Source organism: Henckelia pumila, chromosome 3, assembly GCF_033568475.1.
Source record: "Henckelia pumila isolate YLH828 chromosome 3, ASM3356847v2, whole genome shotgun sequence".
In the NCBI taxonomy this organism is placed as follows: Eukaryota; Viridiplantae; Streptophyta; class Magnoliopsida; order Lamiales; family Gesneriaceae; genus Henckelia; species Henckelia pumila.
This window is the reverse complement of record NC_133122.1, coordinates 108,923,361-108,995,449: the sequence shown is the minus strand read 5'-3', so window position 1 is coordinate 108,995,449 and position 72,089 is coordinate 108,923,361. Positions and strand designations below refer to the sequence as shown.

The 72,089-nt window shown below is 40.8% G+C and overlaps 2 protein-coding genes across 12 annotated transcripts; both read right to left on the bottom strand.

The window, feature by feature from the left end:
* Positions 1-35,656: 35,656 nt before the first annotated feature.
* LOC140889294 (uncharacterized) lies at positions 35,657-48,876 on the bottom strand. Its single transcript, XM_073297013.1, has 3 exons — positions 48,654-48,876; positions 36,303-37,762; positions 35,657-35,992 (listed from the first exon to the last, which is right to left on the bottom strand). Exons 1-3 carry the CDS (start codon positions 48,874-48,876, stop codon positions 35,657-35,659), a joined length of 2,019 nt encoding a protein of 672 aa, XP_073153114.1.
* A 7,253-nt stretch (positions 48,877-56,129) lies between these two features.
* Positions 56,130-60,116, bottom strand: LOC140891570 (glycine-rich domain-containing protein 2-like). Of its 11 annotated transcripts, none has more exons than XR_012152570.1 (9): positions 59,760-60,116; positions 59,593-59,690; positions 59,287-59,398; positions 58,479-58,672; positions 58,090-58,205; positions 57,793-57,986; positions 57,582-57,704; positions 57,235-57,353; positions 56,130-56,370 (listed from the first exon to the last, which is right to left on the bottom strand). XR_012152570.1 is itself a non-coding variant. In XM_073300129.1 (8 exons), exons 6-8 carry the CDS (start codon positions 57,597-57,599, stop codon positions 56,280-56,282), a joined length of 228 nt encoding a protein of 75 aa, XP_073156230.1. In that variant the 5' UTR covers positions 57,600-57,704; positions 57,793-57,986; positions 58,090-58,205; positions 58,479-58,672; positions 59,287-59,690; positions 59,760-60,116; the 3' UTR covers positions 56,130-56,279. The 11 variants fall into 10 exon arrangements, 2 of the variants coding, with proteins under 2 accessions (XP_073156230.1, XP_073156229.1); XR_012152568.1 differs by having other exon boundaries at positions 58,479-58,669; positions 59,287-59,383; XR_012152562.1 differs by having other exon boundaries at positions 59,287-59,690.
* Between the last annotated feature and the right edge of the window lie 11,973 nt (positions 60,117-72,089).

Genomic DNA, 72,089 nt, shown 5'->3' with positions numbered 1-72,089 from the left:
GTCGCACTTTGCGACTCAAAGCATCAGCGGTGAGATTAGCAGCTCCCGGATGGTACTTAATCTCGCAATCATAGTCCTTAAGCAAATCCATCCAACGTCTCTGTCTCATGTTCAATTCTGCCTGAGTGAACAAATACTTGAGACTCTTATGGTCGGTGAAGATCTCAAATTTCTCGCCATATAGATAATGACGCCAGATCTTCAAAGCGAACACAATGGCTGCTAACTCCAAATCATGGACTGGGCAGTTGTCCTCGTGAAGCTTCAGCTGTCTAGAAGCGTATGCGATCACATGCCCATTCTGAGTCAGGACACAACCTAACCCCTGAAGAGAAGCATCCGTGTAAACTACATACCCTCCAGATCCTGACGGTAATGCTAACACCGGCGCAGAAGTGAATCGCCGTCGAAGCTCACGAAAATTCTCCTCACACTCGGAGGACCACTCAAAATCCACACCCTTGCGGGTAAGCTGCGTCAACGGTCGAGCTAACTGAGAGAAGTTCAGAATGAAGCGACGATAATACCCTGCTAGACCCAGAAAACTACGGATCTCAGCAACCGTCGTCGGACGCGACCAATTAAGTACCGCTTCAATCTTGCTTGGATCAACAGAAATCCCCTCCCTGGATATGATATGGCCAAGAAAAACCACTCTATCCATCCAGAACTCACACTTGCTCAGCTTGGCGTACAACTGCTCATATCGAAGAGTCTGTAGTACCAACCGCAAGTGAGAAACATGCTCTTCCGTATTACGCGAATACACCAAGATGTCGTCAATGAAGACCACGACAAACTTGTCCAAATACTCCCTGAAGACACGGTTCATCAAATCCATGAATATAGCCGGCGCATTGGTCAAACCAAATGGCATCACTAGGAACTCGTAATGCCCATAGCGAGTACGGAATGCAGTCTTGGCTACGTCCTGATCACGGACTCTCAACTGATGATACCCAGATCTCAAGTCAATCTTGGAGTAAATAGAAGTACCCTGCAGCTGATCAAACAAGTCATCAATACGAGGCAACGGATACTTGTTCTTCACAGTGACTCGATTCAGCTGCCGATAGTCAATGCACAGCCGCATCGACCCATCCTTCTTCTTCACGAAGAGAACAGGAGCTCCCCAAGGAGACACACTAGGACGAATGTACCCCTTGTCCAAAATATCCTGTAGCTGATTCTTCAACTCACGCATCTCTGACGGAGCCAGACGATACGGTGCTCTAGAAATAGGCGAAGTACCCGGCATCAACTCTATGCCAAACTCGACTTCCCTAGCAGGAGGAAAACCCGGAATCTCATCAGGAAACACATCTGGAAATTCATCCACAATAGGAATGCTCTCTATCCCAATACTCTCAGCGGACAAATCAACTTCATAGATAAGGTAGCCTTCCCCGCCAGACTCTAGAGCTCGACAGGCTCTCAAAGCTGATACCAAAGGCATCGCGGGTCGCGCTCCCTCACCATAGAAAAACCATCTCTCACTCCTTTCCGGATGAAAGCGTACAAATCTCTGATAGCAGTCCACTGAAGCTCGATAGGTAGTCAGCACATCTATTCCCAGAATGCAATCAAAGTCGTCCATCGCCAGGACCATGAGATTCACCAACAGAACGTTCCCTTCGAACTCTAAAGGGCAACCCATCACTAGATGCTTAGCCAAAGCAGATTGGCCCGTCGGAGTAGAAACAGACATCACTACGTCTAGTGCAATGCATGGTAATTTATGCCTCTTAACAAAACGTGCAGAAATGAAGGAATGAGATGCACCAGTGTCAATAAGTACAAGAGCAGGTATACCATAAAGCATAAATGTACCTGTGATGACTTTCTCATTCTCCTCCACAGCCTGATCATGTCTCAGGGCAAACACCTGGCCAGAAGCTCGTGGCCTCAAATGAGAACTCCCAGCAGACTGTCCCTGCGACCTCTGCTGTACGGTAGCCTGAGAACCCGATCCTGAACCAAAACCAGAACCGCCTCCCCCAGACTGTGGACAATCCCTCCGGATATGACAAGTCTCTCCACAACGAAAACAAGCTCCAGAAGCTCTGCGGCACTTGTCGGATGGATGGTTCTTCCCACAGTGATCACACTTCTCCTTCTTACCGAAACAGACAACACCTCCAGAACCAGAGGAAGAAGAAGATCCAGACTTCTTGAAAGTTTGGGCACGGGGACCCAAAGAACTAGCAGGCCTCGACTGAGAGAAAGACCTGTTCCGCCAAATGCTGTCCTCCGCCTGGTGACAACGGCTCACCAAACCCTCGTAGGACATGTCGTCACCAACCGCCACACGGTCATGGATCTCAGGGTTAAGGCCCTGAAGGAACAGATTATACTTCATCTCTGAGCTATCAGCAATCTCGGGGCAATAGGATAGCAGATCAAAGAACCTCTGCTGATACTCATCGATAGACATAGTTCCCTGTCGCAGACTCAGTAGCTCGCCTGCCTTTGACTGTCGGAGTGCAGGAGGAAAATACCGCTTTTGGAAAGCTATGCGGAACTCGGCCCAGGTGGCCACTCCTCTTGCCGCAACAAAAGGTGCAGAAGTAAACCTCCACCACCTGCGCGCACGCCCATCCAGAAGATAGCCAAGGGTCTCCACCTTCTGCTCATCGGTGCATTGGAAAGTCTGAAAAGTCGTCTCCATGCGGTCTAACCAGTTCTCCGCATCTTCCGGAGACTCACCTCCAACTAAGGGCTTAGGACCCATAGCTAAGAATCGACGCACAGTGAAACGCTCGTCGTCATGGTGACGATGACGCCGTTCTCGACGAGGCTCCCGGTCGGCATCACCCCAACGCCCACCAACACTGCCATGAGAACTCTGGTCGTCACGATTTGACATCTACAAAAATGCCTCAAGATGAGACTAAATCCCAAGAAATCTTTTGCATGCTCTGATACCATAAATGTAGTGACCCTTACCCGGATCACCTACTAAACAGAACTTATGCATGCAATTAACTTAATAAAACAGATATCAGAATAAAACTGCGGAATCCAAAAACATTATACAATCCCAAGAAAAGGAATCTGTAATTATCCAAAAATATACAACCAAATCGAATAGCTGTATAAACTCAAAAAACAGTAATAAAGCCTAGACGAAGCTCCAACTGGCCAACCACTGACTAGCCCCTCCTGGATCCACCCTCCTCGTCCAATCGCAAACCTGCCCCATGGAATAGGGTGTCCAGAAAATACAGAGTACGAGACGTGAGCATAAAACGCTCAGTGCGAGAGTATGAGTAAACATGCATGCAAAGTGAACTCCCTATAGACTCGAGGTCAAGGATCAGATAACAGAGACAGACCGGGCCCTGGTATGTAGCACGCTGTGCCGTCGCTTCAGGAGGTGGCTCCCATACCGAGATAACCGTGGAAACGCCGGACCCAAATCGATGGAAGTCCATCCACTAACAGGATAGGGTACAACCCTACTAACAGACATCTCGAAGGAGATACAGCAAGATGCAAATGAATGCAGCATAATATCATGGCATATAAATCATGCAGTCACATAATACATGCATACTCAGTCAGGATATCTCGAACAGTACTTTCGTACCTCAAATACCAGGTAGGCACTACCAGCTCTAAGTCCAAGCCTAAAGTCCGCCTACACAGCGAAATGATACTACTATCATTACAGTGCTCTAAAAGCCTTAACTAAGCTATTGCATACTCCTAAATATTTATAGGAAGCAAAAGCTATACCTTCGTCCGTCGTTAGCCCTTTGATGTCGATGCCTCCAGAACTTGGGCACAACTCCGCTACGACTATCGAACGCCTCTCCGACCTCCGGACCAAGCCTAAGAAGACTAGAATAGCTCGAATATGACTAGAGAATAGAGAGGAAATCCGGAATTGGCAAGGAGAAATGAAGTCTCGGCCTTCTATTTATAGACAACGATCGGAGCCTCCGATCCTCGATCGGAACGTCCGAACCTGGATCGGAACGTCCGATCCTGCCATCGGAGCTTCCGAAGATCCTGATCTGCCACGTGTCAAAATATCACTTGATGACTCCGGATAGGGGTGATCGGAGCCTCCGGTCCTGATCGGAGCTTCCGATCCAGCCACACGTCATGGATGACGTAATAACATCGGTGCCTCCGATCCCGATCGGAGCTTCCGATCGTCCCTTCGGAGCTTTCGATCCGTCCAATCCCCAATTTATTTAATTAGCATTAATCCTTTAATTACTCAATTAGGGCACGGGCTACTACAGCGACCCTATGCCAGTGTTACTCTAGGAGTCTTTGTACTTCAGAGGTTACCTAGGAGCCTTTGTGCTTCAGGAGATGGTGGTGGGAAGGCTACTCAGTCTAGGGATTTGGTGACAGTCACGACGAGGTATGACCTTGGATTAGATATCAGGTTTGATATCGATGATTTGATATCATCTGGTGTGTAAGAGATATAGTTTGAGTGTTCTGCTATGGGAACCAGTCATGGAGGGATTTTCTTGACAAGTGTGTACTCTGAACATATAGGTTTTAACCTTTGGGTTACTGCTAGAGATGTGGATCTAGTAGGTGGATGGATTTCTACCAGCGATGACTAGGGGTTGTCATCAGAGTTGTGATTAGAATTTCCTTGTGATAGGAATTATCCAAGATATTGGATGGGATGTTGTTACAAGACTTAGACTCGAATACGAGGACTACTCCATGATGAATGACTTAATCTGCGAGGGATTATATCAGATGTTGAGGATTGTATACGACTATTTTAGATGTGAGGGAAGCATGGCCTATGACCGTGAAACCTTGGTGGTTGTCCCGGTGGGTTATTGAGGTATGCTACCTTAGTCTTGAACTGTTGCACAATCTTAACAAGGGATATGATCAGGAGAGTGTTCGAAGATTGTGGAAAATTTTGGGATTCTTCAGTTATTCTTCTTGGACATGATGAGCCGTGGTGTTCATTCTGAATGAACGAGGCAAGGATAGTAAGTCCGATGATTGCGCTAAGTACTGTCTGATATTTTCAGAGGTTGAGCGCAGGATTTTCCATGGGATGGAAATGGGCTTAGTTTATCTTGATATTTGCCTTGGGTGAACAAGACAACAATTAGTAGTGCTAAAGTGGCACGGGATCTGGGCTAGTGACTACTAGTGGTTATTGGGTAACTCTGTCAGAATTAGGATGATTAAGTTCAGAATACGAAGCATCGGTTAGTAGTGCTGAAAAGGCGCAAGACTTGTGCCAAGTAAACTACTTATGTACTGTGATCTGACACTGTTTGGAAATGGTTCTTTGTGGCAGCTGAGTCATAGTTATTGACCGAGCCATGTGGGTTGGATGATCAGTGGTGGTCTGATCAGATAAGTGCGAGCTTAAGTAGATTGACGAATTCGATTGGTTGAGCCAATCAGGGTAGATCAGGATGTAGCAATTAAGAAATACTTGGAGTAGTATTTTGTCGAGTAATGCTTATGGGATGAATACTGGATACCATCTCAGAGTATTTGACAGTTTGGATGATTTAGGATCTCTAGGTTTTCCAGAGACAAATCTATTGAAAGATTTCAAGTGGACTTGTATGATCAAGTTAGGTGCTAACTTGACAGTGGAGACAAGCAAAGGAATTCGTAGTTTCTGGTATGGTGCATTCTTGTTAAGAAGGAAACTGATATTGATCCAATCAATTGCTTAGTGATAGCAATAGGTCAGGAAAGGATCATGTTGTTGTTTCATGTGAGGGTTTTCCATTGAACAACAATAGTGAAGATTGTTGACCGGACATTTCGGTTAAGTGAGGACATCTATGTGTACCGTTGTGGTTGGATCCGACGAATAGTTGGAAATGCTAATGGACATTAGCAAGGAAACATCAGTTGTCTGATCTATGAGACATTAGCTAGGATCTGATTCTCGAGATCTAGCAGGATGTGTCACTAATCTTCTAGTGTGTGATGAATGATGTCTCTGAAATGACAGAGATAGTCAAGGATCGACTTAGTAGCCAACGAGGTTTACCTTTGGGATAGAAGATTTCGCAAGATCGCGACAGATCAAGTTATTTCTTTCAAGCCGTGAGTCACATCCGTGCGGAATATTTGTCAAAGATATTGCGTGGTAGCAATGAACGACAATCAGAGATGCATTGTGTGGCAAGTTACTTCGAGCACAAGTATTTCCCAGGATTGACTAGGGAATTGACGAATTAGATCGTTCAGTGCTGAGACTGATGCGTTCGGCAAAGGGAGCGATTTGACTATTGAGAATCCGTTGTGATTTAGTTCCAGGATCTTTATGATTCGACCTTGTGAGGTTGGTATGAGCTGATGGTATTATCAGAGACTCTGAGTTGAGTTATACCAGGTGCAATGGCAGTCGAGTTCGAGACGGAATAGGAAGCATTTCCATATGTCTGTGCACTGTGGAATATCCCAGTCGGGCATATTGGTGGGAGCTTACCTTAGTCTTGATGAGCGCACAGTGATTGCGAGTATGTATAACTATCAGGAGGATGTCCAACGATTGAGATTCATGGGTGAATAACCTATGGATTAGGTGATGTAAATCATTAGAGATTTAATAACTTCTATTGCAATGTATGTGTGATTTCGCAAGCCAATGGCTAGGAGATGACGTAGCGTCATGAATTTCAAGTGATGATAGTTATCATCAGGGCATAATGTCGAGGTTATACTAAGAAACGTGGACAGCAGAATGTACTAGACACGATGGTTTAAGTTCCCAGTATTTCTTGGGAAGCCGGTTGTGCTTCAGGGAGAGTGGGGAGGATAACCAGTCTAGGGAACATTGTGAGCAGTTACATTGGAGTATAGACTTGAGTCCACTGGGTTATCTTAAAGCGAGATTCATGTTAGAATGTGCCAGCACAATGTTGGGATTAGTGTTTTCCTGACTAGAAGTGTCGAGCACCGAGAAATTTTGGAACCATTAGATGGTTAGTTTTGATTAGTGATTTTACGAATGCAGTAAAACAAGTCAGGTTATGACTTGGTATTCGTCAGTATAATATTTCCTTTGAGACGATGATCTTGATCAAGCGGGTATTGTATCCTTCGTGGTCAGGAAGATCGTGTTCTGAGTGAAAGAAGTGTCAGTGATACGATACGCTAGCGCAAGGGAAGTTCGATTGTCGACCAATAGCGCAGTAATTTTCAGCTGGGAAAATGTTAATGCGGTTCAGCGTTAATGGAGCTTGCAGAGAACTCGACGGGAGTCTGAGTGTGTCGGAGGATATTTTGACCAGAACAAGGGTTTCTTGTAAGTTCTCGAGGTATTACCTTAGATTTCGAGGACGAAATCTTTTAAGGGGGGGAGAATGTAGTGACCCGTATCCAGAATTAGCGATTAATGAGTATATTAATCGAGTAATCATGTTTAGATTAAGTAAAACATGATTAAGGAAGTTCCAAATGGGTTAACGGAGTCCAGAAATGGATTCAGGACACTCGAAAATGGTCGGGAAGGTTCCGAGGGTTCGGATGGTTCGGAGGCTCCGAACCGGGCTAGGAGGCTCCGAACTGGATCGGAGGATCCGAACCAAAGATTGGAGGATCCGAACGGGTTCGGAGGATCCGAACTCGGATCGGAGGCTCCGAAGAGAATGCGTAATGGGTGACATCATTGATGGGACTTCAGAGGACCCGAAGTCAGGATCGGAGGCTCCGAACAGGAACGGAGGCTCCGAAGTCAGGAACGGGGGATCCAAACCAGTTCGGAGGATCCAAAGTCGAGTTCGGACGGCCCGAACTTCGCCTATAAATAGAGGTCCAAAATTTAATTTTCAACTCGCACCTCTCCTTTTCCTCTCTCAATTCCTAGGCCTTCTAACTCAGATCTAGGCATTCTATTGGGAATCCGGAAGTGGCATAGCGATCCAGGCGTCGAGGCGGAGTTGTGGCCTAGTTTTGAGGCAATTGTCATCAGCGGACTGACGACGGACGCAGGTATAGCTATGGTCTCCTGAAATTATTTAGGAGTATGCAATAGCTTAGTTAAGGCTTTTAGAGCTTAATTATTGATGCATGGGTATTTGCATTGTAGAGTTGATATAGGCTTGGAACCTAGAGCGGGACTGCTAGGAACTACCTGTAGTAAGGTATGCAAGTACAGACTGAGATTGCCAGCGGGTTTTTCATGCTTATATGTTGCATTTTGTATGTCATTTATTATGCAGCATGTGCATATCATATTGTGCCTATCCATCTTGTGAGATGAGCCACGTAGGACCGCTCAGCCCTGTTTGGACGGTTGATGTCTAGGACCTATTGACTGACGGGTCATGGGTGATTAGCATCTGGGGACACAGTCCACGTCCTGTAGGAATGAGCAGTGTCGACAGGGTTTGCTCCCCGAGTTGTACCACTCATGTCCTAGGCGCCATTACTGAGCATTATATACAGTTACCCCAGATATGGATACCCTATCATTTGCATACATCATATTTGTATGTTTTTACCCAGTGCTTTTGTATTGAGCTTAGAGCTCACGTCCAGTCTTTTCTGTGTATTTGGACACCCCATTCGACGAGGCAGGTGTAGGTGCAGGATTGAGCACCAGGAGCTTGGAGTAGTCAGTGACCAGTGAAGACAGCAGGATTATCTGTAGGTTTTGCCTTTAGGCTATTTATTCGATTTGGTTGTATAAATCGAATTTATTTAACCGATTGTATTATGCCGGTCTGTTTTTATTTAAGTCTTCCGCAGCGATTTATTTAATGCATGTTTAATTATGCTCTTAACTCTGATTAGGTAGTGGATCCGGGTAGGGTCACTACACTATTATTGCACCCATTCAGCAGGATGATGGAATTGGATTCAGCGAGGAAGTGAAGGAGATTGATGAAATTTTGAATAGTTCGCCTGAGCTACTTCAGTCAGGTAATGTCTCTTACATGTCTTTACCAATCGCTAATACTAGGTGTCTTCCATCTGTGTTACAGGCACCAGTGATCGAGCTAAAGACGCTTCCAAACCATCTGAAGTATGTTTTCCTTGGAGAAGGAGAAACATTACCAGTCATCATTTCCAACAGTTTGGAAGCCGATCAAGAGGAACAGTTAGTCAAGGTACTACAAGAGCACAAGACCGCTATTGGGTGGACTATAGCAGACATTAAGGGAATTAGCCTTTCTACATGCATGCACCGAATTTTGATGGAGGAATGAGCGAATCCCTCATGTCAACCGCAGAGGAAGTTGAATCCACAGATGATGGAGGTGGTAAAGGCTGAAATTTTGAAACTACTTGAAGTTGGAGTCATCTACCCAATTTCTGACAGCCAGTGGGTCAGCCCAGTACAAGTGGTACCAAAGAAAACCGGGATAACTGTGGTGAAAAACAAGGATGATGAATTGGTTCCCAACCGTATTCAAAACAGGTGGAGGGTTTGTATAGATTATAGGAAGTTAAATGCGAGAACCCGAAAGGATCACTTTCCTTTGCCATTTATTGATCAAATGATTGAACGTTTAGCATGCCATCCTTATTATTGTTTTCTTGATGGGTATTCTGGTTATTTTAAGATTTCTATTGCGCCAGAAGATCAGGAGAAGACAACATTTACTTGCCCGCTTGGCACCTTTGCGTATCGACGGATGCCCTTTGGGCTTTGCAATGCACCGGCCACTTTTCAGCGGTGTATGGTTAGTATTTTTTCTGACTTCATTGAGCATATCTTAGAAGTTTTCATGGATGATTTTACTGTCTATGGTGATTCATTCGAAAATTGTTTGTCTAACCTTGCACTTGTCTTTAAAAGGTGTGTCGAAACCAACTTGGTTTTAAATTCTGAAAAATGTCATTTTATGGTTGGGCAAGGTGTTGTGTTAGGTCATGTTGTTTCATCCAAAGGAATAGAGGTAGACAAGGCAAAAATTAATATTATTCAGTCTCTCCATTATCCCACATGTGTGCGGGAAGTGCGTTCTTTTCTTGGACATGCAGGTTTCTACAGGAGGTACATTCAGGACTTCGCCAAGATCGCATCCCCCATGTGCAAGCTGTTGCAAAAAGATGTCCCATTCGATTTTGATGAACCTTGAAAAACATCTTTTGAGAAACTCAAGGAATCATTGACATCTGCACCAATAATCCCGCCACCGGATTGGAGCAAGCCATTTGAGATTATGTGTGATGCTAGCGACTATGCAGTTGGCGCTGTTTTAGGCCAAAAATTTGGGAAAGCATCGCATGCTATTTATTACGCTTTGCGTATTCTGAACGATGCCCAACGAAACTACTCCACTACTGAAAAGGAGCTTTCAGCTGTTGTTTTTGCATTGGAAAAATTTCGCTCCTATTTACTTGGTGCTAAATTTATTGTTTACTCTGATCATGTAGCTCTTCGTTTTCTGATGGCGAAGAAGGAGGCAAAGCCAAGGCTGATACGATGGATATTACTTTTGAGCGAATTTGATGTGGAAATCAAGGACAAAAGAGGGACCGAGAATCAAGTCGCTGACCACTTGAGTCGCCTAGTTCACGTTAATGAGGAGCTGAATTTGCGAGAAGAATTTCCTGATGAGCAATTATTTTCAGCAAGCGCCGAATTACCCTGGTACACAAATATTATGAATTTTTTAGTTACTAATGGGTTTCCCTCTGAATTTTCAAGGGCGCAAAAGGACAAGGTGAGGAGCGATGCGAAGTATTATGTGTGGGATGATCCATACTTGTGGAAACACTGCGCTGATCAAGTGATACGTCGATGTGTACCCACGAGCAAGGTAATCCCTATCCTCACGTTTTGTCATTCTTATGCATGTGGTGGCCATTTTGGAGCAAAAAAAACAGCAAGGAAGGTGTTGGACAGCGGATTTTTCTGGCCCTCCCTGTTTCGAGACGCTTACGTGTTCTGTAAGTCATGTACTCAATGCAAAAATATAGGTATCTGGCTCTCCCTGTTTCGAGACGCTTACGTGTTCTGTAAGTCATGTACTCAATGCCAAAAGATAGGTAATATCTCCCAACGAAAGGAGATGCCCCAGCAACCTATTCTAGTTTGTGAAATCTTTGATGTTTGGGGCATCGACTTCATGGGACCTTTTCCTAGTTCTTATGGATATATTTATATATTGCTTGATGTGGATTATGTCTCGAAGTGTGTGGAAGCAAAGGCCACCCGGACTAACGATTCGAAAGTTGTTGCAAAGTTTATCAAGCATAACCTTTTCTCTAGGTTTGGCATTCCGAGAACTCTCATCAGTGATAGAGGTACACATTTCTGCAACCGAACTGTGGCGAGTTTGCTTAAAAAGTACCATGTGACGCACAGGATCTCCACTGCATATCATCCACAATCCAATGGGCAAGCTGAGGTATCGAACAGAGAGATCAAATCTATCCTAGAAAAGACCGTGAATCCTACTAGAAAGGATTGGAGCTTGCGTTTGGATGATGCCTTATGGGCGTACAGAACTGCGTTCAAGACACCGATTGGAATGTCTCCATATCGGCTGATTTTTTGGAAACCATGTCATTTGCCGGTGGAATTGGAGCATAGAGCCTATTAAGCAATCAAACACTTCAACATGCAAATGGATGAGAGCGGCGAGCACCGGAAGCTACAGTTGCAAGAATTAGAAGAAATCCGCAATGATGCTTATGCCAGCTCTAAAATCTACAAGGACAAGACAAAGGCCTTCCACGACAAGATGATCTCTAGAAGGAACTTCGAAGTCGGTCAGAAAGTGTTGCTCTATCATTCACGACTTTGGTTGTTTCCAGGTAAGTTGCGTTCACGTTGGAATGGACCATTTGTTATTACTAATGTCTTTCCTCATGGTGCAGTCGAAATTCAAAGTTTGGACAAATCCAAAACATTCAAGGTGAATGGCCACCGGCTGAAGCACTACTATGAAGGCGTCCAAGTGAACGTAGGAGAGGATGAGCATGATATCACTTTTGATTCTCCGCCAAATTTTGAATAGATCGCGGCATGCAGTCGAGCTATAGACTAACTGTAAATTTAGCACTGACTGGGAGGCAACCCAGTGTTTCTTTCCCTTTTGTTTTTACTTGTTTTTATTGCTTTGATTTATTTTTGCTTTATTTTTGTTTTTCGGTAAAATTTGGAAAATTTCAAAAAAATAATAATTTTTTTTTAGCCTTGTGCGCTCGATCGTGCGTACTCATGCGATCGAGCGCACATTTTACCCCCTGTTCTTTGTTCGAAATTTTTTTTAGGGCGCGCTCGATCGTGCATACTCATGCGATCGAGCGCGCGGTTTGAACCCCGTTCTCAGCCCCTGAATTTTAAAGCGCGCTCAATCATGCGTACTCAATGCGATCGAGCGCACTCCCTGTGCCCGTTTGTTTGATTCTTTTCTTCCCTTTTTTCTCTTCACTTGTTCTTTCCCCTCATCGGTTAACATAGAACCCTAGCCCCCAAAAATTCGAATTTTACAAATCTTCACCAAATCTCTCTTCATCCATTGCAGGCATCATTCCAGGAGTGCACTAATCATCCTCCCTCTCTTCTCCACTTCTCAAACACAAGATTTTGTTCAGAAACGCCGGAATTCTTAGTGCCCACCAAGTGTTCGATATATTGCTCCGGTCAAAATTCTTGCTTTCCTCACACCAATATGGGCCCGAAACGCACTCGAGAGCATGGCGAATCTTCTCGCCAAGGAACCAGAGATACCCACGATTCGCCCAACCTTTCCGGTCGATTTGTCAACCAAGCGGCTCGAAAACGGTACGATCATGCGAAGACCCATCGCTCCCCTATTACTGAAAGGGGTTTTGATATACAACCCTACGACATAACTGTGGCTACCCAACTCTTGAATCGTGGATGGGGACCATTTTCTCAAAAACCGGCCCCGGCTATTGTCCCTATTGTGAAGGAATTCTACGCTAATGCCACCGAGCGTACTGAAAATAAGGCATTCGTTCGAGGCATCTTGGTCTCCTATGCACCCAAGGATTTAAATAGCCTTTTGGAGACGCCCGACGTCGATGATAGTCTGTACCAGAGCATAGCATTCGCTCCGTATTTGCACGAGGTAATTCAGCAACTTTGCATGGCAGGGGCCGCTTGGCACGATCCAGTTACTTTCAAGTGCTTCAAGGAGAAATATCTGTTGATGGATCCGGCAACCTGGTACATTTTTGCAGCCCGCCGCCTCATGCCCATTTCACACACAAGCGAGGTCCATGTTGAAAGGGATGTCCTACTTTATGCTCTTGATCTTCAGATGCCAGTGAATGCGGGGCGCGTGATTCACGCACAGATGCGGCACTCCATCACTACACGGACATCGGTGAAAGAGTTGATGCCCCGCTAGCCAACTTGTGGCTAAGGGCTTTGAGAGTCTCTTTTTGTAAACAATCTTTGTTTAATATAATATACGTTCTTTAAATGGCGTTCACTTTATCTTATTATTATATAATGATATACTATTGCTATTTTGTTAAAGACCTTGAATATACTAAAGTAAGATGAGATAGTGAATATAGAGAGATCACTGTCATGAAACACATCTTATGTTCACTGTATATTCTTAACCGTTCCTAGTCAATTGAGTCATCCACAAATAAGGATAAGGATCGCTCAAGATTGAGACTAGCATTTGCGATGCCGAGTACCACGTTTCATTGGTATGGAACATAGAGATGTTCGAAGCATGCAAATGGATATTCATATGATGAATGATCGAACTACCCTATTCGGACTTTCCAAGTGGTTATCACTTATCGAGTGGATATAGTCCGCGGTTTTGGTTGTACACCATTAGTCCTTATTACTTAAAACATCATTGAGACTCTATATGCTAGTACTGTGCTTTGACTCGTTTACCGACTCTATTAGGGTCATCAGGTGTCGGGATTGGGTACTGTTACGACACATATAGGAGTCGATGCTTTGTTGTCAAGGATTCACCGCACACTTGCGAGTGTGGATATCCTATGCAATCTAAGGAGATATTAGTGTGAAAAATCTCTGGCCAGAGTACATGATGTGCTTTAAGAAATGGTTTCTTAGTAGCACATGCGATGTCACTATTTGATCTTCACGATGCATTGCATAGTTATCGAATCTCGAACGACTCTCGATTTACCAATGGTTGTTGATTCGATCGGGATATATGGTTGAAGGTACCGTACTGTATGCTAACCAAAATCTATTGCTTCTTGCAGGCACTATCTGTGATACCTAGAGAATCATGGGGCGATGTTGCTAGGCTCTCTTACCATGATTCGTTGGGTAAGTCGGAAATTGTCGTTCCGAGTCTCAAGGAGTTGTGAGCCCACAACTAGCTGTATCCCTGAACCATTGAGGGTCACACAAGTAATGGATTTCTAATCCCCGTTGAGATACTTAAATTTAAAGAGTTAAATTTAGTGGATCAAGAAGTAGGATTTCTTATTTAAGAATAGAGGGAGTAAGATTTTCTAAAATTACATAGTGATGGACATTTTTGGAAATCACTGAATTTGGATTCAGAAAATTTATCTTGACTTTAAAAGATACAGAAATAGTTTCTGTGCACATTGGTGAAATTGGTTTAACAATCTGAGTCACGATGAATTTTATATTAATTTCTGAACATGCGGGCTTTGCTTGTCAGACTTGAACTTATGACTAATGGGCCCTAAGCTGTTAGCAGCCCACATTATAAATAAGTTATTGTAGTGCAGAAATTACACAACACAGGTCAAAAATTTCGAAACCCTAGAGAGCATTCTCTCAAGGGATTCGGCCGACCCCTCCCCTTCTCTCACAGTGTTCGAAAATGCAGTCTGTGAATTTTTGAATTTGCAGACTGATTTAACAGATCATATCTGTTCTATCTCTTCGTAGAAACTTCTGATAGACTTTCTAGTGCAGTCTATCAGAGGGATTAAACTTCTGTTCGTGGACCTGATTGAAGAAACGTTCGTTCATCAGTTCCTGAGATATACAACAAGAGCAGTTTAATCTGTTGGTGTCCATAATCTCGCTTCGAGATTTTAAGGTAAAATTTACATTGTTTAAATTTTATGTTATCAATTCTAATCAAAGGAATTTGATACCCATATGGAATCGTTCCATATAAAATTTTAAAACTTCCGCTGCATTGGGTATCACTTTCTTTTTCGATCCGAAGAACGACCGTGTTCCAACAGTGGTATCAGAGCCTGGTTGTTCTCGGATTTTACGATTAAAATATTGTTCAATTGTACAAGCCTCGATTTTTCAGAAAAATAAAACGAAAAAAAAAAAATTTAATTTCCGGGGGGGACTGCCCGCTGCCCTGCGCGCAGAGTGTCTGCGCGCAGCTGGGCCGCGGATGCGGCCCAGCAGCCCAGCGTACAGCTGGGCCGCGCCCAGCGGCCCAGCAACGGGGCTGGCCCCCCGGCCCGAATGTCGGGGACTGCCCGGGATCGTCCCGGACAGCCCAGAAAAATTAAAATTTTATTTTTTTGAAATTTTGAATTTCAGCCCGTTAATTGTTCTCGGGCCCAGTTTTTGGCCCAATTGAAAATTGTTTCAGTTGGTCCACGAGGCAATTGGTCAAAATTGTTTGAGCCCAAAATTTTTAAGAAAATTAATTTTTGGATAAATTTTGAATTTTGGAAATTTATAAATTTAATCCAATAAATTAAATCTTTAATTATTAATTTTGGTACAATTGATAATAAAATATGATTTTATGTATAAAATTGGATTTTATATGTAAAATATGATTTTATGGATAAACTAGATAAAATATTATTTTATATATAAAATAATATTTTATGTATGAAATATGATTTTATCTATTTAAATTTTATTTCCATTGCATGATATCTAATAAATTAATTTTTGAATTAAATATTATTGGATAAGAATAATCGATTGCCATGACCAATGTTATAGGTGTATGTTAGGTTGTTTACATTTGGTTTTAATTATTGTTGTTGGATTTATTAATGGGCCTGGTTTATGGCCCAATATGAATTGTCATATGTAATAAAAGTGGGTCTGGTTTATGGCTCGTTCCCACCCCTTAAATATGTATCTCCTGCTTGTCATCGAAATTTATTGTAAATTTTAGACTTAGTGGGAGATGAAGGTTTGAAGACAAAGGTGGGCCCAGCAGACAATAAAGACCGAAAAAATGTAAATTGAAAGCTCAATGTAATAGGATTGCATTACATACTTGCATATTACCTAAGATTGGACTTAGACTCGTGATTGGCAACCACGGGTCGATTAGTAATGGAATCGATCATCCTAAAATAATATATGATATTATTGTTGTATGCATGTTTAGACTAAATTGTATGAATCCCGCAAGCATACAAATTTTAAATGATGAGACAAATTTTCGAAATTAAAATCCCTCATTTTAAATATGATTTAAAATTGATATCAAGATAAACAAAATGGCATTTAAATATTGTTTAAATGTTCCTACCTTCCATCAACGATCAATGTATGAGATGCTACCCGCGGATACGGTCCGGCTCATATTATTGGGGGGCCCGTTCTTCGAAAAGCTGTACATTGGATCGACACATGTTGTAAGTTGGATGGAACTCCAATGGGATTGGCTCATATTATTGGGGATCCACATGGCGACCGTCAATCACAACTTAATATTGATGGGTCATCTTGATGTGTCACAATAAACGGCGTCATATTATTGGGCCCTTATTGGACATGAGGTAAAAATATGGAGGTTGCCTTGGAAGCAATTGGGATCTACCATTTGAAAATTATGGTTGGCTGATATTATTCGGGACTATAGTTTGTCAATTGGACTCCATGTTCCCACTAAAGAAAATGTTTCTCGTTTTCACTAGAGGGTAGTGAAATCGTTAAAATAGTGGGAGTGAGATTCATAAAATAATTTTTGCCTTATTTTATGTCTTAGTAAATTAATTAAACAATCACTGATTACTGTCTGTTTCTTTTCAGTATTTCATTAAGATGAATTCGCGCAATCCACTATTCTTTATTCTCGAACAAAACAAACTGACTGGCGCAAACTATACGAAATGGTTCCGTAAGTTGAAGATTGTCTTGACCTCGGAGAAGATGTTCTACGTGTTAGAAAAATCTCCTCCGAAGGAAGCACCAGCTGATATATGTCCGGAAGAGTTGGCCAAACTTGATAAATGGTGGGACCATGATATCAAGGCCAAATTCTATATGCAAGCTTCGATGTCTGATGAACTCCAGAGGCGATTTGAGGATACCGTGAATGCTGCTGACATTCACGCACAACTCAAGGAACTTTTTGGGGCTCAATCGAGAGCTGAAAGGTTCGCTACTGTAAAAGAGTTAATGACGTGTCGCATGCATGAAGGGACTTCGGTCCGTGATCATGGGGTACGCGTGATTTGGCTCATTCAGAAGTTGGTAACGCTTGAATTGGTATTGGAGCATGAACTCAATGTGGACTTATTACTTCTCTCTATTCCTTCATCGTTTGATGGTTTTGTGGTGAATTTCAATATGAACAAGATAGAGGCCTCCCTTGAAGAGATGGTCAATATGCTTGTAACTTATGAATCCACTTTAAAGAAGGATAAACCGGTTCTCTTGGTGGGCTCCTCTTCTTCTGCTAAGAAGGGGCCAAGTACAAAGGGTAAGAAACGTTCTGCCCCATCCAAGAAAACCGGACCCGAGAAGAAGAACAAGACAAAGACTTCAAACATGGAAAAATCCAAGGATGTTTGCCATCACTGCAAGAAACCCGGTCATTGGAAACGTAACTGCAATGAATATCTCGAGCAGTTGCGAACTGCGAAGGGTATGTTTTATATTGAAATAAATGTTTCACTTAATACTACTTCTTGGGTATTGGAAACCGGATATGGATCTCACATTTGCAATGATTTGCAGGTGATGACAAGAAGTCGCAAGCTTAGGATGGGTGAGACCCAGCTGAGGCTCGGAAATGGTTCTCGAGTTGAAGCCAAAGCTGTGGGAGATATTTTTTTAATTTTGCAGAATGATTTTAAGTTATTTTTGAGAGATGTTTTATATGTGCCAGATTTGGTTAAAAACATTATTTCTATTTCTATGCATGATAGAGATGGTTTTTCTTGCAATTTTGTGAATGGGATTTGCAATATTTACAAGAATGAATGTTTAATTGGATGTGGACAACTTGAAAACGATCTATATAACTTAAAATTAAAAGATGTTCCAATTAATTATGTTGATAAACCGGTAACAACAAATAAAAGGAAAATTGATAGTCAAAACCCAGCAAACCTTTGGCATGCTAGGCTAGGTCATATTTCTTCAAGGAGGATGAACAAGCTAGTGGGAGAGGGCATGTTTGATATGTCTAATATTAACTCTCTACCTACTTGTGAGTCCTGCCTCAAAGAAAAAATGACTAAATCTCCTTTCAAAGGGAAGCCAGAGCGTAGTCAAAATCTATTGGATTTGATCCATACAGATGTTTGCGGACCATTTAGTATTGGTACAAAATTTGGTCACACCTACTTCTTTACCTTTACTGATGATTATTCTAGGTATGGGTACTTATATTTGATGAAATATAAGTCTGAATCATTTGAAAAGTTCAAATAATTCAAGGCTGAAGTAGAAAACAAACTAGGTAAGAGTATTAAAGCACTTCGATCAGATCGAGGTGGAGAATACTTAAGTACCGAGTTCTTGGATTATCTAAAAGAGAATGGGATTCTCTCTCAGTGGACTCCTCCTATTACACCTCAGCTGAATGGTGTTTTGGAGCGTCACAATTGAACCTTGTTGGACATGGTTCGATCTATGATGAGCTTCACTGAGCTCCCACCTTCGTTTTGGGGCTATGCTCTTGAAACGGCGGTATTGTTGTTGAACAACGTCCACACTAAAGCAGTGGACAAAACACCATACGAGTTATGGAATGGCAAAGCTCCTAAGTATTCGTACTTGAGGATTTGGGGATGTCCTGCTTACGTAAAGAAGACAGTGGGAGATAAGTTGGATAGTCGATCCACCTTATGTTATTTTGTAGGGTATCCGAAGAATTCAATCGGATATTATTTCTATCATCCCACTGAAACAAAAGTGTTTGTTTCAAGGAATGCCACCTTCTTGGAAAAGGAGTTCTTATTGGATAAGAAAGGCAAGATGATGGAACTCTAAGAAATTCGAGAAGAACCCGAGATACAAAATAACGATCCTATACCTCAAGAATAAACACAAGACACGCCTATTATTAGAAGATCCGAGAGGACTTCTAGGCCTCCTATTAGATATGGTCTTCTTCTTGAAGGGGATCAAAGTGAACCCGACATTGGATGTGATCCAAGAAACTTCAAGGAAGCAATTTCTGATGCAGATTCAAATTTATGGCTTGAAGCTATGCAGTCGGAAATTGATTCGATGCATACAAACCAAGTTTGGTCTTTAGTAGATCCACCCGATGGAATTGTTCCAATAGGGTGTAAATGGATCTACAAGAGAAAACTTGGGCCTGATGGTAAGGTACTGACCTACAAGGCACGATTGGTTGCAAAAGGTTACACTTAAAGACAAGGTGTTGACGATGATGAAACTTTTTCACCAGTCGCAATGTTCAAGTCCATAAGAATCCTTATTGCCATTGCTGCATGGTATGACTATGAGATATGGCAAATGGATATGAAGACGGCATTCCTTAATGGAAACATTAAGGAAGAGATCTATATGATGCAGCCCAAGGGATTCACATCCATGGTAAGCGAGCATAAGGTATGTAAGCTTCAGAGATCGATCTATGGTCTCAAACAGGCATCAAGAAGTTGGAACCAGAAATTTGATGAAACAATAAAGATTTTGGTTTCATCAAGAACCCGGAGGAACCATGCGTGTACAAGAAAATAGTTAAGGATGCGGTAACATTCTTAGTACTTTATGTTGATAACGTCCTACTAATTGGGAATGATGTAGGGATGTTGCAGTCAACAAAGATATGGTTGTCAGGTAGATTCTCGATGAAGGATTTGGGTGAGGCGTCCTATATTCTTGGGATACAGATCTATAGAGATAGATCTAAGAGAATGATAGGACTTACTCAAGCTACCTACATCGACACTATATTGAAAAGGTTTTCAATGGATGATTCCAAGAGAGGACATCTACCTATGTGTCATGGAGTCTCTCTATCCAAGTCTATGTGTCCCAAGACTGACGAAGAGATAGAGAAAATGACACACATACCATATGCGTCAGCCATAGGGAGTATCATGTATGGGATGATATCTACCATACCGGATGTGGCATTTGCTCTGTGTGTCACGAGCAGATATCAAGCCAATCCTGGTCAAATGCATTGGAAAGCCGTGAAGGATATTCTTAAGTACTTGAGAAGAACTAAGATTGTATTCATGGTTTATGGAGGAAGAGAACTTAAATTGGAAGGCTATACCGACTCTAGCTTCCAAAGTGACGTGGATGACTCGAAGTCAACCTCTGGATTTGTGTTCATGCTCAATGGCGGTGCTGTCTCTTGGAAGAGTTCCAAGCAGGACACCACAGCGGATTCCACCACTGAGGCAGAATACATTGCGGCATCAGCTGCTGCTAAAGAGGTCGTTTGGATGAGGAATTTCGTCAAAGAGTTGGGCGTTATTCCTGAGGCTGTTGGTCCAGTCTCGGTGTACTGTGACAACACGGGTGCCGTTGCTTAGGCAAAGGAACCAAGATCTCATCAAAGATCCAAACACGTACTGAGGAAATACCACATCATCCGGGAGATCGTGGAAAGAGGAGACATCACTGTCGAGAGAGTGGCCTCTGCAGACAATATCGCTGATCCACTTACTAAGCCCTTGCCAGGACCATTATTTGACAAACATCGCGAAGCAATGGGACTACGTAGTATGACTAGTTGGCTTTAGGGCAAGTGGGAGATTGAAAGAGTTGATGCCCCGCTAGCCAACTTGTGGCTAAGGGCTTTGAGAGTCTCTTTTTGTAAACAATCTTTGTTTAATATAATATACGTTCTTTAAATGGCGTTCACTTTATCTTATTATTGTATAATGATATACTGTTGCTATTTTGATAAAGACCTTGAATATACTAAAGTAAGATGAGATAGTGAATATAGAGAGATCACTGTCATGAAACACATCTTATGTTCACTGTATATTCTAAACAGTTTCTAGTCAATTGAGTCGTCCACAAATAAGGATAAGGATCGCTCGAGATTGAGACTAGCATTTGCGATGCCGAGTACCACGTTTCATTGGTATGGAACATAGAGATGTTCGAAGCATGCAAATGGATATTCATATGATGAATGATCGAACTACCCTATTTGGACTTTCCAAGTGGTTATCACTTATCGAGTGGATATAGTCCGCGTTTTTGGTTGTACACCATTAGTCCTTATTACTTGAAACATCATTGAGACTCTATATGCTAGTACTGTGCTTTGACTCGTTTACCGACTCTATTAGGGTCATCAGGTGTCGGGATTGTGTACAGTTACGACACATATAGGAGTCGATGCTTTGTTGTCAAGGATTTACCGCACACTTGTGAGTATGGATATCCTATGCAATCTGAGGAGATATTAGTGTGACAAATCTCTAGCCAGAGTACATGATGTGCTTTAAGAAATGTTTCTTAGTAGCACATGCGATGTCACTATTTGATCTTCAAGATGCATTGCATAGTTATCGAATCTCGAACGACTCTCGATTTACCAATGGTTGTTGATTCGATCGGGATATATGGTTGAAGGGACCGTACTGTACGCTAACCAAAATCTATTGGTTCTTTCAGGCACTATCAGTGATACCTAGGGAATCATGGGGCGATGTTGCTAGGCGCTCTTACCATGATTCGTTGGGTAAGTCGGAAATTGTCGTTCCGAGTCACAAGGAGTTGTGAACCCATGGCTAGCTGTATCCCTGAAACTTTGAGGGTCACACAAGTAATGGATTTCTAATCCCCGTTGAGATAATTAAATTTAAAGAGTTAAATTTAGTGGATCAAGAAGTAGGACTTCTTATTTAAGAATAGAGGGAGTAAGATTTCCTAAAATGACATAGTGATGGACATTATTGGAAATCACTGAATTTGGATTCAGAAAATTTATCTTGAATTTAAAAGATGCAGAAATGGTTTCTGTGTACATTGATGAAATTGGTTTATCAATCTGAGTCACGATGAATATTATATTAATTTCTGAACATGTGGGCTTTGCTTGTCAGGCTTGAACTTATGACTAATGGGCCCTAAGCTGTTAGCAGCCCACATTATAAATAAGTTATTGTAGTGCAGAAATTACACAACACAGGTCAAAAATTTCGAAACCCTAGAGAGCATTCTCTCAAGGGATTCGGCCGACCCCTCCCCCTCTCTCACAGTGTTCGAAAATTCAGTCTGTGAAATTTTGAATTTGCAGACTGATTTAACAGATCATATATGTTCTATCTCTTCGTAGAAACTTCTAATAGACTTTATAGTGCAGTCTATCAAAGGGATTAAACTTCTGTTCGTGGACCTGATTGAAGAAATGTTCGTTCATTAGTTCCTGGGATATACAACAAGAGCAGTTTAATCTGTTGGTTTTCATAATCTCGCTTCGAGATTTTAAGGTAAAATTTACATTGTTTAAATTTTATGTTATCAATTTTAATCGTAGGAATTTGATACCCATATGGAATCGTTCCATATAAAATTTTAAAACTTCCGCTGCAACGGGTATCACTTTCTTTTTCGATTCGGAGAACGACCGTGTTCCAACAATCGGGTCTCTTCTTTTCGATGATCATTACGCAGCTATGCATGCATGCCTGTGTCTCATCGCCCCGACGAGGAATGGCTGCCACCCATGTGTCCTATTGACGGTGCGAACATCAATGCCAAGCGTTCATATCGGATGAGCCAATTCACGGTGGTTGCTCAATTCGTGCCGGTCCCCGATCCCTTAGGCCCCCCCACCGCTTCCTCCTCGAACCACTACTGTCACGGTTCGAGCGTTGGCCAATCAAACCCAATATCAGAATGCTTTCAATGCGGCGGTGGCCTTGAATTTTTAGACCTTGGACTTTATTTGTCGAGGCATTTCAGAGCGCCTATGGTTTGACTCCACCACACTGCCACCGACTATCCCATTTCCACAGCCTTCCGACTTTCTAGGCGCCGAACCTGTCCTTCCTCCCGAGCATGCAAGGGAGGACGATGCCGACATGTTTTATTTTAGTTTTGTCTTTTGCATGCATTTACATTCATAACATACTCCCGGGTTTAATGTGTAGGAGATTTCAAGATGAAGAAAACGAAGGCAGGATGTTGGCTATTTTCCATGCGCTCGATCGCACGAACTCAATAGGATCAAGCGCAGCATCTGGATTTTGAAGGCAGTGGGAGCCTCATTTTTACCGCGCTCGAGCGGACGAACTCAATGCGATCGAGCGCGGTCCGAGAATATTCAAAACAGAGAACATGCATATTTTGATGCGCTCGATCAGACGTACTCAATGCGATCGAGCGCGCTAGCCTGTTCGGGAATAATTTTATAATTTTGGAAATTTTGTTCTTTTGGACTCTAGGATTTATTATACTCTTAATTCCGTTTTTGAGGATTATTATCAGATATTGGAGAATCTCTCTTGGAAGCTAGGTTTTGTTCTTCAATTTTCTCTCTAGTTTTCTTCTCTTCTTTGAATTTTTATTGATTTGGTGATGAATCGTTGTAGCTAAACCTTTTATACTTGGTTTAGGGAGACGAAACCTTGATATATTTTATTCATGAGATTCGATTCGTAGTGTTTAATTCTAGTTAAGTATCAATATTTGATCTGGTTTATTTCATGTTTGTATGCGAGATTTTAGGATTGACCATCTTAGGATTTTGTTTTGCAAGCTATAGCTAAATTAGAATTAAAATCCGTAATTGTTTGAATGAACTAATTTGCGAAGCAAATACGTTTGATATTTTCTGCTGTTGAATTTATTAAATTGTAGGATCAATTATTGACTAGGCTAAATACAACCGTTGGTGTTTGTGTTGTATAGGTTCGTCAGTTTTACTAGTTTGAATGCTACCGTGGATTTAAATCTAGATTGCTGTTATCTGGGTTAATTTATTGGTAACGGTTAATTTAGAATGTTGTTTTCTAATTAACTAAAATTAAGGTGAAACAGGAATTTGATTTTCAATGACAAATATTTAATAGGATTAATTATTTTTAGGGAATCGATGATTGAATGAATGAATATCAAGGGTGTATTCAACCGATACCAAGTCTCGTCTCTTATTGATTTCTTCAGTTTAATTTTCAATCTTGCATGATAGTGATAATTTGAATATTTAATTGCTTAAATTTCTTAGTAGTTAGTCCTAACTTCAAAACCCCTTTTTAATTATTTAGAACGCATTAAATTTACCTTTCCTCGTGGGAACGATCCCTACTCACACTACTATATTTTTAGTGATTATCTGATTGAGTTGGGTAATTTGGGCGTGACACAATTAAGAGCCACCAGAACCTCTTCAACAAAGTTTTCATCGGTAAAGAGTGTAGTGACCCTTACCTGGATCACCTACTAAACAGAACATAGGCATGCATTTAACTTAATAAAACAGATATCAGAAATTATCTTGCGGAAACCATAAACAAATACAATCCCAAGGAAAGGAATCTGTAATTTATCCAAATAATATACAACCAAATCGAATAGCTGTATCAACCCAAAACAACAGAAATAAAACCTAAACGAAGCTCCAGCTGGCCAACCACTGCCTAGCCCCTCTTGGAACCACCCGTCTTGTCCAATCGCAAACCTGCCCCATGGAATAGGGTGTCCAAAAACACAGAGTACGAGACGTGAGCATAAAACGCTCAGTACGAGAGTATGAGTATACATGCATGCAAAGTGAACTCCCTATAAACTCGAGGTCAAGGATAAGATAACAGAGACAGACCGGGCCCTGGTATGTAGCACGCTGTGCCGTCGCTTCAGGAGGTGGCTCCCATACCATAATACTAGTGGATATGCCGGACCCAAATCGATGGAAGTCCAACCACTAACAGGATAGGGAAAAACCCTACTAACAGACATCTCGAAGGAGATAGCTCAGTATGCAAATGAATGCAGCATAAATCAATGACATATAAACCATGCAGTCACATAATACATGCATACTCAATTAGGATATCTCGAACAGTACTTCCGTACCTCAAATCAGTGCAAGCTCTACCAACTCTAGGTCCATGCCTATAGTCTGCTCTACACTTCCAAATGATACTACTATCATTAAAGCGCTCTAAAAGCCTTAACTAAGCTATTGCATACTCCTAAATATTTATAGGAAGCAAAAGATATACCTTCGTCCGTCGTTAGCCCTTTGATGTCGATGCCTCCAGAACTTGGGCACAACTCTGCTACGACTTCTGAATGCCTCGCCGACCGTCGGGTCAAGCCTAGGAAGTCTAGAACAACTCGAATAGACTAGAAAGGAGAGAGAAATACTCGGAATTGGAAATTGGAAATGAAGCCTCGGCCCTCTATTTATAGACAACGATCGGAACTTCCGATCCTCTATCGGAACGTCCGAACCTCGATCGGAATGTCCGATCCTGCCATTGGAGCTTCCGAAGATCCTGATTTTCCACGTGTCAAAATAACACTTGTTGACTTCGGATAGGGCGATCGGAGCTTCCGGTCCTGATCGGGGCTTCCGATCCTGCCACACGTCATGCATGACATAATATCAATCGGAGATTCCGATCCTGTTCGGAGCTTCCGATCCTGTTCGGAGCTTCCGAACTCTACCCAAGTAATTATGTTTAATCCCTTAATTACTAATTTTGGTTACGGGCTACTACATTATCCCCCACTAAAGATATTTCGTCCTCGAAATCAGATCTTAAGTACTGAATGTAATACAGAAATCAGAAACATTCTTTATTCAAATCAAACGTTTTCAGAGTTTGCAACTGAATAAAACTTAAGAATGAAATCAAAACAACTCAGGATGGTCTTCACGCATCCTGTCCTCTAGTTCCCAAGTAGCTTCCTCAGTGTCTCGGCGCTGCCACTTAACTAAAACCAAATGAATGACTTTGTTCCGTAAAACCTTATCCTTATAATCCAGGATACGAATAGGTTTCTCAACATAAGTCAAATACTTATTCACCTGAACCTCAGACCGCTGCAGAATATGAGATTCATCCGCCACATACCCTCGCAACAGAGATACGTGGAACACGTCGTGAATACTGGATAGATGCGGTGGTAAAGCTAGTCGATAAGCCAAATCACCAATGCTCTCCAAGATCTCAAACGGACCGATAAACCTGGGAGACAACTTGCCCTTAAGGCCAAATCTGAGAATCTTGCGGAAAGGTGACACTCTCAGAAACACTTTCTCCCTGACATCGAACTGCAAAGGCCTACGCTTGATATTAGCATAGCTGGCCTGACGATCCTGTGCAGTCTTAATCCGTTTCTTGATCTGATCAACAATGTCTATCGCCTGCTGGATAAACTCCGGTCCCTCAACCTGTCTCTCCCCCACTTCTTCCCAGAAAAGTGGAGTACGACAACGTCGCCCGTACAATGCCTCAAAAGGTGCCATCCCAATACTAGTATGATAGCTGTTGTTGTACGCAAACTCGATCAACGGCAAATGATCCTGCCAGGCTGAACCAAAATTCATGACGCACGCTCTAAGCATATCCTCCAAAGTACGGATAGTGCGCTCGGACTGACCATCAGTCTCCGGATGATAGGCAGTACTCAAACTGAGAGTAGTACCCATCGCACGCTGAACACTCCCCCAGAATCTAGAAGTTAACCTGGGGTCCCGATCGCTGACAATGCTCAGAGGCACTCCATGAAGTCGAACGATCTCCTGAATGTACAACCGTGCCATACGATCCACATTGTACTCCCGGCTATAGGCAATGAAATGCGCGGACTTGGTGAGTCGATCCACCACAACCCAGATAGCATCACAGTTCCTCGGGGATACCGACAAATGGGTCACAAAGTCCATTGTGATAAACTCCCATTTCCATTCAGGAATAGGCAATGAAATGCGCGGACTTGGTGAGTCGGTGCTCTGCCTTGACCTATTGACTCACCAAACATCTCGAAACAAACTGATAAACACTGCGTTTCATTCCCTTCCACCAGAAACGAGTACGTAGATCCTTGTACATCTTGTTGCTCCCAGGATGAATACTCAACTTAGTGCGATGCGCCTGAGACAAAATCTCCTCTCGCAACTCTTCATCCTGCGGAATCACAAGCCTACTAGAAAAACACAGAAAGCCATCTGACTGATAATGAAATCCAGACGAGCTACCCTCGTTAGCTAGACGAGCTAAACGCTGGGTTTCGAATCAGACATCTGAGCATCTCGAATCCGCGAATACAAAGCTGGCTCAGATAATATCGCAAACATCTGGATACTCTGCATACCTTTCTTATGATTGAAGGTATAACCTGAAGTACAACAGTCACTGATCGCACTAGACATTGAACAAGTCTGAAGTGCGGATAGTCGCACCTTGCGACTCAAAGCATCAGCGGTGAGATTAGCAGCTCCCGGATGGTACTTAATCTCGCAATCATAGTCCTTAAGCAAGTCCATCCAACGTCTCTGCCTCATGTTCAACTCCGACTGAGTGAAAAAATACTTGAGACTCTTATGGTCGGTGAAGATCTCAAATTTCTCGCCATACAGATAATGACGCCAGATCTTCAAAGCGAACACAATGGCTGCTAACTCCAAATCATGGACTGGATAGTTGTCCTCGTGAAGCTTCAGCTGTCTAGAAGCGTATGCGATCACATGCCCATTCTGAGTCAGAACACCACCTAACCCCTGAAGAGAAGTATCCGTGTATACCACATACCCTCCAGATCCTGACGGCAATGCCAACACCGGCGCAGAAGTCAACCGTCGTCGAAGCTCACAGAAATTTTCCTCACACTCGGAGGACCACTCGAAATCCACACCCTTGTGGGTAAGCTGTGTCAAAGGTCGAGCTAACTGAGAGAAGTTCAGAATGAAGCGACGATAATAGCCTGCTAGACCCAGAAAACTACAGATCTCAGCAACTGTCGTCGGACGCGACCAATTAAGTACCGCTTCAATCTTGCTTGGATCAACATAAATCTCTTCCCTGGATATGATATGGCCAAGAAAGACCACTCTATCCATCCAGAACTCACACTTGCTCAGCTTGGCGTACAACTGCTCATCTCAAAGAGTCTGGAGTACCAACCGCAAGTGAGAAACATGCTCTTTCGTATTGCGCGAATACACCAAGATGTCGTCAATGAAGACCACGACAAACTTGTCCAAATACTCCCTGAAGACACGGTTCATCAAATCCATGAATATAGCCGGCGCATTAGTCAAACCAAATGGCATCACTAGAAATTCGTAATGCCCATAGCGAGTACGAAATGCAGTCTTGGCTACGTCCTGATCACGGACTCTCAACTGATGATACCCAGATCTCAAGTCAATCTTGGAGTAAACTGACGTGCCCTGCAGCTGATCAAACAAGTCATCAATACGAGGTAACGAATACTTGTTCTTCACAGTGACTCGATTCAGCTGCCGATAGTCAATGCACAGCCGCATCGACCCATCCTTTTTCTTCACAAAGAGAACAGGAGCTCCCCAAGGAGATACACTAGGACAAATGTACCCCTTGTCCAAAAGATCCTGTAGCTGATTCTTCAACTCGCGCATCTCTGACAGAGCCAGATGATACGGTGCTCGAGAAATAGGTAAAGTACCCGACATCAACTCTATGCCAAACTCGAATTCCCTAACAGGAGGAAAACCCGGAATCTCATCAGGAAATACATCTGGAAATTCATCCACGACCGGAATACTCTCTATCCCAACGCTCACAGCGGACAAATCAACAGCATAGAAAAGGTAGCCTTCCCCGCCAGACTCTAGAGCTCGACAGGCTCTCAAAGCTGATACCAAAGGCATCGGGGGTTGCGCTCCCTCACCATAGAAAAACCAGCTCTCACTCCCCTCCGGATGAAAGCGTACTAGTCTCTGATAGCATTCCACTGAAGCTCGATAGGTAGTCAACATATCTATTCCCAGAATGCAATCAAAGTCGTCCATCGCCAGGACCATGAGATTCGCTAACAGAATGTTCCCTTCGAACTCTAAAGGGCAACCCATCACTAGACGCTTAGCCAAATCAGATTGGCCCATCGGAGTAGAAACAGACATCACTACGTCTAGTGCAATGCATGGTATCTTATGCCTCTTAACAAAACGTGCAGAAATGAAGGAATGAGATGCACCAGTGTCAATAAGTACAAGAGCAGGTATACCATAAAGAAGAAATGTACCTGCGATGACTTTCTCATTCTCCTCCACAGCCTGATCATGCCTCAAGGCAAACACCTGGCCAGAAGCTCGTGACCTCAAATGAGAACTCCCAGCAGGCTGTCCCTGCGACCTATGCTGAACGGTGGCCTGAGAACCAGATCCTGAACCAGAACCAGAACCGCCTCCCCCAGATAGTGGACAAACTCTCCGGATGTGACCAGTCTCTCCACAACGGAAACAAGCTCCAGAAGCTCTGCGGCACTTGTCGGATGGATGGTTCTTTGCACAGTGATCACACTTGTCCTTCTTACCGAAACGGACAACACCTCCAGAACCAGAGGAAGAAGTAGATCCAGACTTCTTGAAAGATTGGGCACGGGGACCCAAAGAACTAGCAGGTCTCGATTGAGGGAAAGACCTGTTCCGCCGAATGCTGTCCTCCGCCTGGTGACAACGGCTCACCAAACCCTCGTAGGACATGTCGTCGCCAACTGCCACACGGTCATGGATCTTAGGGTTAAGGCCCTGAAGGAACAAATTATACTTCATCTCTAAGCTATCAGCAATCTCGGGGCAATATTATAGCAGATCAAAGAACCTCTGCTGATACTCATCAATAGACATGGCTCCCTGTCGCAGATTCAGTAGCTCGCCTGCCTTCGACTGTCGGAGTGCAGGAGGAAAATACCGCTTTTGGAAAGCTGTGCGGAACTCGGCCCAGGTGGCCACTCCTCTCGCCGCAACAAAAGGTGCAGAAGTAAACCTCCACCAACTACGCTCACGTCCATCCAAAAGATAGCCAAGGGTCTGCATCTTCTGCTCCTCGGTGCATTGGAAAGTCTGAAAAGTTGTCTCCATGCGGTCTAACCAGTTCTCCGCATCCTCCGGAGACTCACCTCCAACTAAGGGCTTAGGACCCATAGATAAGAATCGACGCACAGTGAAACGCTCGTCGTCATGATGACGATGACGCCGTTCTCGACGAGGCTCCCGGTCGGCATCACCCCAACGCCCACCAATACTTCCACGAGAACTCTGGTCATCACGATTTGCCATCTACAAAAATACCTCATGATGAGACTAAATACCAAGAATACTTTGCATGCTCTGATACCATAAATGTAGTGACCCTTACCCGGATCACCTACTAAACAGAACTTAGGCATGCATTTAACTTAATAAAACAGATATCAGAAATAATCTTGAGGAAACCATAAACAAATACAATCCCAAGGAAAGGAATCTGTAATTTATCCAAATAATATACAACCAAATCGAATAGCTGTATCAACCCAAAACAACAGAAATAAAACCTAGACGAAGCTCCAGCTGGCCAACCACTGCCTAGCCACTCTTGGATCCACCCGCCTCGTCCAATCGCAAACCTGCCCCATGGAATAGGGTGTCCAGAAACACAGAGTACGAGACATGAGCATAAAATGCTCAGTACGAGAGTATGAGTATACATGCATGCAAAGTGAACTCCCTATAAACTCGAGGTCAAAGATCAAATAACAGAGACAAACCGGGCCCTCGTATGTAGCACGCTGTGCCATCGCTTCAGGAGGTGGCTCCCATACCATAATACTAGTGGATATGCCGGACCCAAATCGATGGAAGTCAAAACCACTAACAGGATAGGGAAAATTCCTACTAACAGACATCTCAAAGGAGATAGCTCAGTATGCAAATGAATGCAGCATAAATCAATGACATATAAACCATGCAGTCAAATAATACATGCATACTCAGTCAGGATATCTCGAACAGTACTTCCGTACCTCAAATCAGTGCAAGCTCTACCAACTCTAGGTCCACGCCTATAGTCTGCTCTACACTGCCAAATGATACTACTACCATTAAAGCGCTCTAAAATCCTTAACTAAGCTATTGCATACTACTAAATATTTATAGGAAGCAAAAGCTATACCTTCGTCCGTCGTTAGCCCTTTGATGTCGATGCCTCCAAAACTTGGGCACAACTCTGCGCCGACCGCCGGGTCAAGCCTAGGAAGGCTAGAACAACTCAAATAGACTAGAAATGAGAGGGAAATACTCGGAATTGGCAATTGGAAATGAAGCCTCGACCTTATATTTATAGACAACGATCGGAACTTCCGATCCTCGATCGGAACATCCGAACCTCGATCGGAACGTCCGATCCTGCCATCGGAGCATCCGAAGATCCTGATCTGCCACGTGTCAAAATATCACTTGTTGACTTCGAATAGGGCGATCGGAGCTTCCGGTCCTGATCGGAGCTTCCGATCCTGCCACACATCGTGCATGACGTAATATCGATCGGAGCTTCCGATCCTGTTTGGAGCTTCCGAACTCTACCCATGTAATTATGATTAATCCCTTAATTACTGATTTTGGTTATGGGCTACTACAAGCAGTCACGTCCTTCGGATCATTTGAATTATTGCCTTGTTCTGGCCTACGAGCTTATGCGGCTTGTGGCACATTTACCTGTTATGGCTGAAAAACAGCCACTGTCTGTCCGTAATCGGTGCTTGACGAGGAGGCATATTTGATATACAAAATGATTAGTACACAAGTACATCAATATCTCAGATTCAACCATTCTGTTTCAGTCCCTCTCTGATTAACACATTCATGCGTTCTCAAAAGATCTAGTTCTGATCAAGAATCAGTTCAGATTCATTTTCAACAATACACGCTTCCAGTCAACTCAGATATTCAGGTAATCATGTAATTATTAAAGATCCAGCATGCTTTAACAATATAAATCACATAATCATGTAATCATATTATTCTGAAAATATTAAAGCATGCTCATATGTAATTCATGTAATCAACAATGCATTTAATCTCATAAAAAATGAATCAAATAAGAGTACTCGATCTACCCCGCTCGCTTATCTCTATTCAGTTCAGAACTTACGCTCTGATACCACCTGTTGTGGGGACCTCGGGTGCTAGTCTCAATTCATAACATACAATCGATGTTTATCTAAGTCGGGCAACAAATTAAAAAGCAACAAATTTTTTATTTTTTTTATTTAACTATGCGCGTGGGCGCGCCACATATGGGGCGCAGGCGCGCACCCTCCTCGGGCCATGGCACCTATGGCACCATGGTTAGGCGCAGGCGCGCCGCGCTCTCGGGCATCCTACAAACTCAACTGCAAAAAGAATATTTTGCCCCTGTTTTGATCCTCCAACATTCTATAACAAGTATAACAACATACAAGCTTCAAAATCTAGAAAAAATCATGCAAATCCATGAGCTAATCAAGCAACTAAACATGATACTTGCCATACAACTCAAAAGATCTTACATTGTTTTTATTCTTGAAAAACATACAAGTCTATATGTTCAAGTGTTCTTAGTACCAAAAATATTCAAATCAAGATACAAAGGTTGACATCATTTATACTTCATAAACCCCAAGTCACCACATCTAACTCAATCTCTTTCTTCTCACAACATTCTCTGTCCTGTGCTTGTCCCATCTATTTTCATGCACACATACAAACACAGAAATAACCGAATAACTCTGGTGAAAATTTAATCCCAGTATAAAACATCATGACATGCATAGCATAGCATATAAATTAAAGAAATAGCCATATAAACATATCAATAAGCATTAAAACCAATCTAATGCAATGCATGATTTTAAAATCTGCTATCAAGTTCTATTTCGGTTCTTGGGATCCCAGGGAAGAAGAACACAACAAATCTCCCACATACTCTCCCTTTCGTGGTGGCGTTGAGCTCTTTTCCCGGACTTTGGCCCACTATATCAAGATTCTCACAATATGAGTTGATCTATCTCATAAGCTCCTTGATATATGTCCAAACATCCGTACTTATTCTGGAAAGTCTGCCATTCAAAATCTCAAAGGGTTTTTGGCTCAATATTAATGCAACAAAATATAGAAACATTTAAATAGAAGCCAACAAATAATAAGCTAAAGCAATCAAGCACTCATATATGCAAATGCCAAACATATAAGCATAAATTATGTGGTTTTGATAGGGCATTCAAGAAAATCATCTTGAGTGTTCAAAACCCTTATTCTAAGGTTGTCTTAAACCTTTTCTTGGTTCTAATTTGATGCTCAAATCTGATATTACTGCAATCACAAAATATCTTATAAAAATCTGCTCAAACTCTTCTATCTTCAAAGCTACAACTTCACAAACCTTAGCCAATTCAATCCCGGTTCGAAGCTGGAGTCTCGAGTTCGATATCCCCTGTTTTCAAGTCCCAAAACACATCAAAAATAACTAATAAAATCAGCAAGAACTCACTTCATTTACAGCTCAATCCCAAGGATTTAAACTCTATCAAATTCTTGAACCAGCTACGTAACGGTACAAAATCAGTAACCGAAACTGAAATCTAACCAATCTATCATTCATAACAACTTCATATACATCTTAAACCAGCAAGAACACATCATATATCAGCAATAATAATACACATAAAATTCTTATAAGCTGCTAAAAATCATATCAATACAAACGACGTCCGTTCTTCAATTTGGTTTCGATATAACAAGGCTTCTAATCTCAAGAACACATAATCATAATCATAATCTGATTTCTCCATCAACCCATTTTCAAAATATTCTGGAAACATCAGAATACTTACATAAAATCGAAGCTCTTCTTGCAAGATCACGAAACTATGCTCGGAATTTAATTCGAATGGACGGATCTTGAGATATCTTGGTTTGAAGATGAAGAAGAAAGCTTAAATCTGATTTTTGGAGATATACACGGCTCATGATCTGAAAAATCTGATGGAAATTGATACAATACACGTTCATAAGCTTAACAAGACATGTGTCCCACAAAAGGTAAGGAAATTGCACTTTGGTCCCTCAAATCCTCATTATTTCCAAACAAACCCTTGAAACTTCTTTTTAATTAAATTTTAATCCAAAATAATTTAAGAATATTAGAATTTTAATCTAAACTCCAAAAATTCTCAAATTAAATATTCTCGGATTAAAATTAAATAAAATTTGGGCCTTACAGATAAGGTCGTTAGGCAAAGTGTGGGGACCTCGGGTGCTAATCTCAATTCATAACATACAATCTATATTTATCTAAATCGAGGCAACTAAATAAGAATCAACAAAAAAAAATTATTTTTTTAAGGAAGGGCGCGGGTGCGCCCCTAGTTCGGACCATGGCACCATGGTGGCATGCATATGCGCAGGCACGCCGCGCCTTCGAGTTCTCTCCCTGCCCAACTGAAAAATGAAGGTTTTTCCCATGTTTTGATCTTTAAACATCCTTTAACAATTATCATGATAGCAACATCACAATTGATGAGAAACATGCAATATAACCAGATCTTGAAGGATACAATAACACAATTTGTTATTACGTCACATGACAAGAAATTCATCATAGTTCTTTTATTCAACCACACATCTAGCCTAGCTAAGGTTCATAAAAACACTTAATTAGAGTTTACAAAAAATTCTAGACAACAACTAAAACCCGAAGTCACCACATCTAACTCGATCTCGTTATTTTACAGTCGTCTCTGACTTGTTCCTGCCCCACCTATTTCCATGCACACATACAAACAAAGCAACAGCCGGATAACTCCTGTGAAAATTACATTCCCAGTATAAACAACATTTACATGCATGGAATTTAAAGGAAATAGCAATATGAACATCCCAATAGGCATAAAAATCATAGAACTTATATCATAAGCAAAATCTATTGCAATGCATGATTTAAAATCTGCTATCAAACTCTATATCGGTTCTTGGGATCCCGGGAAAGAATAACACAACCACTCTCTCACATACTCTGCCATTCGAGGTGGCGTTGAGTTCTTTTTCCCGGAATTTGTCCCACTATAACGAGATTCTGGAAATAGGAGTCGATCTATCTCCTATGTTCCTCGATATAAGTCCAAACATTCGTATTTTTTGGACGGATCTGCCAATCAAAATCTCAAGGTATAGTTGCCTCAATATTAGTGCAACATAATCTATAAGCATTAGTCTAGCAAACATATAAAATAAAAAAGCTAATCTAGCAAACAAATCAATATACCAAGCAATCTCAAGTATTCACATAGAGAAACAATCAAGATGTGGTTTTAGGAAGACTCAAGTGAATCTATCTTGAGCAAGGTTCTGAAAAATGCGAAGCGTGCCGAAACGTCGAGATGAAGTTTAAAGTTTTACAAGTTTAAATGGGTTTAGTACGAGTTTAAACGTGAAAAAACTTTTTAAATTTTTATTAAAATTGCAATTATATCCTATTAATATGTAAGCTAAATAACACACTTATATAATAAATTTAAGAGTAATGAACAATATCTCAAATTTTTTAAAGGTCAAACATCTCAAAATAATAATTTTTAGTAGTATCTAAGACCACTTCAAAATTGCTAAAGATTGTCTAATTCTTTGTCAGATTCTAATTCGATGTCGTCTTCTTCATTCATCTCATCTTCCGTATTATCTGATGCAAATTCATTTTCATTTGTCTCCCTTTGAACATTAGCATCTGTATCTCTTGTAGATTTTAAAGTTTCAACGTCCACCTCATCTTCATTGACACAATCCTCAATTATCCAAGATTCGGCATTGCTGGTATCACTTGTCAGTAAAGTCTCTAATTTATCTTTCCTTCTCTTCTTGTTCATCAATCTCGCATTAAATTGAACATAAACCAGATTATTCATCCTTGTGACATCTAGTCTATTCCTTTTCTTCGTGTGTATCTACATTATGGAAAAAAGAAAAAAAAATTGAGGAATTTATAAATTAGTATATTGCTATTAAATTACAATATAACAAGGCAATTAATTAGTTGTTTACCCCTTCAAAGACACTTCAATTCCTTTCACAACCCGATGAGCTAGTATTCAAGCCAAGGATCCTTTTCGCCATCATTTTCAAACTTGGTGTCTCTTTGCCATAGAAGTCCCACCAACTAACTAAATAATATTTACCAAAGAGACAAAAATAACATAAATATATAATATCAATGGTATATGAACGTGAAAAAAAAATTAATAATGTTCACATAACTGGATTGTAATTTTCATCATTATTTTGACATCCACTTGTCGCTAGTTTTTTTCCAAATGCACCTTTTTTTTGAGTGTATTTTTGCAACTCAATATTTATCACACGATGTTGCATTCGAGAATCGGGAAAGAACTTCTCAACACAAATAATCATATTCATACTTATCAAACTATCATCTTTGATGCATTGATTCTTGAAGAAATAAAAAGGATTCAAGAGATAAGCTATTGTATGGATTGGACTGTCAAGACGTCCCCTGCTTTTCACATCAATGATGTCCAAAATTGGCTTATAATCATTCTCCCTCTTCAATTTTTTTCGAATTTCATTTTTTGCATTCAATAGCTTTCCATACACAAATCCCATGGAAGGCTTCTCCTCCCCATCAACAAGCCTAAGAACTTTTACCAATGGAGTAAATATCCGCAAACACAATTCTACCAAGTTCCAAAAATCATTGGGAACAATAACATCAAATGCCTCTTTTCCCTTCTTGCTCCTAGACCATTTAGTGTCATCCCACTCATTGCTTGTCATCATATTTCTCAACTCTTGCTTTTTGTCAAGCAAACTTTGTAATGTTAAGAAAGAGGTTGCAAATCTAGTGGTTCCCAGTCTAACTATCTCCCTTTTCGTAAAATTTCTCATTAATGCCAAAGTCTTGTGATGGGCATAAATGAAAATAGTAAAAGCTTTTGCCTTCTTAATCACTCCATTGAACATATCAAGTTTAGAAATTCCTTCAAGCATAAGTTTTATTGTGTGAGCAGCGCATGATGTCCAAAATATGTTGGGCTTTTCTAATGCTAACAAATTTACAGCAGCCATGTTATTTGAAGCATTGTCAGTCACAATTTGAACCACATTTTGCGCTCCAACCTCATTAATACATGCATTAACATATTCAAATATGTATTGGGCGGTGTGAGCATCATTCAAAGCTTCCTTTGATGAAACAAAAGTAGTCCCCAACTTACAATTCACGCACAAATTAATTATACTTCTTATTTTTCTATCACTCCAAGCATCGATCATAATTGAAAAACCATTACTTCTCCACTCTTCTTCTTGCTTCTTTAGAGTTTCTTTTGTTCTCTCCACCTCTCCTTTCAAAAGAGGTTCTCTTAGTTGGTATTGGGAAGGAGGGGTATAACCTGGACCATATTGACCTAAAGCCTCAACAAATATTTTAAAACTATTATTGTTAATGGCATGGAAAGGAATTCCAGCTTCATATACCCATCTTGCCAAATTACGATGAACTTCCAATAATCTTTTCTTGGCAATTGCATGATTGATATTCTGTTGTCTCCTTTTTTTAATTGCACTCACAGAAGCATCATCTATAGTAACTGGCTTTGCAAATTGGTCAATAGGTACCATATTAAGGGATCTTTTCCTTGTTCCTTTCTCAATGAGAGAAATTTCATCATCTTCCTCACGTGTATTCAAAGAAATAACTACATCATCCTTTAACTTAGAGTCATTCAATTGTTGGAGTACCGTGTTTTCGTGCCCAAGACGCAGCGAAAGTTTAAAATTTTTCGTCTTGACATTCAAAACATGCTTGGACACTCGTATGGTTTAATTGACATTCATAGGATGTTAACGAAATTATACCTTTAGTGAATATCTCACTTGGCACCAACTATTCCGGGATTAGCGGATATAGCTCTTGTTGTAATTTCCTACGAACGATCAACTGGAGTATCTCCTTCATCAATCTCCAAATCAATTCCACGACCAGTTTGCCTATTCCTTTTCTAACTCGCATTAGAGAAAAAAGAAAAAATTTGCGTTGAGATTGAATAAACAAGGAGTGACGACTCAAATCCCTATTGATTAGGGTGGCCGAAATCCTTTAAGCACAAGGGAGAGAGCAATTTCAAAAATTGCATGCTAGAATGAATGTTGTTTTTTTCACGAAAAAATCTATCTAAATATAAATATATATATATATATTAATATATATAAGTATATCTTAATTATATATGTAAACTAATATATATATATATATATTAATATATATAAGTATATCTTAATTATATATGTAAACTAATTAAACAAGTTTAATTATTACATATATATATAATTAAGATTGTTGAGAATATCATTTCAAAACATTTTTAAATGTAATTCTCGATGATTATATATATAATATATATTATATATTATATTTTCCTTTGTGTGCAAGTTATAAATTATGGTATCAATATTATTTCCTTAATTAAATTAATACCATGTATTAATACAACTAATGGGCTTTATTCTAGTCCAACTAGAATTCTATTAATTTATTAAAGTCCATTACTTTAATACTTTATCATGATGAGCTTGTACTCCTACTAGCCCATGAATCATGTACCCATTGTATTGATATTATCATAATCCCGATCGATGATCCAATATCATCAATGTGACGATTTTAACTTAATCGTTATTATGATGCACACTTTAAATTTTCGAAACCAATAAAGCATAAATAAGACAGCTGCTAATTTTGGAACACTTCCACTCAAATTAAGCAGGTGCACTCCCTTAACTGTTTTTAGTAGTTGTGCTCTAAAAAAATTCTATAAGCCATTATAAATTTATTTATAAGCTTATCATTTGATCCAATCAAATTTTTTTATTATAAATTCAACTCTTTGAATTTATTATCTCAACGAAAATAGAGAAACTAGTGCTTGTGTGACCCTCAATGGTTCAGGAATACAGCTAGCCGTGGGTTCACAACTCTTTGTGATTCAGGACATTGTCCTTTATACGAGCTTACCCTTATTAGCCTCATTCTATGCATCAACTCCTTGATCATAAGAATGTCAGAATTCATTTCCGATTGGACCCATCGAATCATGGTAAGAGCGTCTAGTAGCAACACCCCATGATTCCCTAGGTATCACTGATAGTGCCTGCAAGAACCAGTCGATTATGGATATCGTACAGTACGGTCCCTTCATCTCATATATCCCAATCGAATCTGCAACTATTGGTTCATCGAGGGTTGCATGTGATGTTCAATAACGATGTGGTACATCTATGAGAATACATAGTGCCATCGCATGTGCAACTAGGGAACCACTTTACCCTAATGCACATTTCATACTCTGGCCAGAGATTCCATGCACTACTATCTCATAAGATCACATAGGATATCAATACCCGTAGGTGAGCGGTGAATTCCCGACTACAATGCACTGGCTCCTACATGTGCCGTAACTGTACCCAATCTCGCCACCTGATGACCCTCTTGGAGTCGGTAAACGAGTCAAAGAACAATCCTAGCATGTAGAGCCTCAGTGTTGTCTCGGGTCGTAAGGACTAATGGTGTACAACCATAACCACGGATTTATTCACTCGATGAATAATAACCACTTGGGAAATCCGAGGGAGGGTAGTTCAGTGAACTCATCGTATGAGAACCAATCTGTATGATTGAACATCTCTATGTCCATACCAATGAAACGTGGTACACATCATCACAGATTCTAGTCTCGAGCTCGAGCGATCCTTATCCTTATATGGACGGCTCAATTGACTAGGAACTTAATTTAGAATATTCAGTAATTGAAATATGTGTTTCATGATTGTCATCACATGTACAACCTCATATTTATTTACTATAGTATATTCAAGGTCTTTATCTATGTAGCTTGCATGGGTATGCAGATAAAGCAAATGCCAAAATTGAATAAAAGAGTAATTATATTAAAATAAAGATTGTTTATTACACGTGAGTCAATAAAATCCCTAGCCAACAGTTGGCTTGCAGAGCATCTACTCTAACAATCTTCCACTTGCCCTAGAGCCAACTATTCATGAATTTAAATCCCATTGCTTTGCGATGCTTCTCAAGCAATGGTCCTGGTAAGGGCTTTGTAAGTGGATCAGCAATGTTATCTTTAGAGGTTACTCGCTCGACTGATATGTCTCCTCTTTTAACTATCTCTCGGATGATGTGGAATTTCCTCAGTATGTGTTTGGATCGCTGATGAGACCTTGGTTCCTTTGCTTGTGCAACGGCACCAGTGTTGTCGCAGTACACCGGGACTACATCAACTCCATTTGGAATAACGCCCAACTCTTGGACAAAATTTCTCATCCAAACTGCCTTTTTGGCTGCAGCAGACGCTGCAATATATTTGGCTTCAGTGGTGGAATCCGCAACTGTGTCTTGCTTGGAACTCTTCCAAGAAACAGCAGCACCATTAAGCATGAATTCAAAACAAGAAGTCAATTTTGAATCATCCACGTTGCATTGGAAGCTAGAGTCAGTATAGTCTTCCAATTTCAATTCTCCACCCCCAAAAACCATGAACAAATTCTTAGTCCTTCTCAAGTACTTAAGAATATCTTTCACGGCTTTCCAATGTAATGGACCAGGGTTTGTCTGATATCTGCTTGCAACACTTAGAGCATATGCTACATCAGGACGTGTTGGTATCATACCGTACATTATACTACCAATGTAGTGACCCTTCACCGGATCACCTACTAATAGAACTTAGGAATGCAATTAACTTAATAAAACAGATATCAAAAATAAACTACGGAAACCATAAACATTATACAATCCCAAGTAAAGGAATCTGTAATTTATCCAAATAATATACAACCAAATCGAATCGTTGTATCAACCCAAACAACAGTAATAAAACCTAAGCGAAGCTTCAGCTGGCCAACCACTGACTAGCCTCTCCTGGATCCACCCACCTCATCCAATTGCAAACCTGCCCCATGAAATAGGGTGTCCAGAAACACAGAGTACGAGACATGAGCATAAAACGCTCAGTACGAGAGTATGAGTATACATGCATGAAAAGTGAACTCCCTAAAAACTCGAGGTCAAGGATCAGATAACAGAGACAGACCGGGCTCTGGTATGTAGCACGCTCTGCCGTCGCTTCAGGAGGTGGCTCCCATACCGAGATAACCGTGGATACGCTGGACCCAAATCGATGCAAGTCCATCCACTAATAGGATAGGGTACAACCCTACTAACAGACATCTCAAAAGAGATACAGCAAGATGCAAATGAATGCAGCATAAATCAATGACATATAAACCATGCAGTCACATAATACATGCATACTCAGTAAGGATATCTCGAACCGTACTTCCGTACCTCAAATCAGTGCAAGCTCTACCAACTCTAGGTCCACGCATATAGTCTGCTCTACACTGCCAAATGATACTACTATCATTAAAGTGCTCTAAAAGCCTTAACTAAGCTATTGCATACTCCTAAATATTTATAGGAAGCAAAAGCTATACCTTCGTCCATCGTTAGCCATTTGATGTCGATGCCTCCAGAACTTGGGCACAACTCCGCTACGACTATCGAACGCCTCGCCGACCGCCGGGTCAAGCCTAGGAAGGCTAGAACTACTCGAATAGACTAGAAAGGAGAGGGAAATACTCGGAATTGGCAATTGGAAATGAAGCCTCGGCCCTCTATTTATAGACAACGATCGGAACTTCCGATCCTGCCATCGGAGCTTCCAAATATCCTGATCTGCCACGTGTCAAAATATCACTTGTTGACTCCGAATAGGGGTGATCGGAGCTTCCGATCGTGATCGGAGCTTCCGATCCTACCACACGTCATGCCTGACGTAATATCGATCGGAACTTCCGAACTCACCTTCGGAGCTTCCGAACTCTACCCAAGTAATTATGATTAATTCCTTAATTATTGATTTTTGGTTACGGGCTACTACATTCTCCCCCACTTAAGATATTTCGTCCTCAAAATCAGATCTTAAGTACCGAATGCAATACAAAAATCAGAAACATTCTTTATTCAAATCAAACGTTTACAGAGTTTTCTATTGAATACAACTTAAGAATGAAATCAAAACAACTCAGGATGGTCTTCACGCATCCTGTCCTCCAGCTCCCAAGTAGCTTCCTCAGTGCCTCGGCGCTGCCACTGAACTAAAACCAAAGGAATGACTTTGTTCCATAAAACCTTATCCTTATAATCCAGGATACGAATAGGTTTCTCAACAAAGGTCAAATCCTTGTTCACCTGAACTTCAGACCGCTACAGAATATGAGATTCATCTGCCACATACCATCGCAACAGAGATACGTGGAACACGTCGTGAATACTGGATAGATGCGGTGGTAAAGCTAGTCGATAAGGCAAATCGTCAATGCTCTCCAAGATCTCAAACGGACCCATAAAACTGGGAGACAACTTGCCCTTAAGGCCGAATCTGAGAATCTTGCGGAAAGGTGACACTCTCAGAAACACTTTCTCCCCGACATCGAACTGCAAAGGCCTACGCTTGATATTAGCATAGATGGCCTGACGATCCTGTGCAGTCTTAATCCGTTTCTTGATCTGATCAACAATGTCTATCGCCTGCTGGATAAACTCCGGTCCCTCAGCCTGTCTCTCCCCCACTTCTTCCCAGAAGAGTGGAGTACGACAACGTCGCCCATACAACGCCTCGAAAGGTGCCATACCAATACTAGTATGATAGCTGTTGTTGTACGCGAACTCGATCAACGGCAAATGATCCTGCCAGGCTGAACCAAAATCCATGACGCATGATCTAAGCATATCCTCCAAAATACGGATAGTGCGCTCCGACTGACCATCAGTCTCCGGATGATAGGCAGTACTCAAACTGAGAGTAGTACCCATCGCACGCTGAACACTCCCCCAGAATCTAAAAGTAAACCTGGGGTCCCGATCGCTGACAATGCTCACAGGCACTCCATGAAGTCGAACGATCTCCTGAATGTACAACCAAGTCATACAATCCACATTGTACTCCCAGCTATAGGCAATGAAATGCGCTGACTTGGTGAGTCGGTCCACCACAACCCAGATAGCATCACAGTTCCTCGGGGATACCGGTAAATGGGTCACAAAGTCCATTGTGATAAACTCCCATTTCCATTCAGGAATAGGCAGACTGTGAAGCAATCCTCCAGGTCGTCGGTGCTCTGCTTTGACCTGTTGACACACCAAACATCTCGAAACAAACTGATAAACACTGCGTTTCATAACCTTCCACCATAAATGAGTACGTAGATCCTTGTACATCTTGTTGCTCCCAGGATGAATACTCAACTTAGTGCGATGTGCCTGAGACAAAATCTTCATCCTGCGGAATCACAAGACTACCAGACAAACATAGAAAGTCATCTGACTGATAATGAAATCCAGACAAGCTACCCTCGTTAGCTAGACGAGCTAAACGCTTGGTCTTCGAATCAGACATCTGAGCATCTCGGATCCGCGAATACAAAGCTGGCTCAAATAATATCGTAAACATCTGGATACTCTGCATACCTTTCTTATGCTTGAAGGTATAACCTGAAGTACAACAGTCACTGATCGCACTAGACATCGAACAAGTCTGAAGTGCGAATAGTCGCACCTTGCGGCTCAAGGCATCAGCAGTGAGATTAGCAGCTCCCGGATGGTACTTTATCTCGCAATCATAATCCTTAAGCAAGTCCATCCAAAGTCTCTGCCTCATGTTCAACTCAGCCTGATTGAACAAATACTTGAGACTCTTATGGTCGGTGAAGATCTCAAATTTCTCTCCATACAGATAATGACGCCAGATCTTCAAAGCGAACACAATGGCTGCTAACTCCAAATCATGGACTGGATAGTTGTCCTCATGAAGCTTCAGCTGTCTAGAAGCGTATGCGATCACATGCCCATTCTGAGTTAGGACACAACCTAACCCCTGAAGAGAAGCATTCGTGTATACTACATACCCTCCAGATCCTGATGGTAATGCCAACACCGGTTCAGAAGTCAACCGCCGTCAAAGCTCACAGAAATTCTCGTCACACTCGGAGGACCACTCGAAATCCACACCCTTGCGGGTAAGCTGCGTCAACGGTGGAGCTAATTGAGAGAAGTTCAGAATGAAGCGACGATAATACCCTGCTAGACCAAGAAAACTACGGATCTCAGCAACTGTCATCGGACGCGACCAATTAAGTACCGCTTCAATCTTGCTTGGATCAACAGAAATCCCCTCCCTGGATATGATATGGCCAAAAAAGACCACTCTATCCATCCAGAACTCACACTTGCTCAGCTTGGCGTACAACTGCTCATCTCAAAGAGTCTGTAGTACCAACCACAAGTGAGAAACATGTTCTTACGTATTACGTGAATACACGAAGATGTCGTCAATGAAGACCACGACAAACTTGTCCAAATACTCCCTGAAGACACGGTTCATCAGATCCATGAATATAGCCGGCGCATTAGTCAAACCAAATGGCATTACTAGAAACTCGTAATGCCCATAGAGAGTACGGAATGCAGTCTTGGCTACGTCCTGATCACAGACTCTCAACTGATGATACCCAGATCTCAAGTCAATCTTGGAGTAAACTGACGTTCCCTGCAGCTGATCAAACAAGTCATCAATACGAGGCAACAGGTACTTGTTCTTCACAGTGAATCGATTCAGCTGCCGATAGTCAATGCACAACCGCATCGACCCATCCTTCTTCTTTACAAAGAGAACAGGAGCTCCCCAAGGAGTTACACTAGGACGAATGTACCCCTTGTCCAAAAGATCCTGTAGTTGATTTTACTCACGCATCTCTGACGGAGCCAGACGATACGGTGCTCTAGAAATAGGCGAAGTACCCGGCATCAACTCTATGCCAAACTCGACTTCCCTAGCAGGAGGAAAACCCGGAATCTCATCAGGAAATACATCTGGAAATTCATCCACAACAGGAATGCTCTCTATCCCAATACTCTCAGCGGACAAATCAACTGCATAGATAAGGTAGCCTTCCCCGCCAGACTCTAGAGCTCGACAGACTCTCAAAGCTGATACCAAAGGCATAAGAGGTCGCGCTCCCTCACCATAGAAAAACCAGCTCTCACTCCCCTCCGGATGAAAGCGTACTAATCTCTGATAGCAGTCCACTGAAGCTCGATAGGCAGTCAACATATCTATTCCCAGAATGAAATCAAAGTCGTCCATCGCCAAGACCATGAGATTCGCTAACAGAATGTTCCCTTCGAACTCTAAAGAGCAACCCATCACTAGACGCTTAGCCAAAGCAGATTGGCCCGTCGAAGTAGAAACAGACATCACTACGTCTAGTGCAATGCATGGTAACTTATGCCTCTTAACAAAACGTGCAGAAATGAAGGAATGAGATGCACCAGTGTCAATAAGTACAAGAGCAGGTACACCATAAAGCAGAAATGTACCTGCGATGACTTTCTCATTCTCCTCCATAGCCTGATCATGCCTCACGGCAAACACCTGGCCAGAAGCTCGTGGCCTCAAATGAGAACTCCCAGCAGGCTGTCCCTGCGACCTCTGCTGAACGGTGGCCTGAGAACCCGATCCTGAACCAGAACCAGAACCGCCTCCCCCAGACAGTGGACAATCCCTCCGGATATGACCAGTCTCTCCACAACGGAAACAAGCTCCAGAAGCTCTACGACACTTGTCGGATGGATGGTTCTTCCCACAGTGATCACACTTGTCCTTCTTACCGAAACGGACAACACCTCCATAACCAGAGGAAGAAGTAGATCCAGACTTCTTGAAATATTGGGCACGGGGACCCAAAGAACTAGCAGGCCTCGACTGAGAGAAAGACCTGTTCCGCCGAATGCTGTCCTCCACCTGGTGACAACGGCTCACCAAACCCTCGTAGGATATGTCGTCGCCAACCGCCACACGATCATTGATCTCAGGGTTAAGGCCCTGAAGTAACAGATTATACTTCATCTCTGAGCTATCAGCAATCTCGGGGCAATAGGATAGCAGATCAAAGAACCTCTGCTGATACTCATCAATAGACATGGCTCCCTGTCGCAGACTGAGTAGCTCGCCTGTCTTCGAGTGACGGAGTGCAGGAGGAAAATACCGCTTTTGGAAAGCTGTGCGGAACTCGGCCCAGGTGGCCACTCCTCTCACCGCAAAAAAAGGTGCAGAAGTAAATCTCCACCACCTGCGCACACGTCCATCCATAAGATAACCAAGGGTCTCCATCTTCTGCTCCTTGGTGCATTGGAAAGTCTGAAAAGTCGTCTCCATGCGGTCTAACAAATTCTCCGCATCCTCCGGAGACTCACCTCCAACTAAAGGCTTAGGACTCATAGCTAAGAATCAATGCACAGTGAAACGCTCGTCGTCATGATGACGATGACGCCGTTCTCGATGAGGCTCCTGGTCGGCATCACCCCAACGCCCACCAATACTGCCATGAGAACTCCGGTCGTCACGATTTGCCATCTACAAAAATACCTCATGATAAGACTAAATCCCAAGAATTCTTTTGCATGCTCTAATATCATAAATGTATTGACCCTTCACCGGATCACCTACTAACAGAACTTAGGCATGCAATTAACATAATAAAACTGATATCAAAAATAAACTACGGAAACCATAAACATTATACAATCCCAAGTAAAGGAATCTGTAATTTATCCAAATAATATACAACCAAATCGAATCGTTGTATCAACCCAAACAACAGTAATAAAACCTAAGCGAAGCTCCAGCTGGCCAACCACTGACTAGCCTCTCCTGGATCCACCCGCCTCATCCAATCGCAAACCTGCCCCATGGAATAGGGTGTCCAGAAACACAGAGTACGAGACGTGAGCATAAAACGCTCAGTACAAGAGTATGAGTATACATGCATGCAAAGTGAACTCCCTAAAAACTCGAGGTCAAGGATCAGATAATAGAGACAGACCGGGCCCTAGTATGTAGCACGCTGTGACGTCGCTTCAGGAGGTGGCTCCCATACCGAGATAACCGTGGATACGCCAGACCCAAATCGATGGAAGTTCATCCACTAACAGGATAGGGTACCACCCTACTAACAGACATCTCAAAAGAGATACAGCAAGATGCAAATGAATGCAGCATAAATCAATGACATATAAACCATGCAGTAACATAATACATGCATACTCAGTCAGGATATCTCGAACAGTACTTCCGTACCTCAAATCAGTGCAAGCTCTACCAACTCTAGGTCCATGCCTATAGTCTGCTCTACACTGCCAAATGATACTACTATCATTAAAGTGCTCTAAAAGCCATAACTAAGCTATTGCATACTTCTAAATATTTATAGGAAGCAAAATCTATACCTTCGTCCGTCGTTAGCCCTTTGATGTCGATGCCTCCAGAACTTGGGCACAACTCCGCTACGACTACCAAACGCCTCGCCGACCGTCGGGTCAAGCCTAGGAAGGCTAGAACTACTCGAATAGACTAGAAAGGAGAGGGAAATACTCGGAATTGGCAAATGGAAATGAAGCCTCGGCCCTCTATTTATAGACAATGATCGGAACTTCCGATCCTTGATCGGAACGTCCGAACCTCGATCGGAACGTACGATCCTGCCATCGGAGCTTCCGAATATCCTGAACTGCCACGTGTCAAAATATCACTTGTTGACTCCGAATAGGGGTGATCGGAGCTTCCGATCCTGATCGGAGCTTCCAATCTTGCCATAGGTCATGCCTGACATAATATCGATCGGAGCTTCCGATCCTGTTCGGAGCTTCCGATCCTGATCGGAGCTTCCGAACTCACCTTCGGAGCTTCCGAACTCTACCCACGTAATTATGATTAATTCCTTAATTACTGATTTTTGGTTACGGGCTACTACAACCAATCGCTGACGCGTAGGGAACGCGTGTCATCATCTCTATCTCTTTATCAGTCTTGGGGCACATTGCTTTAGATAGAGTAACACCATGACACATTGGTAAGTATCCTCTCTTGGACTCTTCCATAAAGAATCTCTTTAGTATGGTATCAATATAGGTGGATTGGGTGAGCCCCAACATCCTCTTCGATCTATCTCTATAGATTTGTATTCCCAATACATAGGATGCTTCACCCATGTCCTTCATCGAGAATTTACTTGCTAACCATACTTTAGTCGATTGCAATAGTCCTACATCATTCCCAATGAGGAGGATATCATCGACATAAAGTACTAGGAATGTTACTGCACTCCCACTAACCTTTTTGTACACACATGGTTCCTCAGGATTTTTAACAAAACCAAACTCTTTGATAGTGCTATCAAATCTGAGATTCCAACTCCCAGATGCCTGTTTGAGACCGTAGATCGATCTCTGAAGTTTGCATATCTTATGCTCACTTCCCACTGATGTGAAACCCTCAGGTTGAGACATGTAGATTTCCTCTTTAATGTCTCCATTGAGGAATGTTGTTTTCACATCCATTTGCCATATTTCATAGTCATACCATGCAGCTATGGCTAATAAAATTCTAATGGACTTGAACATAGCAACTGGTGAAAAAGTTTTCTCATAGTCAACTCCTTGTCTTTGAGTATAACCTTTAGCCACTAGTCTTGCTTTGAAGGTCAATACATTCTCATCCGCCCCAAGTTTTCTCTTGTAAATCAATTTGCATCCTATGGGAACAATTCCCTCAGGTGGATCTACTAGAGTCCATACTTGGTTTGAATACATGGTATCCATCTCGGACAGCATGGCTTCAAGCCAATTTGATGATTCAGCATCAGATTGTCGCATTGAAATTTCATGGATCACATCCATCATTAGGCTCATCATGGCCTTGCTCATGAAGAAATGTATATCTTGCAGGTGGTCTGATCACTCTATCAGACCTTCTAGGTGAGTGTGATTCAAATACTGGCTTTTGGGGATTAGGTTCGACCTCTACAGTAGTGGGTGTGTCTCGAATTTCCTCGAGTTCTATCATCTCGCCATTTCTATGTAATAGAAACTCCTTCTCTAAGAAGGTGGCATTTCTTGAAACAAACACTTTTGTTTCTTTGGGATGATAGAAATAATATCCAATAGAGTTCTTTGGATATCCCACAAAGTAGCATAAAATAGATCTACTATCCAATTTGTCTCCCAATGTCTGCTTCACGTAAGCAGTACATCCCCATATTCTTAGGTAAGAATATTTGGGAGGTTTTCCCATCCATATCTCATATGGTGTTTTATCCACTGCTTTTGTATGGACATAATTGAACAACATTGCTGCAGTTTCAAGCGCAAATCCCCAAAACGATGTAGGTAATTCAGTGAATCCCATCATTGATCAAACCATGTCCATCAAAGTTTGATTGCGACGTTCAGAAACACCATTCAATTGTGGCGTTGCTGGCGGAGTCCACTGTGAGAGAATCTCATTCTCCTTTAGATAGTCCAAAAATTCAGTACTCAAGTATTCTCCACCTCGATCAGATCGAAGTGTTTTAATATTTTTTCCTAATTGTTTCTCTACATCAGATCTGAATTCTTTGAACTTTTCAAATGTTTCAGACTTGTTTTTCATCAAATACACATACCCATACCTCGAGTAGTCATCAGTAAAGGTAATGAAGTAGGATTTCCCATATTTAGTGCTAACACTTAGTGGACCACATACGTCCGTGTGGATCAAATCCAAAAGATCATGTGCACGTTCCACGTTCCTTTTAAAGGGAGTTTTGGTAATTTTTCCTTTTACATAGGATTCACAAGTAGGTAGAGAGTTTATATTCGATAAGTCAAACATTCCCTCTCCCACTAGTTTGTGCATTCTTCTTTGGGAAATATGACCTAGTTTAGCATGCCATATGTGTGCAGGATTTTGACCATCTTGTTTTTTTTTTGTTGTTGTTGTTATTGTTTGGACATTGTTTAATGGAATATCCTTTAATTTTAAGTTGTAGAGATCGTTTTGTAATTCTCCAGTTCTAATCAAAAATTCATTCTTGTAAATATTGAAAACTCCTTTAGCAAAAATACAAGAATAATTATCTCTATCAAGCATAGAAATATAAATAATGTTTTTAACCAAATCAGGAATATATAAAACGTCTCTCAAAAGTAACTTTAAATCATTGTCTAATATTAAAGTAATATCTCCTATGGCTTTGGCAGCAACCCTTGCTCCATTTCCAAGTCTTAGAAAAGTCTCTCCTTCTCTAAGTCTCTTGCTTCTTGCTATCACCTGCAAATCATTGCATAGATGAGAACCACATCCGGTATCCAATACCCAAGAAGAAGAATTGACTGAGATATTACCTTCAATATAAAACATACCATGGCCAGAACGTTTTTGGGCTAGATATTCAGTGCAGTTACGCCTCCAATGTCCAGGCTTGTTGCAGTGGAAATATATTTGTTCTTTCTTGTCGGGCTTTGCGAGCCCTTGAGAAGGCTTCTTCTATGGATTCTTTTTGGGATTGTTCCCTTTTTGCGGGGCAGAACGCTTCTTTCCCTTGCTTTGGGCTCCCTTTTTTGTCCCGAATGATGAGCCGACAAGCAGAACAGGCTTTTCTTTCTTGATTGTGGCTTCATAAGTAGTAAGCATATTGACCAACTCTTGAAGGGTGGCCTCTAGATTGTTCATATTGAAATTTACCACAAATCCATCGAATGAGGAAGGGAGTGACAGCAAGAGAATGTCAGTCAAAAGCTCAACAGGCATAACCACGTCGAGTCCCACCAATTTCTCAATGAGCCCAATCATCCTAACACCATGCTCATGGACCGAGGCCCCTTCTCTCAAGCGTGTAGTCATGAGTTCCTTAGCAGTAGCATATCTCTCAGATCGAGTTTGTACACCATACAACTCTTTTAGATGATAGTGAATGTGAGCAGCATTCGCAACATCCTCGTACCACCTTTGCAGTTCATTCGACATACAATCAAGGATGTAGCTTTTAGCTTGAAGATCATGGTCCCACCATTTATCAAGCTTGGCTAGCTCAGTCTCACTAATGTTAGCAGCTGCCTCCTTCGGGGGCTTCTTTTCAAGCACATACGCGATCCTCTCCGAATTTGGAACAATATTTAAATTCCTCAGCCAATCATTATAGTTAGGTCCGATTAACTTGTTTTGATCGAGAATGATAGAAAGTGGATTACGTGTCGACATTTTGAGCATACTGTAAATGAAAAACAGATAACAGTTACTAATTATTTTAAAATAATTTGTAGATATAAAATATGGACTTTTATTTTATAAATTTTCCTCCCACTATTTTTACATTTTCACCACCCTCTGGTGAAAAACAAGAATTTGCATTTCCTTAGTGAGCACGTAGAGTCCAATCTAGACAATCATGATCCCGAATAATATCAACAAATCATAATTTCTAAAAGGTAGAGTCCAATTGCATCCCCATGCAACCTCCACGTGTTTTGCCTACTCTTGATAAGGACCCAATAATATGACGTCGTTTATCTTTGAGTGTCAAGCCGACCCATCAATATTGAATTGTAGTAGACGGTCACCACGAGTTCCCTCAATAATTAAGAGCCGAAGTCATGGGAGTTCCACCCAATTCACATCATCTATGTCAGTGGAAGTCATAGCTTTCCGGCGTCCAGACCTCCCCAATAATATGAGTCAGGCACTGACCGCGGGTAGCGTTCATCATGCAACCACCGTTGATGGAAGGCAAGAATAAATTAAACTCTTTTAATTTTTACTTTTGTGGCTTGATATAAATTTTGAATCTCATTCAAAATGGGGGATTTTAATTTTGAAATTGTCTCATCATTTTATTTTAAAAATCGTGTGTCATGATTTTGTATGTTTGCCGGATTCATGCAACTATATTATCTAATAATATACATACATGCATATTACTATATATCACATATATCATAATATGATAATTAAATAAACAAGGATGATCGATTGCCAATACTATTTGATCCATGTGAGCCAAACATGGATCAAAGTCCAAATCCTAGGTAAATGCAGGGATGCAAATGCAACTTATTACATTAGCTTCCAATATTTTACATGTCTTCATCTTTTTCATTGGGCCCACCATCTTCCAATCTTGATCTCTCACTAATTCTAATAATTACATTTGAATAGTCATGACACATAAGGGATCCATCTCATGGGGTGGGAACGGGCAATAAACCAAGCCCACTTTTATTCAAAATAAAAGAAATAATAAAAAAACAATAAAATATCCTAACGTACACCTAGCATATTGGTCTTGGCTCTGGATCATCCTTCATACATATAATATCAAATATTATAAAAAACCAACAAATCATGTATCTTGTAATTTTATTACTAACCGCCATAATTATTAAATGAATTAATAAATTAAATAAACTTTTTTATTTAATTTCCAATTAATTCAATAATAATTAATTCTTGTAAAACTCCTTTTACTATAAATAATTAAAATCACATTCTAATTATTTATTTCATAAGAAAATATTTATAATTTTACCAAAATTAATTTTAAGATAAATAAGTCAAATTTTCAAAAAATTTTAATTTAATCCAAATTAATTCAAAAATTATAAAAATCGCATCGGGACCAAACTTCTCATCCGAGCCCATTATCGAGACTGCCCAAAACACTTTTGGGCAGCCCAATCTCATTCTAGGGCATGCCCGAACAATTCGGGAAGCCTGCCCGAACAGTTCGGGCAGCCGTGAAAAGTAACCGAGTACTGTTCACGGGTACTGTTCACGCGTAAACAGTAACTTGAACAGTAAATATTTTTTTATTTTTTTTAAATATCTGAAATTTTTTTTTTAAGGTGATGCGATTTTGTGGATTTTCTTATGCGGTTAGAAATAAAAAAAACTCCACATGAAATTAACCATACGATATAGAGAACCTGGCTCTGATACCACTGTTGGAGTACCGTGTTCTCGTGCCCAAGACGCAGCGGAAGTTTAAAATTTTTTGTCTTGACATTCAAAACATGCTTGGACACTCGTATGGTTTAATTGACATTCATAGGATGTTTACGAAATTATACATTTGGTGAATATCTCACTTGACACCAACTATTCAGGGATTAGCGGATATCGCTCTTATTGAAATTTCCTACGAACGATCAACTGGAGTATCTCGTTCTTCAATCTCCGAATCAAGTCCACGACCAGTTTGCATATTCCTTTTCTAACTCGCACTAAAGAGAAAATAAGAAATTTGCGTTGAGATTGAATAAACAAGGAGTGACGATTCAAATCCCTATTGATTAGGGTGGCCGAAATCCTTAAAGCACAAGGGAGAGAGCAATTTCAAAAATTGCATTCTAGAATGAATGTTTTTTTTTTCTCGAAAAAATCTATCTAAATATATATATATATATATTAATATATATAAGTATATCTTAATTATATATGTAAACTAATTAAACAAGTTTAATTATTACAAATATATAATTAAGATTGTTGACAATATCATTTCAAAACATTTTTAAATGTAATTCTCGATGCTTATATATATAATATATATTATATATTATATTTTCCTTTGTGTGCAAGTTATAAATTATGGTATCAATATTATTTTCTTAAATAAATTAATATCGTGTATTAATACAACTAATGGGCTTTATTCTAGTCCAAATAAAATTCTATTAATTTATTAAAGTCCATTACTTTAATATTTTATCATGATGGGCTTGTACTCCTATTAGCCCATGAATCATGTACTCATTGTATTAATATTATCATAATCCCGATCGATGATCCAATATCATCGATGTGACGATTTTAACTTAATCGTTATTATGATGCACACTTTAAATTTTCGAAACCAATAAAGCATAAATAAGACAGCTGCTAATTTTGGAACACTTCCACTCAAATTAAGCAGGTGCACTCCCTTAACTGTTTTTAGTAGTTGTGCTCTAAAAAAATTCTATAAGTAATTATAAACTTATTTATAAGCTTATCATTTGATCTAATCAAATTTTTTTATTATAAATTCAACTCTTTGAATTTATTATCTCAACGGAAATAGAGAAACTAGTGCTTGTGTGACCCTCAATGGTTCAGGGATACAGTTAGCCGTGGGTTCACAATCCTTTGTGATTCAGTACATTGTCCTTTATACGAGCTTACCCTTATTATCCTCATTCTATTCATCAACTCCTTGATCATAAGAATGTCAGAATTCATTTCTGATTGGACCTATCGAATCATGGTAAGACCGTCTAGTAGCATCGCCCCATGATTCCCTAGGTATCACTGATAGTGCCTGCAAGAACCAGTCGATTATGGTTATCGTACAGTACGGTCCCTTCATCTCATATATCCCGATTGAATCTGTAAACATTGGTTCATCGAGGGTTGCATGTGATGTTCGATAACGATGTGGTACATTTATGAGAATACACAGTGGCATCGCATGTGCAACTAGGGAACAACTTTACCCTAATGTACATTTCATACTCTGGCCAGAGATTCCATGCACTACTATCTCATAAGATCACATAGGATATCCACACCCGTAGGTGAGCGGTGAATTCGCGACTACAATGCACTGGCTCCTACATGTGTCATAACTGTACCCAATATCGCCACCTGATGACCCTCTTGGAGTCGGTAAACGAGTCAAAGCACAATCCTAGCATGTAGAGTCTCAGTGTTGTCTCGGGTCGTAAGGACTAATGGTGTACAACCATAACCACGGATTTATCCACTCGATGAATAATAACCACATGGAAAATCCGAGGGACGGAAGTTCAGTGAACTTATCGTATGAGCACCAATCTGTATGATTGAACATCTCTATGTCCATACCAATAAAACGTGGTACACATCATCACAGATTTTAGTCTCGAGCTCGAGCGATCCTTATCCTTATTTTTGACGGCTCAATTGACTAGGAACTTAATTTAGAATATACAGTAATTGAAATATGTGTTTCATGATTGTCATCACATGTACAACCTCATACTTATTTATTATAGTATATTCAAGGTCTTTATCTATGCAGCTTACATGGGTATGCAGATAAAGTAAATGCCAAAATTGAATAAAAGAGTAATTATATTAAAATAAAGATTGTTTATTACACGTGAGTCAATAAAATCCCTAGGCAACAGTTGGCTTGCAGGGCATCTACTCTAACATCAATATCTTCTCTAACTTCTTAGACTTGTTATCCTCAAGTGCCGAACGGCACTTTGCCTTTTTCTCTTCGGTTGCCCTCAAACATGGTTTCACACCTTTTCCTTTTATTCCAGATATATGGATTTTGTGTCTATAAATTCCAGCGGTCGTAACTTTATCACACAAAATACATTTCAAAGTGTTAGGATTTTTAGGATCTACAAAAATAGCTGTCTCCCATCCAATATCCCCAGACTCCTTTTTCATTTCACCGTCAATGGAATTAGTGTTTCACTAGTAGAAAAATCGCGTAAGACTTCGGTTAATAACCGAAGTCGTAGGCACTTAATTATCGAAGTAGTGTCACATGAAGTAATAGGGTACTTTTTTACTTCGCTGAATCATCGAAGTCTTATACCTTAAATTACCGAAGTCTTTGGTCATTTTTTGGAGGCAGAATTGGACCGGTGCCGAAGTAAAAATATATATTTTACTTCGCTAATTTCATAAGTTACGAAGTCAAATATATTCTTATACTTCGTCAATTAATGAATTTGCCGAAGTAAAAACTATGATTTTACTTCGGGTTTTGGACGAAGTTAAATATTGTCTATTACTTCGTTAATTTCGTATATAACCGAAGTAAAATGTATTCTTTTACTTCGATTTTTAATCAAATTTTCGAAGTTAAATATTGTCTATTACTTCAGTAATTTCAATAATATACAAATTGAAATAATGTTTTTTACTTCGCTAATTTTCTATATTACCGTATTAAAATGCATTCTTCTACTTTGTCTATTAATGAAATTACTGAAGTAAATTATTTATTTAACTTCACCATTTAATTTGAGTGAAGTAACATATGTCTCACTACATTAAAATTTAGATACAAAAATAACACAACATAAATATAATTTTGAAATTTAAAATAGACTAATAAAATTCATAAATTATCCATCCCAAAATGACAAACATCCATAAATTTACAAGTATATCTACCAAAAATAACCCAAAAATATGCATGTATCCACAAGTATTTCAACAAAACTAGTGTATTCACAGAAACAAAACAAAATATTATCCCAACGTGCATGACACATTTAGGCACCTACACAGAAGTAGACAAATTCACTTCATTCACTTCTAACTTCATCAAATTGATCTTGGCTGTAATATTAGTTCTTGATGGATCCTGCAAACTGAAATGTAAAAAAATTAGATAGCTCAGTGTCAATTAGAATGATTTTCAGGAAACAAGTAATAGTGAGAGAAGATGTTATGGCTTGCCCCAATCTATGAACCCGATTCTGAACACACCGATACTTATTTAGATTTTAGGTGGTCCATGCTAATGGAAGAGAATAAGTAAAAGTTTGTCAATGATATGATAAAATGAAGACAGTGAACACTAGTAGAAAAATCGTAAAAGAACATTTAAAAGCAATCAGAAATTGCCATGTTCTGGGAAAAAAACAATGTTGCAAAGTCATGGAAACAACATATAATGGAATTAATTTTGACATGCATGATTTACAATTAACTAGTATTGCAAAATATAACAGTTCATATTTTACTTCAGCATCTTTGAATACATAATATTGCAACATTTAATAAATCAAGGCTGAATACAAAACTTTTAGCTAAAAATTTTAAATACTATACATTTTGTTAAATAGTTTTAATAGTTTTTGAGTCTTGTCGTCCTCTTTCAAATTTGATCATCAAGTTTAAATAAAAGCAAAACATCGTATCTACATAATGCATCAAATTGTTCACATCAATTTTATCTAAGTTACACCGAAAATACTATGACCATCACAAAACTATATATCCTATATGTGTTCTATGGTTTCTCAAAACACTGGACTTCACCATGCCATTGCCATTTACATTTGTTTAACAGTGTTTTCAAGGTCATTTCCTCGGCATGAAAAAATAGAGTTAACATGATTCAAGAGAATCAAGACAAAAATACAGAGTACAGATCGGTTATGGACTGTAAAGTTAACTTCTAGCTAGGATCCACCGCCATGTTTAAGAAAAAAATGAATTACAGTATATACCTTGACATGTCAATGCTTTTCCATCTCCCAAAGTCCAAGCTGAAGAGTATGATAACATGCTTCTTTCCATTAGAAGCAGCAAATCTTGACAGGTTCTTCGCGTACTCAATCACCATACCCTGTCGAGAGAAAATTTATTGTTGAGAGAGAAAAACGAAAATATAATTAACACGAGTTGAGAAAGAAATCACCATTCAAAAATCACTCATGCTATGTATTCTTGTAAACCAAACCATGCATTTATAAGAGACTTCAGTTTATATTTCAACCTAGTTGTATAAATCAAAAGAGAAAGACACAAAACAACACTCACATTAGGGTTTGAATAACAACTATATTTTTTTCACCTTTCTGGCCCAAACCATATGTCATTGCTGCAGCTGTTGGTTCATTAATAATCCTTAAAACATTCAATCTGGAAATCATTCCAGCATCTTTAATGGCCCGTCTCTGGGCATCATTAAAGTAAGCTGCAAGAAGGTAGGATAATATCAGTAAAGACACAATGCCTAGCTATCCATCGTCTAACATTACAAGACTTCAAAGACCAAAGCTTACCAGGAACGGTGATAAAGAACTCACAAAGATGAGTTGGATGACTCAGCTAGATCCAATTCAAAGGGCTCATCTGGGTATAAATTCTTACAAATTTCTTCTGATGTCTTGATCAAAGTTCCTCCCACAGTAGAAACAACATTAGAATTGTACAGAATACTCCCATAGAACTTCTCACAGTCAGATTTGTACAAGACCTGGAACATTGAGATCACTAATTAATTTACAATTAATCAGTTGATCTACTGTAGAGTCGAGTAAAATAAAAGCAAACTACAAAACTAAAGTACACAAGCATACTGGATTTAGCCTGTGGCAATTCAAAATCCATTCGCAGTCTAATGGAACCACCAATGGGCCTTTACACAGTGGGGATTCAGAATGTTGCCAGCAAAGGAAGCCAACAAGTATTGTACCTGAAGGGTTATAAATTAGACAAATTAAATGGAAAGTATAACAACATAATGTTTTTCAATGTACTGAGTACAATACCGAAAACCACTGCATAAACTGAAAATTGTAGAATCCAAATTTATGGCATCACGAATAAGCAAAAAATCATAGTTGGTTCACAATATTACTATCATTTATTGCATTCCATGTCGAATGGCTCAATCGATTATTAAAAATTCCAGAAAACTGGAACATAAAAATTATCAGTGTCAGCAATTTCGGAACAAAAGACTTGCCTGGTAATGGCCCTTTTGATACCCCGCCCTTCATAAATCCAACACTTTCTATCCACGGCCGTAAGAAACCGGAGCTGACCTTTTGCCGCAGATACAAGATCTATGCTAATTTCAATGCTCTGCGCTGCTTTCCACTCCATCTCCATTCCTTAACATTTCACCCACAAAATCCAGCTCTTATGAAGCATGGACTACTGATTTGCATTGCACCTCTTTAGTTAATAGACAAACTTAAAAATACAAATACACTTTACATTATAGTGATCAAAAAGAAGAAGTAACAGATTAATAGCTAGCCAAGAAAATGAATAAGAACACAGAGATCATCATAAAGTTAAATGAACTGAAGTGAAGTCAAATAAGAACTCAGCAGCCAGAATATAGAAGCAGACCACCACAAAATCTTTCGATCAATCGAAATTCAAAGGCCATATAACCAATAATATTCATTAACTTAACTTAAAATTACCAAATATGATTGATCATAACACACGTAAACTTGCTTAAAATCACTAGAACTGCAACATAAATAGTATTTTTAATAGAATATATTGAACTGAGAGCAAATTTGTTACGAGACGGTCTTAAAGGCGGAATCCAATCCAACATTAATGGGATAAAACATCCCCTAACTCAGCAGCAAATTACGTTTAACCATATTTGACCAGGGTCATCCTCAGCCTCAATCCAACCAACACACACGCTTGCTTTTGGCTCAAAAAATGAATCGCATCTTAGCACACACAAGCAAAACAAAGCAAAGAAAAGAATATCGTTGTCAAAACAATATATATATATATACACATACACATGAAGGCAGCCGCAAAGCCAGCTGAGAAAGAAGTGAGGGGTTGGTGGTGGATGGCGATGTTGGGGCAGAGCAACTACGATCTGTCGTACAAGATCTTGCTCATCGGAGACTCCACGGTCGGCAAGAAAATGGAAACCATCAAAGGAGACAAAGCAAACAAAAATATCACAAAGAATTCTTAGTAATTACTAAATTATAAACACAATAATGCAAATAAATTTATCAAATCAAATATATGTACTCTTCACAAACTCCTTAAACTCGAAACCCACAAGCTGGAATAGAGCAGGCCGTTATACTTACCCAAAAATTCCAAATCGCTGCTGGAAATTGTTGAAAAAGGGTTGGGTAGGTTTGAAACTCTCATAAGCTTGAACACCAATATCTCACGACTCGAATCCCTGAGAATCGATCCGAAATCAGTCATAAATTGGAAGCACTAACTTACGATTAGAAATAAAAGTACATACCAAGAATCCCAAAAAAATCAGTTGGAATCGAAGAGCATTCGCACGCTGAGAAACAGCCCTCGAGCAGCAGCTTCAAACGCGCGATTTGGAGCTCTTTTCCTTTGATTCAGGGAACAACTTACGATTGCGACATACGGGTGTATTCTTGACCCATTCAATCGAGAGTCTCCCGTTTCTACCCAAAACCCTTGCGATTGTAATTCTTGCTCCTAGTCAAGCTGTGGCGGAACACCATGGCATAAAACTCCGACTCCATTGAGGCGGGAGATGAGGGATAATCTCTTGCAGCTGCTGGACGCTAAGGTTGAAAGAAGAAAGGGATCGGGGATTCGGGCATTTGGAGGTTTTTTTATGGTAGCAGAGATAAAAAGTTGGAAAGAAATGAAAATGAAAGGGAGATTAAAGTACTGGGTTTGGATTTATGTTTTTACTTCAGAACTTTTCAATTTAATTTTTTTTTAAATCATATTACTTCATCACATATAATATGCCGGAGTAAAAGTTTACTTAAAATCATTAGTGAAGCCCGTGTTTTTTAAAATTTGAAGTAAAAGGTGTGTGTTTACTTCTCTAGTATTATTACCGAAGTTGATGATTATATATTACTTCGTAATTATTGAATGCCAAAGTAAAAATCGGCGAAGTAAAAGCCCACAATTCTACTAGTGTTTGATGCCATTAAAGACTCATTTCGCTCCATAGATGAAAAATGGCTGAATAAAACGGTCACATTTAAATTTCATACAAAGCAAATATTTCAATAATAAATTACTAATAGTAAATATCTTGATCGAAAAAATAAATAATACAAATAGTGGCACAATTTAATGATATATTCTCTCCCGCGTGAATTTATCACAATAAATAAATTTTTAAAATGCTTACCGAAAACATATAGCCGAAGGCCCGAAGCGGTTGAAACTTGACAGAAAAAAATCATAAAATAGAAACACTTGCTTGGTTGGAGTTGTGTCCCACTCCCTTTCGATATCTTGCAGTTGTTGTCTTGGAGCACAAGAATTTTAATTTTGAAGGGAAGGGTTATTAACTTTTGAGTTTTTGTTTTTTATCAGGAGGGTTTTGAAATTTCGACAGAGATGACCGATGACTACTTTATTTGAACAAAAATGAGTGTTTTTTAACGAGTTTTTAATTGATATATATTTTTAAAAAAATAAAAATTAATTTATTTAAAAAAAACTCGCGTTTAACCGCGATTAATGCACGTTTAATGATGTTTAGTGTGGTCAACTATGAGTTGACCGTTTTTTTCCGTTTTAACCCGAATCGTAGCGTTTTTCTTGCGTTTTACGTTTAATCTCGTTTAATCCACGTTTAATCTCGTTTTTTAGAACACTAATCCTGAGTGCTAACTCCCCTCATTTAGATGTTGTCTTATACATTTCTTTTCTTGGTTCTTTGCGCTCCAAATCTGATCAAGCAATTACAACAAAAGATATATCAAAATCTGCTCAACAACCATAAATCTTGCAAGCTAATCTTCAAAGAAAACCTTGAGCTATTATATCTCGATTCGATGCTGAATTCCCGAGCTCGACAAGATTCAATAAAAATCTAAAAATATAGCATATCAAGCTACTTATATCAACAAAGAACTTACATAATAATCAGCTCAATAAACATGCCAAAAGTCTAACAATTTCTGAATCGGCGGCGTAACGGTTAAAAATCGGCAACCGTAACTCCAACACAACAATCTAACAATCAAATCTATCCCATAACATCATCATATCAGCAAGAAACCATCGAAATATCAGCCCATCAGCTATGAATATATTCAAAAATAAGATGGAAAATTATAGCTAATTCGTACGATATCCGTTCTTCGATCCGACTTCGAATATACAATGCATATAACCTCAAGAACACACAAACATACTCAAATTCTGATTTCTCTAACATCAAAAATCTCCAAACCAACTAAAACATTAGAATACTTAAATCACTTTGTAGCTCTTGAAGAGAGGATCGCGGAACTATGCTCGGATTTGAAATCAGATGAACAGATCATGAAAAATCGGAGTTGAAAATGAAGATAAAATCTTGGAATCTAAAAATTGGAGGGTTGCACGGTTCTTTCTGAAGGAGAAATGCTGATTCAGATTAAATATACAACTTATAACATGGTATGGACAAGTGTAATCCACCAAAAACAAATAAATTGCACTTCGGTCTCTGAACTATTCACTATTTTAAAATCAGGCCTCGATCAATCTTTTTAATTCAATTTTAATCCTAAATAATTTATGAATATTAGAATTTAATTCTAAACTTCAAAAATTCTCAAATTAAATATTCTCGAATTAAAATTAAATAATTTCAGGCCTTACAATTCTCCCCCTCTAAGACATTATTTTGTCCTCTAAATCGTATGCAATCTGGTCACATATAAGATAATGAAATAACATAAATACTGAATAAGAACTCACATCAGTGAAATAGCTCTGGAAAGCGCTGTCTCATGTCTAATTCAACTTCCCAAGTTGCTTCTTTGACTTCATGTCGACTCCACTGAACTTTCACTAGAGGAATGGTCTTGTTTCTAAGTTGCTTCTCTTTCTGATCCTCGTAAGGTCCGATGAATCTCGAAGATAATTTTCCTTTCTTTCCAAATCTGACAGTGCCTCGGAATGTAGAAATTTTCAAGAATACTCTGTCTTCCTGCTCAAAACACAAAGGTCTACGTCTGACATTTGCATACTTGGCATGTCTATCTTGAGCTGTCTTCATTCTCTTTTGAATTAGCCTCACTTTATCTGTCACTTCTCGAATCATATCTGGGCCAGTATCAGGTGCCTCAGAGTTGTCATCCCAGTAGAGAGGAGATCTGCACTTCTTTCCGTACAATGCTTCTAGTAAAGCCATCTCGATACTCGTCTGATAACTGTTATTGTACGAGAACTCCACAAGCGGTAGTGAATCTTGCCAACTAGTGCCAAAATCTCGCACTATAACTCTAACCATATTCTCAAGTGTCTGGATAATCCGCTCTGATTTTCCATCTGTCTGAGGATGATATGCAGTACTCAGGTGCAATCGATTACCTAGAGCTTGCTGTAGGATGTGCCAAAAATGAGATGTAAATCTAGGGTCTCTGTCTGAAACAATAGATTTAGGCACAACATATAGTCTTATAACTTCTCTGATAAAGATATGTTCCATCTGATCATATGTGTACGTCATTTTTTATGGAATTAAACATGCTGATTTAGTCAGTCTGTCAATAACTACCCAAATAGCATCACAACCTCTGAATATACGTGGTTGCTTCGTAACGAAATCCATGGAAATATGATCCCACTTCCATCCTGGAACAGATAAGTTTTGCAGTAAACAACCTGGCTTCATTCTTTCTACTTTCACTTGTTTGCAATTTAAACATCTAGACACAAATTTTGTAACATCGGATTTCATCTGTTTTCACCAATACTGATTTTTTAAATCATTGTACATATTCTGCCACAAGGATGAATACTGTATCTACTGCATTGAGCTTTTTTCAAAACCTGTTGTCTCAAATCTGAAACATCTCGTTCAACAATTCTGTTATTCACATATAAGATACCATCTCCACTAACCTTATATTCAGATTGAAGCCATGATCTGACCATCTCAATTTAATTCTAAATACTCTGATAATCTTTCTGCGCTTCTCTTATTCTGGTTAACAATTCTGGCTCATCTTGACCAATCCAAAAACACATCAATCTTCTACCAATCTATATACACCTATCGTAGACAAGGATAATTAAAAACATACCGTTCTACTCAAGGCATCTGCAGTTGCATAGGATTTCCTTGGATAGTATTTGATCTCGCAATCAAAATCATTCAAAAAATATAGCCATCTTCGTTGCCTCATATTCAATTCAGACTGCAAAAATATATATTTCAAAATTTTATGATCAGAATAAATTTCAAACTTATCACCGTGTAGATAATGTCGCCATATCTTCAGTGCAAATACGATGGCTGCAAGTTCCAGATCATGGATAGGATATCTAGTCCCATGTGGCTTCAGCTGTCTCGAGGCATAAGAAATAACATGGTCTCTCTGCATAAGCACACATCCTAATCCCCTGTGAGAAGCATCACAATAGACAGTAAAATCAACAGTACTTGAAGGAATCGTCAAGACTGGTGCTGAAAAGACCCGAAACTGCTAACTAATTAATTTTTTTTTTAAAAAAAATCCTTGCATGCAAGATCCGTAACATAAAAACTAAAATAATATACTCTCATAAATCCATGCATACGCAAAACTCATGCATACACAAAATATTTCAAAATCAATTAAATGTGAAAGAGAAAATATTAAAACATGTGCGGAAATAACTACTTTAAATCTCAAAAACCACTGAACATAAACTGAGCATCGGTCACGGGTGTACTAGCTGCACTGGATACTCATACGCCTTCATTGCCAGTAGGGATCTCCTCATCATCATCATACCCATAATACCTGCACCATCTAAATCTAGTGAGCCTAAAGGCTCAACATGCTCTATCCAGTAATAACAAATATGAAACCAAATTCAAGCACATATCGTATAAAATATCGTGAATATATCATATACGTGCATGATCTTAAAATAATGCATCATAAGAAAATATGTCATCATCAGTCATACATACATCATAACTAATCATACAAAACATAATTGAGCATTTCATAATCATAAAAAGTGAGTATGGTCATATCCATGAATGTGACTAATTGTAGTGACCCTTACCTGGATCACCTACTAAACATAACTTAGGCATGTAATTATCTTAATTAAATGGATATCAGAATAAAACTATGGAAACCATAAACAAAATACAATCCCAAGGCAAGGAATCTGTAAAATACCCAAATATTATACAACCAGATCGAACAGTTGTATCAATCCAAATAACAACAGAATAAAACCTAGGCGAAGCTCCAACTGGCCAACCACTGCCTAGCCCCTCTTGGATCCACCCGTGTAGTGACCCTTACCTGGATCAACTACTAAACAGATCTTATGCATGCAATCAACTTAATAAAACAGATATCAGAATAAAACTGCGGAAACCAAAAACATTATACAATCTCAAGTAAAGGAATCTGTAATTTATCCAATAATATACAACCAAATCGAATAGCTGTATAAACCCAAACAACAGTAATAAAACCTAAGCGAAGCTCCAGCCAGCCAACCGCTGACTATCCCCTCCTAGATCCACCCTCCTCGTCCAATCGCAAACCTTCCGCATGAAATAGGGTGTCCAGAAAATACAGAGTACGAGACGTGAGCATAAAGCGCTCAGTACGAGAGTATGAGTATACATGCATGCAAAGTGAACTCCCTATAGACTCGAGGTCAAGGATCAGATAACAGAGACAGACCGGGCCCTGGTATGTAGCACGCTGTGCCGTCACTTCAGGAGGTGGCTCCCATACCGAGATAACCGTGGATACGCCGGACCCAAATCGATGGATGTCCATCCACAACAGGATAGGGTACAACCCTACTAACAGACATCTCAAAAGAGATACAACAAGATGCAAATGAATGCAGCATAATATCAAGGCATATAAATCATGCAGTCACATAATACATGCATACTCAGTCAGGATATCTCGAACAGTACTTTCATACCTCAATACAGTGCAAGCTCTACCAACTCTAGGTTCACGCCTATAGTCTGCTCTACACTGCCAAATGATACTACTATCATTAAAGTGCTCTAAAAGCCTTAACTAAGCTATTGCATACTCCTAAATATTTATAGGAAGCAAAAGCTATACCTTCGTCCATCGTTAGCCCTTTGATGTCGATGCCTCCAGAACTTGGGCACAACTCCGCTACGACTACCGAACGCCTCGCCGACCTCCGGACCAAGTCTAAGAAGACTAGAACAGCTCCAAAAGAACTAGAATGGAAAGGAGAACTCGGAATTGGCAAATGAAAGTGAAGTCTCGGCCTTCTATTTATAGACAACGATCAGAACTTCCGATCCTTGATCGGAACGTCCGAACTTCGATCGGAATGCCCGATCCTGCCATCGGAGCTTCCGAAGATCCTGATCTGCCACGTGTCAAAATATCACTTGTTGACTCCGGATAAGGGTGATCGGAGCTTCCGGTCCTGATCGGAGCTTCCGATCCAACCACACGTCATGCCTGACGTAATAACATCGGTGCCTCCGATCGCTCATCGGAGCTTCCGATCCTGTTCGGAGCTTCCGATCGTGCCTTCGGAGCTTCCGATCTGTCCGATACCCAATTCAATTAATTAGCATTAATCATTTAATTACTCAATTAAGGTACGGGCTACTACATTCTCCCCCACTTAAGATATTTCGTCCTCGAAAACAGATCTTAAGTACCGAATGCAAATACAGAAATCAGAAACATTCTTTATTCAAATCAAACGTTTACAGAGTTTGCAACTGAATACAACTTAAAGAATGAAATCAAAACAACTCAGGATGGTCTTTACGCATCCTGTCCTCAAGCTCCCAAGTAGCTTCCTCAGAGCCTCGGCTCTGCCACTGAACTAAAACCAAAGGAATGACTTTGTTCCGTAAAACCTTATCCTTATAATCCAGGATACGAAGTGGTTTCTCAACATAAGTCAAATCCTTGTCTATCTGAACCTCAGACCGCTGCAGAATATGAGATTCATCTGCCACATACCGTCGTAACAGAGATACATGGAACACATCGTGAATGCTGGATAGATGCGGTGGCAAAGCTAGTCGATAAGCCAAATCGCCAATGCTCTCCAAAATCTCAAACGGACCGATAAATCTGGGAGACAACTTGCCTTTAAGGCCAAATCTGAGAATCTTGCGGAAAGGTGACACTCTCAAAAACACTTTCTCCCCGACCTCGAACTACAAAGGCCTACTCTTGATATTAGCATAGCTGGCCTGACGATCCTGTGCAGTCTTAATCCGTTTCTTGATCTGATCAACAATGTGTATCGCCTGCTGGATAAACTCCGGTCCCTCAGCCTGTCTCTCCCCCACTTCTTCCCAGAAGAGTGGAGTACGACAACGTCGCCCATACAACGCCTCAAAAGGTGTCATCCCAATACTAGTGTGATAGCTGTTGTTGTAAGCGAACTCGATCAACGGCAAATGATCCTGCCAGGCTGAACCAAAATCCATGACGCACGCTCTAAGCATATCCTCTAACGTACGGATAGTGCGCTCTGACTGACCATCAGTCTCCGGATGATAGGCAGTACTCAAACTGAGAGTAGTACCCATCGCACGCTGAACACTCCCCCAGAATCTAGAAGTAAACCTGGGGTCCCAATCGCTGACAATGCTCACAGGCACTCCATGAAGTCGAACGATCTCCTGAATGTACATCCGTGCCATGCGATCCACAGAGTACTCTCGGCTATAGGCAATGAAATGCGCTGACTTGGTGAGTCGGTCCACCACAACCCAGATAGCATCACAGTTCCTCGGGGATACCGGCAAATGGGTCACAAAGTCCATAGTGATAAACTCCCATTTCCATTCAGGAATAGGCAGACTGTGAAGCAATCCTCCAGGTCGTCGGTGCTCTGCCTTGATCTGTTGACACACCAAACATCTCGAAACAAACTGATAAACACTGCGTTTCATTCCCTTCCACCAGAAACGAGTACGTAGATCCTTGTACATCTTGTTGCTTCCAGGATGAATACTCAACTTAGTGCGATGTGCCTGAGATAAAATCTCCTCTCGCAACTCTTCATCCTGCGGAATCACAAGCCTACCAGACAAACACAGAAAACCATCTGACTGATAATGAAATCCAGACAAGCTACCCTCGTTAGCTAGACGAGCTAAACGCTGGGTCTTCGAATCAGACATCTGAGCATCTCGGATCCGCGAATACAAGGCTGGCTCAGATAATATCGCAAATATCTGGATACTCTGCATACCTTTCTTATGTTTGAAGGTATAACCTGAAGTACAACAGTCACTGATCGCACTAGACATCGAACAAGTCTGAAGTGCGGATAGTCGCACCTTGCGACTCAAAGCATCAGCGATGAGATTAGCAGCTCCCGGATGGTACTTAATCTCGCAATCATAGTCCTTAAGCAAGTCCATCCAACGTCTCTACCTCATGTTCAACTCCGCCTGAGTGAACAAATACTTGAGACTCTTATGGTCGGTGAAGATCTCAAATTTCTCGCCATACAGATAATGACGCCAGATCTTCAAAGCGAACACAATGGCTGCTAACTCCAAATCATGGACTGGGTAGTTGTCCTCATGAAGCTTCAGCTGTCTAGAAGCGTATGCAATCACATGCCCATTCTGAGTCAGGACACAACCTAACCCCTGAAGAGAAGCATCCGTGTAAACTACATACCTTCCAGATCCTGACGGTAATGCCAACACTGGCGCAGAAGTCAACCGCCGTCAAAGCTCACGGAAATTCTCCTCACACACGGAGGACCACTCGAAATCCACACCCTTGCGAGTAAGCTGCGTCAATGGTCGAGCTAACTGAGAGAAGTTCAGAATGAAGCGACGATAATACCCTGCTAGACCTAGAAAAATACGGATCTCAGCAACTGTCATCGGACGCGACCAATTAAGTACTGCTTCAATCTTGCTTGGACCAACAGAAATCCCCTCCCTGGATATGATATGGCCAAGAAAGACCACTCTATCCATACAGAACTCACACTTGCTCAGCTTGGTGTATAACTGCTCATCTCGAAGAGTCTGTAGTACCAACCGCAAGTGAGAAACATGCTCTTCCGTATTACGCGAATACACCAAGATATCGTCAATAAAGACCACGACAAACTTGTCCAAATACTCCCTGAAGACACGGTTCATCAAATCCATGAATATAGCCGGCGCATTAGTCAAACCAAATGGCATCACTAGAAACTCGTAATGCCCATAGCGAGTGCGGAATGCAGTCTTGGCTACGTCCTGATCACGGACTCTTAACTGATGATACCCAGATCTCAAGTCAATCTTGGAGTAAACTGACGTGCCCTGCAGCTGATCGAACAAGTCATCAATACGAGGCAACGGATACTTGTTCTTCACAGTGACTCGATTCAGCTGCCGATAGTCAATGCACAGCCGCATCGACCCATCCTTCTTCTTCACGAAGAGAACAGGAGCTCCCCAAGGAGACACACTAGGACGAATGTACCCCTTGTCCAAAAGATCCTGTAACTGATTCTTCAACTCACGCATCTCTGACGGAGCCAGATGATACGGTGCTCTAGAAATAGGTGAAGTACCCGGCATCAACTCTATGCCAAACTCGACTTCTCTAGCAGGAGGAAAACCCGGAATCTCATCAGGAAACACATCTGGAAATTCATCTACAACAGGAATGCTCTCTATCCCAATACTCTCAGCGGACAAATCAACTGCATAGATAAGGTAGCCTTCCCCGCCAGACTCTAGAGCTCGACAGGCTCTCAAAGCTGATAAAAAAGGCATCGGGGGTCGCTCTCCCTCACCATAGAAAAACCAACTCTCACTCCCCTCCGGATGAAAGCGTACTAACCTCTGATAGCAGTCTACTGAAGCTCGATAGGTAGTCAACACATCTATTCCCAGAATGCAATCAAAGTCGTCCATCGCCAGGACCATGAGATTCGCTAACAGAATGTTCCCTTCGAACTCTAAAGGGCAACCCATCACTAGACGCTTAGCCAAATCAGATTGGCCCGTCGGAGTAGAAACAGACATCACTACGTCTAGTGCAATTCATGGTAACTTATGCCTCTTAACAAAACGTGCAGAAATGAAGGAATGAGATGCACCAGTGTTAATAAGTACAAGAGCAGGTATACCATAAAGCAGAAATGTACCTGCGATGACTTTCTCATTCTCCTCCACAGCCTGATCATGTCTCAGGGCAAACACCTGGCCAGAAGCTCGTGGCTTCAAATGGGAACTCCCAGTAGACTGTCCCTGCGACCTCTGCTGTACGGTGGCCTGAGAACCCGATCCTGAACCAGAACCAGAACCGCCTCCCCCAGACAGTGGACAATCTCTCCGGATATGACCAGTCTCTCCACAATGGAAACAAGCTCCAGAAGCTCTGCGGCACTTGTCGGATGGATGGTTCTTCCCGCAGTGATCACACTTGTCCTTCTTACCGAAACGAACAACACCTCCAGAACCAGAGGAAGAAGAAGATCCAGACTTATTGAAAGTTTGGGCACGGGGACCCAAAGAACTAGCAGGTCTCGACTGAGGGAAAGACCTGTTCCGCCAAATGCTGTCCTCCGCCTGGTGACAACGGCTCACCAAACCCTCGTAGGACATGTCGTCACCAACCTCCACACGGTCATGGATCTCAAGGTTAAGGCCCTGAAGGAACAGATTATACTTCATCTCTGAGCTATCAGCAATCTCGGGGCAATAGGATAACAGATCAAAGAACCTCTGCTGATACTCATCGATAGACATGGCTCCCTATCGCAGACTCAGTAGCTCGCCTGCCTTCGACTGACGGAGTGCAGGAGGAAAATACCGCTTTTGGAAAGCTGTGCGGAACTCGGCCCAGGTGGCCACTCCTCTCGCCATAACAAAAGGTGCAGAAGTAAACCTCCACCACCTGCGCGCACGCCCATCCAGAAGATAGCCAAGGGTCTCCACCTTCTGCTCATCAGTGCATTGGAAAGTCTGAAAAGTCGTCTCCATGCGGTCTAACTAGTTCTCCGCATCCTCCGGAGACTCACCTCCAACTAAGGGCTTAGGACCCATAGCTAAGAATCGACGCACAGTGAAACGCTCGTCGTCATGGTGACGATGACGCCGTTCTCGACGAGGCTTCCGGTCGGCATCACCCCAACGCCCACCAACACTGCCATGAGAACTCTGGTCGTCACGATTTGACATCTACAAAAATACCTCAAGATGAGACTAAATCCCAAGAAATCTTTTGCATGCTCTGATACCATAAATGTAGTGACCCTTACCTGGATCACCTACTAAACAGATCTTATGCATGCAATCAACTTAATAAAATAGATATCAGAATAAAACTGCGGAAACAAAAAACATTATACAATCCCAAGTAAAGGAATCTGTAATTTATCCAATAATATACAACCAAATCGAATAGCTGTATAAACCCAAACAAAAGTAATAAAACCTAAGCGAAGCTCCAGCCAGCCAACCGCTGACTAGCCCCTCCTGGATCCACCCTCCTCGTCCAATCGCAAACCTGCCCCATGGAATAGGGTGTCCAGAAAATACAGAGTACGTGACGTGAGCATAAAGCGCTCAGCACGAGAGTATGAGTATACATGCATGCAAAGTGAACTCCCTATAGACTCGAGGTCAAGGATCAGATAACAGAGACAGACCGGGCCCTGGTATGTAGCAAGCTGTGCCGTCGCTTCAGGAGGTGGCTCCCATACCGAGATAACCGTGGATACGCCGGACCCAAATCAATGGATGTCCATCCACAACAGGATAGGGTACAACCCTACTAACAGACCTCTCGAAAGAGATACAACAAGATGCAAATGAATGCAGCATAATATCAAGGCATATAAATCATGCAGTCACATAATACATGCATACTCACTCAGGATATCTCGAACAGTACTTTCGTACCTCAATACAGTGCAAGCTCTACCAACTCTAGGTCCACGCCTATAGTCTGCTCTACACTGCCAAATGATACTACTATCATTAAAGTGCTCTAAAAGCCTTAACTAAGCTATTGCATACTCCTAAATATTTATAGGAAGCAAAAGCTATACCTTCGTCCGTCGTTAGCCCTTTGATGTCGATGCCTCCAGAACTTGGGCACAACTCCGCTACGACTACCGAACGCCTCGCCGACCTCCGGACCAAGCCTAAGAAGACTAGAACAGCTCCAAAAGGACTAGAATGGAAAGGAGAACTCGGAATACAACTCAGGATGGTCTTCACGCATCCTTTCTTCAAGCTCCCAAGTAGCTTCTTCAGTACCTCGACACTGCCACTGAACTAAAACCAAAGGAATGAATTTGTTTCGCAAAACCTTATCCTTATAGTCCAGGATATGAATAGCTTTATCAACATAAGTCAAATCCTTATCTACCCTAACTTCGGATGGCTGCAGAATATGAGACTCATCTGCCACATACCGTCGTAACAGAGATACGTGAAAAACGTCGTGAATGCTGGACAGATGCGGTGGCAAGGCCAGACGATAAGCCAAATCGCCAACGCTCTCCAAGATCTCAAACGGACCGATAAACCTGGGAGATAACTTGCCCTTAAGACCAAATCTGAGAACCTTGCGGAAAGGTGACACTCTCAGGAACACTCTCTCCCCAACATCGAACTGCAAGGGCC

Excerpts from the sequence above, each read along its gene's own strand:
- LOC140889294 (XM_073297013.1), bottom strand. The coding sequence starts at position 48,876 with ATGGATGTGATCCATGAAATTTCAATGCGACAATCTGATGCTGAATCA. Across the intron at positions 37,763-48,653 it reads AGCAAGACTAGTGGCTAAAG|TTATTTCTTTGAATACACGT; the intron begins GTTATACTCAAA and ends AGGATGATGTAG. Across the intron at positions 35,993-36,302 it reads ATGATGAAAATTACAATCCA|ATACACACGAAGAAAAGGAA; the intron begins GTTATGTGAACA and ends TCCATAATGTAG.
- LOC140891570 (XM_073300128.1), bottom strand. The coding sequence starts at position 58,512 with ATGAAGGGCGGGGTATCAAAAGGGCCATTACCAG. Across the intron at positions 58,206-58,478 it reads ATCAAAAGGGCCATTACCAG|GTACAATACTTGTTGGCTTC; the intron begins GCAAGTCTTTTG and ends ATAACCCTTCAG. Across the intron at positions 57,987-58,089 it reads ATTGCCACAGGCTAAATCCA|GTCTTGTACAAATCTGACTG; the intron begins GTATGCTTGTGT and ends TCAATGTTCCAG.